Here is a 72,089-nt window from a genome sequence, read left to right as displayed (position 1 = left end):
AGGTCCTTGACTGCCGCAACCTCATCAACGGGTTCTGCGTTGGCGATGAAAGGAACATTCAAAGTCCACTATCGGCCAAAGAGCGATTGACCGTCCAAACTTCTGCCCCAACTTGAACATTAACTATATCATCGACATCCCAAAGATCGGCTGGCGGGATAAGGTCTGTCATCATAATACTGCAGTCTTCCATAGCCGGAGAAGGAACTATAGGACGTGGCGATCCTTCGTCAACAATGTAGAAAGTGGGGTCACGCTCGACATTAGATATCGAACTGATGAGCCTGTTGAGGGTAGAAGGGCGAAAACATTCCTCCAAGACCCGAGGTTCTTCTTGAACGAAATCATCCTCCACAAAGTGAGTCATGTAATCTGGTAAAGTATAGCCTTGAAGAGGATTAGTGTCGAAATCCAACGAAAACTGCCAGGCGGGTTCGGGATCCCAATAGTATTCCTCTTCGGGAAGCATAGGTTCAGGTTGTTGGAACAACATGTACAAGGAAATACCACCCAAAGGATCGAGCATCGCCTGGTCTTGTCCGAATTGCCATTCCTCGTCCCAATCCTGGTCATGCTGTGGGAGCGGGAGATACTCGGGGTGTAACGGGAAACCTTCTAGCTCGAGCTGGTTCCATTCTTGGATTATAGGAGCAGCGTAATCATCACCGTCGGCTATGGACCAACCCACGGCCTGCATGCTGATCTCAGACTCTCGCTCAAAGTATGACGGTAGTGCAGCCCTGAACTGGCTTTCAAAATCCCGAGAAGAACTAGGATCCCTTATGACCGGGATAGGATCACGATGAGTCGAGGTGGGGCCAAGTCGTACAGGCTGAATGGGGTCATCATGGAGATCACCCATGATTTTGTTGAAGAGATCGAAGCCAGACTGGAGAAGTTGAAGGCTTGGATTAGAACGAGAAGGTTCTCCAATGTACATGAGTTCTGCTTCTGACTCCAAAGGCATGGGTACAACCGGTTTGGGCTGGTTCACTGGGATTATATGGTCAGTGGGGTTGAATATGGTGGAGCAAGGGTCGATTTGAGTGGAGCTGGAGGATATATGGTTGATATGTGGAGCAGCATTGTGCTTTGGCATGGAGTTAGAGAGGATGTTTGGTTTTTGAGATGGTGGAGGTGGAGCCTGAAGGGTCCTTTCATCTATAAGATCCTGAATCGCATGACGGAGACGGAAGCAGGAATCTGTAAGATGACCAGCCCTTTGGTCATAGGCGCAGTAGAGATTGGCTTTGAAACTGGGTGAAGGATTTTTGGGTAGAGGAGTTGGATCAAGGGGTTTCAAATGTCCTGACTTGATTAACTTCTCCATAACGGAGGACAAAGGAGCCTCAAATGCGGAGAAACTGTAGGGTTGGTTACGAGGACGGTTGTTCTGTGGAGTCTGCACTTGATTGACATCGGCAATGTGATTAGCAGTGTTGGATGAGGCGTTAGTGCCACTGGTTGTTGCGTTGGAGAAAGTCCCACCCCCGAATAGTGCATTGGTGTTGCCAGAGTATGCCCGAGATTTTGATTTCGGAGGGTTAGAAGATTCTCCTTTTGATAGGATGCCACTTTGTAGCACATCCTCGATGGCCAGGCCGGAGTCGAAGAAAGTTTCAAAGTTCGCCGATGCTTGAACAAGAACCAAATGCTTAGCATAATCTGGCTGAAAATTGCGGGAAATGATGCGGAGTTGATCCCTCTCACTCGGACGATCGGTCATTAGGGCAGCCTTAGCCCTCCACTTCTTGACAAAGTCAGCGAAGGACTCCTTGGCTTCCATCTTGGTAAATTCAAGCTCCTGGGTCATTACCTTCAGCAAGGAATTATAACTGTACTGCGAAATAAACGCAGCAGGAATATCCCCCTAAGTCCTCCTCTTGGCAAAGTCGAGTGACAAGAACCAATGAAAAGCTGGGCCGGAGAGAGTCTGAGGGAACAACTGTGACATGGCTTCGGACTCGACTGACAAGAGCTTCATAGCAGCATGATTACTATATAGATGAGTCTTAGGGTCACCGCTGCCATCGAACTTGGCTAGATCTGGCATTTTGAACTTGTCGGGAAGCTTGGCATTGGGATTCAAATAGAGACGGTCCAGATCAATTTCCCCGGCACTGATCCTTTCAGATTTTAGAAACAGATTCCTCCAGCTTGGTGATTTTGGCCATAAGAGCAGCCAAATCAGGATTTTGAGTAGGCCTAACAACGGCAGGGTCAAGGTTTGCAGCTATTGGATGAGCTTCTCTCGAATTGGGTTGAACTATGAGCCGCCCAGCATGATTCGGGTCTTCAACAAAGACAGGTTCTGCATGAACATCCTCATCGACCTCGCCTCCCATTTCTGCTACTGGTGGAAGACGAGTGTTGAAGAGGTCATTTAAACGGGTAACATTGGCATCAATCTGAGCAACCCTTTGTTGCATGGTGGCGATGCTATTCTGAAGGCTTGTGAACATTGCTTCCACAGTGAGCGGTTGAGATTGATCTGCCATGACCGGTGTTTCAGAGGAACTTGATGAAGATGAAGATGAAGGGGTTGGCGATGTCGGGGATTTAACTTCCTGGAGAACCGAAGACGAACTTGACTGAAGAGTAGCCAACAGAGAACGTGGAGAGTCTTCCGTTGTGACTGACTGGGATTGCAACCTTACTAGCCTTTGAACCGGATTCTAATGCAGACGTTCCCAAGTGGGTTTGCCTTTCTGCTTCGATACTCTCCGTGGTGGTTCAATGATTCAAAACTTTGCTTGCAGTAAAGTAAGAAAAGGCTTAATCGGGGTCCTGCAATAACTTTAATCTAAATAAAAGACTAAAGCAAAAGTGCAATCACCGTCGTCAGTGTCACCCTAGACTCTAGATCTAAAAGAGAAGTATATCTCAAAAATGTTTGGACACTGCCAGAATCCTCGGAAATCTTTTCGAGAGTGCACCCTTTGAGTGGATTGATAAGACTAAGGGATGTCAAAGTAGCCTGAGCTTTTGACTATTCCGTTCTCAAGATTTCAACTTTGAACTTGGAACAAGTTGGTGTAGATGGCGTGATACTTTACCCTGGGTGGCGTAGGTGGCACAGCACCATAGCCTAAACGGTGTACGTGTTTCGCATGATAACCAAAGTGGTGTAAGCATCACGGCATTCTCTCCGTTTGTTCCTTATTTACTGTTTGAAACTTCGATTGGCCATTAGACAAAGGTTTAGAAAGGTTTGATATCCCAAAGCCTCGTTAATCCAAGGATTTTGAAAATTGATAACATGCACCATCGAGATGCATGACTCTTCATCGGGTCCGAAGCAGTGCCCCTAACATTTCAAGTCAGACCCGAAGACTTGAGAACCTAGAGGCCGCCTTAAACATGCTCCTACGCAAGCAGTATGTATGTACAGTGCATGCGATAGGGAAAGAAGTAACATGAAGACAGTATATGGAGGTTAGATGCAAGTAAATCTTACCCTGTGGGTTCCTGTCCTAGTTTGAAGAGTGCTAGTGCTTTGTATATGCAAAGGCTGGTTTTGGCTTGTAACAGGTTCCTCGAACTAAAGCCAAGATATACCTCCCGCTGCCCGCATAACCGCAGAGCAATAGTCGAACGGTAGAATGACTCATCGTCGGAGATTGTTGGTCATTCGGGGTCCCCGGGCTCCGGCAAACCGTGCTGGATTGCCAAAACGATCCAACGAGGTTTATCCCACATCGATGCAAGTGAAGAACACTAAAAATTGATTTAGGAAAAGAAGAATTACAATATCGCAAAATGCTCATTCAAATTTGGCTCACTTTATTTAGTCCATTTTAAAAGGAAAATACACAAATGATCAATCGGAAATGTCCCAGATTGGATTTGCTGGACACGAGGTCCTATTAAATCACCATTCTGACCTTCGGTAGCGCGAAGCTCACCATTTTAACAGACTTTTAAGGGATTGTTTATAAGTGTATTTAAACTTTTAAGCATGGATTAATATTGGTTCGATCCCCAGCAGAGTCGCCACTGTGGGCAGCATGCCCTTTGGAAAATTCCAAATTTCCAAACGCGTGAGGGCCCGGAATCGAGGGAGCGCTTAGCTGGACGACGAGTGCTCGCAAAATACAGAGTCGCCACTCGGGTTTTGAAGGTCCGATACCCAAGGAACCTTATTTCGAAGCACCTGCCGTGCTATTTTTGATTTGAAAAAGTTAAGGAACCAGTTCGTCATAACCATATCTGGGTTCGGGAGCCAGGATACGAAAGGGGAAGGGTTTTAAGGCACCCCTCTCGCCCAATCCGGAGATCGGTCTCTACTTAAGCATTTTGTGAAAAAAGTTTGCGATTCTTTTTTTATTAATCAATTTTTAGCTAATTAGGGCGGGGAACAATTAATAAGGGATTAAAAACCGTAACACCTTGCAACATGTGATCAGAGATAATATGAATGGATGGCATGCTTGAAAGATAAACGAGATAAAACCCAACACTGTTACCGGGCATCAAAACAGTGTGTTGATATGAACGGGGCACAGGCAGCAGCCAACTTGCATGCATGGCTCTGCCAGCATGCAAGTTAACAATCGCGCGACCAACTCATACCATCGCGCGATGGTTATATCCCTCCAACAGGTTAAATTTTATCTCCTTCTGGGCTCTGAAAGGACCAGTGCACACCCAGGATTCAAACCAAGCAGTTTATATATACTGAAAGGAAATAATTATTACAAACGGAATGGATAGAAAATAAATACAAACCCCTAAACAGTGGAGGCATTAAAACAATGGTCATGGACCAAGCTGCCCATGCAAGGGCAACTACTGGAAACAGACGGACCATCGCGCGATGGAGTCACTTCATTGCGCGAGTGTCATGACTGGACTTCCAGGAATTGCTTTGCATGCCTGGACTCTGAGACATGTTCAAGAGCAACCCATGGGCATTCCAAAGTAACTAACTAAACAAATTAAGCTAAGCCATGGATTTTTAACATGCAAAACAGTGGAGTTAATTCTAATCATGCTCCAACATAACTTCTTATGCTATAACAAAACAAAAAGGAACCAAAACCCTATCCCCGTGAGGACTGTCGCGTGACAGCTAGAAGCGTCATGCGATTGAGTGAGTCCATCGCGTGCAAGAGGATTGGTGTATGATTCTTGTAACTCTGCTGACTTTAGAGCCAGAACTAGTATTGATTACCAGCCTTGGCTCTGCCAGCCCCCCTCAGGGATCAAAACAGCAAACAGTAAAGGAGTTATACCTTTGCTTGAGTGTTACGGAAATGGATTGAACTAGGTGGTGTGGCTTGGAAGGTGAGTGTAGGGAAGTGACTTTAGTAATGAAGTATGAGGAGTGTTTGAAAATGGTGTTGTCTTTCTTTCTTTGATTTTTTTTTTGTAACCCTTTGCAAGATGATCAATGGGGGGTATTTATAGGACAAGAGAAGGTGTGAGGTGGGTGAAGGACTTGGCCTAGTGACCAGCCAACAAGGCTGGCCAGCCCTTCTTGGTGGAGGAAGTGGCCAACAAGGTGAGGGGAGTGGTTATGAGGGTGGTGCAACCCATGCACCTGCAAACGCTGTTCAGTCGACAAAAACGGGGTTCCCAGGTCAGTAGCCCCCTGATCATCACAAAATCTAGCTGGAAAAAGGTGAAAACGACAGGAGTTGACCATCGCGTGAGGGACTGGGTTCATCGCGCGATGGTTTTACCCACCCACGTGATGGTCAACAGTCAAGCTTTGACTTTGACCAACACCTGGCAAGTGAGGAGTCGCGCGATGGTCAATCCCCGTGGTCAGGGCTTTGACTTAGGGTTTTAGGGTTCAAGATGGATTTTGCTTACTCCAAGCTCAAGCCATTCCACTCTCAATACTATTTTTGATCTGATTCATCATCGGGGAAACAAGAAACCGAAAAAGAAAGTAAATCAATTGGGAAACCAGATTGGGGTGTCTACAGGAACTATGCAAAGAAGTATTGGGAAACCTTCAACGAGATTGAAGGTTGCAGCGAGGAGTACGCAATAGCCACGTTCAAGACATGTTTACCTGTTCGAGGGGAGCTGCGTAAGTCCCTGAACATGAGTCCAGTGCAAACGTTGGCAAAGTTAATGGAGCGGATAGAGCAGCACGCCAGAAACGAGGATGACATACTTTGGGAGGATGGTAAGGTGACAGCCGAGCAGGTGAAGGGGCCTGTGAAGAAAGCAGACAAGCCAGAGCCCAAAATCTACTGAGAGAGGAAAGACTATGGGCAGGCAAAGAGAGAGCCAAACAAGGATAAACAAGCTCCGGACCCCAAGTCTTTCTTTTAAATAAACACAGTTTGGAAAGAACCCATCTATAGGATTCTTTATCGAATAAAGAATCAGCCTTACTTCAAGTGGCCTCCAAGTCTAGGTGGAAATAAAAATGCAAAACGTGCTACGAATCAACACTGCAGCTATCATAAGGACTGGGGCCACATGACTGAAGACTGTGAGATGTATAAAGAAGCATCTTGATGATTTGGTCTCTCGTGGCTACCTCAAGGAATTTATCCAGGAGGACCCAAAAGATAAAGGGAATGCCTTGGATATGGATTACGAACAGGATCCTAAGGGGATAATCTATATGATACATGGATTAGCCACGCCTTATATGAGAAATGAGGTTAGGTTTCTTCAGAGGCAAATCAAACACGACCAGCATGTTATGCGGTTAGGAAAGAAAAGAGGACGAGAAGACGACAAATGCAACGAGGGCATAGTTTTTACAAATGAGGACTTGGAAGAAGTCCAAGTGCCCCACAATGATGCTTTGGTCATAACTCTACGGATTAAGGAATATGACATTGAGAGAATCCTGGTAGATTCAGGGAGTTGCACAGAGGTGATGTATTATGATGCATTCAAGAAGTTGGGTCTGGCCCAGGAAGATTTGGAGCAATCCACAACACCATTGGTCGGGTTTGGTGCAAGTGTTGTCTGGCCCCTGGGGAAAATAACGTTGCCTGTCCGGGCTGGGTCAGTGGTATTGAGAACAGACTTTCTGGTGGTAGATGTTCCTTCTTCCTATAACGCGATTATGGGACGAACCTGGTTGCACAAGATGAGAGCCGCCTCTTCTACTTATCACCAGATGGTAAAGTTTCCAGGGTCTAACGGGGTTGAGAAAATTAAAGGCAATCAGAAGATAGCACAACAGTGCTTGGTTTCCACCATCAAACGAGCTCCAAAAGCTCATGATGTCCATACGGTAGAAGTGCCAGATCAGCCGACCATCGAGGATGTCGAAAGAAATCCAATAGAGAAAGTAGTAGAAGGCCTAAAGAAAATACAGATCAATGAGACTGATCCCTGGAGAGACGTTAACAGCAGAGGAAGAGGCGGAGATGGTAAGTTTTTTGAGGGAACATGTTGATGTGTTCGCATGGGTACCAGAAGAGATGCCCGGAGTAGATGTGAATATAATCTGCCACCACTTGAATGTTGATCCACAACACAAGCCAGTCATTCAAAAGAAAAGAAGGGCAGCTGTGCAGGATGTTGATGCGGTAATTGAGGAGGTAGATCGTTTGTTGGAAGCCAAAGCAATAAGGGACGTTTACTATCCAGAGTGGCTATCCAATACTGTGGTTGTGAAGAAGAAGAATGGAAAATGGCGTGTTTGTGTGGACTTCACAGATTTAAATAAAGCATGCCCAAAAGACAGCTTCCCTCTTCCAAGGATAGACCAGTTGGTTGATGCAACTGCTGGATACAAACGGATGAGTTTTCTCGATGCATATCGAGGATATCATCAAATTGCTATGTTTGGGCCTGATCAAGAAAAGACTTCTTTTATTACACCACGAGGGTTGTACTATTATAATGTCATGCCCTTTGGATTGAGGAATGCAGGGGCAACATATCAAAAATTGGCAACCATCATGATCAGAAAACTGCTCGGCAAAACTATGGAGGTTTACATAGACGACCTGGTGGTAAAAAGTAAAACTAGACAGGGCCATATAGCAGATTTGAAAGAGGCTTTTGAGATCCCGAGGAAGTACAAACTAAAGCTCAACGCCTCGAAGTGTGCGTTTGGAGTCGGTTCTGGGAAGTTCCTAGGCCACTTGGTGACCATAAGAGGGATCAAAGCTAACCCTGATCAAATAATAGCTTTAAAAAGGCTACAAAGTCCCAAAACCACAAAGGAAGTCCAGAGATTGGCTGGAATGGCTGCAGCACTCAACAGATTTATCAGTAGATCGAGTGATAAATGCAAACCCTATTTTCAGTTGTTGAAAAAGAGGGAAGGATTTGAATAGGGAGCAGAGTGCGAGTAAGCCTTCCAGGACCTGAAGAAATATTTGGCCGTGGCCCCACTTTTGTCAACTCCACTGCCTGGTGAGTCTTTAATTATGTATTTGGCTATTTCGGAACGTGCTGTAAGTGCAGTCCTGTTAAGGGATATGGGATCCGAGCAAATCCCTGTCTATTATATGAGCAAAATATTACTAGATGCAGAAACGAGATATCTGCCACTCGAGAAATTAGTTTTGGCTTTAAGAACAGCAACTAGAAAATTGCCACATTATTTCCAGAGCCATAGAGTTGTGGTGTATACTGAGTTTCCATTAAAGTCACTACTACAAAAAGTAGACTTCTCTGGAAGAATCTTAACTTGGTCCGTCGAGTTAAGCCAATATGATATTGATTATCAGCCATGCACGGCAATCAAAGGCCAAGTTTTGGCTGATTTTGTGGCTGAATTCTCGCCTACAGTAGCACCTTTGCCTCCTACGAAAAAGGAGCAGGTAACTGGGCCACCAGCAAAAAAGAACTAGGCTTCTGCCAAACAGGATCCCTTAGAATGGAAGCTATTTGTTGACGGTTCAGCATGTAACACTGGATCAGGATTCGGGGTTATGCTTTTTCCTCCTGAAGGAGCAATGTTGGAACTATCTGTTCGGCTAGGATTTAGTGCATCAAACAACGTGGCAGAATACAAGGCACTTTTAGCTGGCTTGAGAAGTGCCAAAACCCTGAAGGTCAGACGAATAAGAGTTTATTATGACTCACAACTTGTAGTAAATCAGTTGTCCGGAGAGTATGAAGCCCAGAATGAGAAGATGGTGGCATATGCAGAGGTAGCCAAGGATCTGTTGGACACTTTCAAGAAGGTGTATATTAAGCAAATAGGTTCCGTACAGAATTCCCATGCAGATTCCCTCGCTTGGTTGGCTGCAGCTGTGCCAACAGAATTCAAGAAGAGGGTGGCAGTGGATTATTTTGCTGAGCCTAGCATTGGAAGAAGCATAGAGATGATCTTGAACATGAACCAAGGTCCGAGTTGGATGGATCCAATTATAGAGTTCTTACGAGATGAGATACTCCCTACTGATAAAAAGGAGGCTCATAAGATTAAAGTAAAATCTGCACAGTTTTGGCTATCACCTGAAGGAAAACTATACAGAAAGTCCTTCATTGGACCCCACCTGCTTTGTGCGCACCCCGAGATGGTGCAAAAGTTTCTCCACGAGATTCATGAGGGAACATGTGGAAGCCATGCTGGGGGCAGATCTATTGCCCATCGAGCAATCACCCAAGGTTATTGGTGGCCACATATGCAAGAAGATGCTAAGATTTATGTGAAAATCTGTGAGAAATGTTAGAAGTTCTCAGATTCGGACACCAGCAGAAGATTTGGTGCCATTAACGAGTCCTTGGCCGTTTGCCCAATGGGGCATGGACATCGTGGGTCCACTCCATAAAGCAACAGGAAATAGAAAATTTTTGTTTGTAGCAACAGATTATTTCACCAAATGGATTGAAGCAGAACCTTTGGCTAAGATCACTGAACCTATGATAGAAAGGTTTGTGTGGAAAAGCATCATTACTCGGTTTGGGGTCCCTTATTCATTGATTACGGATAATGGGTCCCAATTTCAGAAAAAATTCAAAGCATTCTGTGCCCAGTATGGAATAAGGAACTACTACTCAACCCCAGCCTACCCTCAGAGTAACGGGCAGGCAGAAGCTTCCAACAAAACCATTGTTGATGGGATCAAGAAGAGGTTGGATAAAGCAAAGGGAAAGTGGCCTGATGAGTTACCACTGGTGTTATGGGCATATCGTACAACTCCTAGGAGGTCTACAGGAGAGACCCCCTATTCGTTAGCATATGGAACAGAGGCTGTTATTCCATTAGATGTTGGTTTGCCAACCAACAGGACCATTTTGGTTGAAAGTGGAGGCAATGACAGAGCCCCGGAGATCGTAGCCTCGTATCAGGAGCAGCTGATGAAAAGCTACAACAAAAATGTCCATCCACGCGAGTTTGGTGTTGGAGACCTTGTTCTTCGTAAGGTGCTCGGCAACACCAAGGTGGCCAACGAGGGCAAGTTGGGGGCCAATTGGGAAGGCCCATATCGGGTTACTGAAATCATGGGCATAGGGGCTTACAGATTGGCAGACCTGGACGGGAACCACGTGCCAAGGCCTTAGAATGTCCATAATTTGAGGAAGTTCTTTGTTTAAAAAGACTTCAGTCTATTTTTTTAGGATGCACATTGAGATCATGTGGGAATTACGAATATAATTTCCTTGTTTTTATTATCTTTTAGTTGCAAGAGGTACGAGTAACGCCTCCTTGAGTCTCAAGATTATGAATAAAATCACTTTTTTTTGCACTATGACAAGCTTATGGAGTTATGAAAGTTTACTTGTTTAAATACGAAGCTAGAAAGCTATACACTGACCTTCCTGGCTACGTATTAGGGAGCAGAGAGGTACTAGGTATAGTTCGAATTATGAGTAAATTCAAGAAAGTACGAACATACTTGATTATTTACCTAAGTACGAGAAACTTAGAGAAGAAAAGCATGAAATAGTACGAATAAACTTTTTTGCATATGAATACATGCAACACTCCCTGAATACGAAAACATTTCAAGACCAAGTATGAGTAACTTGGGTAAACAAGCATGTTAGTTAAAGTACGAGAAACTTAATATGTCCAAGCAAAAAGGGATAAATCCAAGTATGTGATACTTGGAGAGCATATGAGAAAATGCAATTTATTTAAGTATGTGAAACCAAGAAACATCCAAAGTACGAATAAACTTGGGTGGCAGAAAATGACTGCTTGAAATATTTTTTCATAAGTACAAGTGTGCTTAATAGGTGTTTCTTCAAGTACGTGACACTTGGGCAAAGTATGAGACACTTACACATGAGTATGAAATAAATATACTTGGTCATAATCTGAGTATGATTATTTGAAGTTTTCCTCCCTAAAGTATGATTATGTGTGTAGCACAAGTAAGAAACACTTGAGTCAAAAATACGTTTAAACCATGAGATACTTATTTCCAAAAACACGTGCAAAGTATGAGTAGCCGAGCAAAATGTATCATTACGCCACAAGGGGCCAAATACCTGTATTATCAAAAGTATTAAATGTACCAGTGCCTCGCAGGGCTGATGCTTACGGTCACGCAGGACCAGTCAACTTCTCCAAAGATATATACTCACCAATCAGTCCAGGTTTTGGACCTCTGGAGGGGTTTCAACTGGAACCTCTGTACCGGTCTCAGTAACAGCACCACTTCCAGCTGCATTTTCCTCCAGGTTAATGGGTTCATTGGTTGAAACTCGCACAGGTGATTGCACAGAGTGGGTGTCAGTTGGCGTATCCTCTTCAACATCAGCAAAGTCATCAATCTGTTGTTCCACGTCATCCTCATGATGCCCCATAGAATCTTGAGTACTTCGGAGATGGCTGCTCGGAAGATCATTGTTCACCTAAAGGGGTGAGTCCTCTGGAACACCAACCTTTGTTAAGCATGCTTCCCAGCAGGCGACCCAAATCTGGTCTTGAATGGCCAGCATTTGCTCAACGTAGCTAGCAGTCGTAGCATCAAAAACCCTTCTGATATCCATCATCGTAGGCCACCTTTTTGGTGCTATCAATTTTGGCCAATGCTTGATTGAGACTCTCCTCAGCAGTCACAAGCTTCACTTTAGTTTCATCTGCCTCCATTTTTGCTTTATCTCTCTCTCTCTCCAATCTTGTAACTGTTTGAAGCAGCCTTATGTTATCCCTTAAAAGCCTGTTGCGCTCTGGCTCGATCTCTTGGAGTCTTTGGCCCAAAGCGACCATCTTTTGGATAAACTGGGGAGATCCAAAAAAGACAAGAAGTATTAATACAATAACTATTGAGACTCGACTAAAGTTATCAAAATACTTTACCTTTATACCACTGACGAGACCAGTGGAAACAAGCCGATCAGGTGGAGAGTCAGACTCCTTCTACATGTCCATCGGGAGCAGCAGCCCTTGAGCAAGTGCAAGCATCATCTCAGATAAACTGGCGCTTTCCCCAATATGAACTGGATGATCCCCCCCGATGAGCAGAGGGGCCCATGTTTGGGGAAGTACTTGAATGAAGGGTGATTGAGGCTGATGGGTGTCTGTGTTAGCTTGTGCGGCGGAGGTAGTCAGGTTATCGGTTCCAAGGGCGCCTATCTCGGTGGGCATCTCCAGCCTCGAACATGGTATCAGACTCACGAGGAGATGTGGTGGATCGATTAGAACCTCTTCTGCTACGACGAGCTGCTGGAGGGGCGTGCCCAGTGGAGACCCCACGGCCGGAGCCACGCCCCTGTGCAGACACTGTAAGGAGGGCACTAAGATTCACGGGTTGACGAGTCATTGTACCTGAGATTGGAAGAGATGGAGAATAGCCAGAGGAAGATGATTGGTTGGTATCACGACTGGGAACTGGCTATTCGGGCTGTCGTTGAGGAGCAGCTTGTCTTTGAGAAGTTCTTCGGAGCCTCAAGCGAGGTAATGGAATGCCTTCTGAAATAGGAACCTCACCCGGCTGCTCGGCAATTGTCACTCCAGCACTAGATCTTAAATTCCTCGGCTGGGGAGCGGTCAATGTCAAGGCAGCACTAGTGCTAGGGTTGGCAAGCCTCCTGTCAATGACACCTCTATAAGCGGGATCGTATCCCAGTAGTACGTCCGCGTTACGACCCCGACCAACTGTTAGGGTACCAGGCTCACCAGTGTATTTCAGAACCCTGTTGATCTCTGTTGTTCGGACGCAGCTTGGATCTCATCTAGGGCGCCTGTTGGCATTATCCACTGCAAGACGAGGCACAAAAATATTGGATGGAGTAAAGTACAAGAGAAGTAATAAAAGGAAATTATGAATAAGGCAAAGCAAATTAGGAGCATACGTGGGTAGCCCCAAACATGGGGGCAATGGAGGCCCACCACTTGGCCATCTTCCCCATTAGCTCGAAAGCTCCGGTAACGTAGAGGAAATCAATCTCGTGGTCATGAGCAGAGTCCGGCAGGTTTAGCACGAGGCGCTTTTCTGCCCTCCTAACTTTGAAGTAGTATGTGTTGTATTCAGGATTCAACACAATACTATACCACCATTGATATCCCAAATACCTAGTTGGGTCCCTAAAATCCTATTTAAAGCCACAACCCCCATTATCAGCCTAAAGACATTGGTCGAAACTTGCATGGGAGTAAGACGATACCAATTCAGAATCTGGCAGAATAATGGGTGTAGGGGGAAACGAACTCCACCCTCAACGATAGCTACGATTGGGATACACATCCTATCCCAAGTACCAGCATCCCTATCTGCTCCCAATGGGGCAAATTCGAGTCATACATTATTAGGAATGTTATACTCTGTCCTAAATGCCGCCATGGCAGCAGGGGTTTCACAGAGTTTCCTAAATTTAACAGGTTTTCGGATCATGTGCATCCGCCATGAATATACTCAAAGGAAAAGTAAAAACAGGAAATGGACGCGATTGAAACCCTAGAAGTAACCCAAAATCTGAGAATGAGATCTCAGATAGAAACTGATGGGACAAGAGAGAAATCTTAGTGGGTAACCCAAGTAGAAGAAATAGAGATCTTATGAGTTTAATGAAAAGGGTCCCTGTAACACGAGCGAGTTGCAGGCGGTGGCTATGGCGGTAGAAATGGAGTTTTCGCCTGACTTTTGAAGAGAACAAGACGAGGCTCAAAGTTTTGGATGAAAAAACCAAAAAAATCCCTCTTTGGGATTTAAGTGAAAGAGACGGAGACGAAACGTCTCGTCTCACACCGTTACTTAAAAAGTAACGGGAGAGTGGGATTGAACTGACGACATATTAACGTCGTTTAGACAAAGCGTCAGTTCACATTAAATGTAAAGCGTACGAGATGCGCCACGTGGAGTCATAGCCTCGAGATGGTATAATGACAAAAGCGCCAAAGCCGTCAATGGATATAAAGTACCATGTTAACATAGGACGCAAGGAGCTCGGCTCCAGGATGATTTCTAGCTTTACCCATTGCCCCCGAACAGTGGCAACAAGCAAAGCTGGGGAGCAATTGTAGGGAGGTATTTGCAAACATATAAAGTAATAACCAAGCACGTGATACGAGGGATCATGGGTTAAACACGATAAAATAAACCACCATGAGCGGTGATCGGCGATATGGACGAATGGCATGAGAAGTCATTGGTGTAAACTGACTGTTCGGCAGATAGAGACATACCGTTACATTGGTCCAAATAGTTAAACAAGGACCAAGTTACATGTGAAGTAGCTGGTCCAGGCAGTCTATTCGGCTACGAGATAGCCAAACAAGGAAAGAGCTCCAATCAAGAGTAGGAGCAGAGGGAGTACTCTGGAAGATTCCAGAGTAGTCATGTCCCGTAAGGGATGAGATCCCGAGAATATAGGATCTGGGAAAGATACCCAATGAGAATGGGATGTTCGGCCAGTAATGGAAAAGAATCCTAAAAGGGCTCTTTTATAATAAACTGATAAGGGAACGAGAGTCCAAGATGTCCTGGGTTTCCTATACGAGATAGGAATTCTAGGGCAACAGGGATGCTTGGACAGCAAGCATACGCAAATCTATAAATACGAGGTAAACCTAGAGGTAAAAGGTACGCAATACGTTGCACTCATATTATTTTCATACAGATAATTAGGGTTTTTCTGCTAGTACGTGATACTAACTTAGGCATCAGAGGGCCTTTGCCACGAGCGGCAAAGGTGCGCTCATCCCTTGTCTGTTTTGCAGATTAAGGCTTCCGACGACGAATTAGGGTTCAGACGAGGAGGCACGAATAGCCGTAGCATATTGGTGTTGTTCTGAGCACCAATTGTTTCATCCCCCTACATGGCCGAACACGTGAAACGGGATATCACGGGATAAATACAATAAAATGAAACCACCACGAGCGGTGATCGGCGATATAGACCAATGACATGAGAAGTCATTGGTCCAAGCTATCTATTCGACAAATAGAGACATATAATTATATTGGTCCAAATAGACAATAGAGGACCAGTTACATGTGACGTAACTGGTCCAAGTAGTCTATTCGGCTATGAGAGAGCCGGACAGGAGAAGAGCTCCAGTCAAGAGCTGGAGTAAAGGGAATATTCTAGAGTTATGATATCCCCTAAGGGATGAAACCCCGAGAATTTAGGGTCTGGGAAAGATACCCAACGGGAGTGGGATGTTCGGCCAGTCGTGGAAAAGAGTCCTAAAAGGACTAAGGTAATGAACAGATAAGGGAACGAGAATCCAAGATGTCGTGGGTTTCCTATACGAGATAGGAATCCTAGGGTAATAAGGATGCTTAGGCAGCAAGCATTCTTGAATCTATAAATATGAGGTAAACCTAGAGGTAAAAGGTACGCAATACATTGCATTCATACGATACTTCCTATTGATATTTAGGGTTTCCTGCTAAGTACGTGATACTAACTAAGGCATCGGAGGGCCTTTGCCATGAGAGGCAAAGGTGCACTCACCCACTGTCTGTTTTGCAGATTAGGTGTCCGAAGAGAAGCTGGGCTTTCGGTCAAGGAGCACGTGAAGCTGTTATACCAAAGTATAGCTATTTACACAAGGCAGTTTTTGTCCACCTACATTATTTATACTTCCTTGCACGGGTTTTTAGAAGAATTAAAAATTATATGTATAATATGTTTTTGTCTTACTTTTATATTAGACATATTGTTCAGCGTCTTGTGGTTCATTCTTTTGAAAAAAAAATCTGTCGACGTACGAGTATCATATCATAGCCACACCTCGTACCTATGTCCATACTTTTTAGGGTAGAATTAGTTTAGGTGAGCTACAGCTCCTCACGTAGCGAATGGCATATTGTTTTGAAATCACATGTACTATTGCAGTTTTCATGGATATGCCACCTTTCCCCATTTGTGTGGGATCTTGAGATCTTGATAAGATCAAAGGCCAAAACAAAATGGTTTCTCAAAATTCCGCAAATGGTGGATCTCATTGGATCACTCATAGAGCAAATGCTAAGAAAAAGCTTCGGTCCAATCAGATTGAGATAGTTCTAGGCTATTAAAAAATAAGGAATCATTTAGACGAAATATGTTTTTGGGGATCTTGATTTGACCGGCCGATTTTCCTATGATGTGTATGCAATTTTCGGAGGGTGATTTGTGTCTTGGTAGAATTCTGGGATCACTTTCTTGCGTTTGTTGGTTAGAGTTTTTCCCCGTGGATTATTGAGATTGTACAAATGTTTCTTTTGTTATCTAGGAGTACAGGGTGCTGCCAATGAATTACAAAGCTTATGGTGTCTTGCCTGTTGGTGTCGAAGAGAATTTCCAATCAATCATCGGTTATTGGCGCGGTGTTTTCAAGTGTATTCCCTATTTACCGTTTGACCAGTGTTTGAAGACAAGATGGTTGGGCTCGAAAGAGATGCCTCAGGAACTTGGAACAAGTTGGGATACAAATTGGTTATCAACGTCAGTATTTTGGCAAATTGATTTTGTTTTGGAGGTGTATTCTTCCGATCGTGACTTTTGTATTTAGAGGCTAGATATGAAGATCTTAATCTTTCTATTTGATTAAATTGATTGGAACCTACCACTCTTTGGATTAAGGCTGTAAGCTTAGTCATGTTTTAGGAATTTGCCGTCTCTGGGAGAATTTCACGCTTGGACTCTACTCATTCATTATTGCTGGGATGTGGAGAAGTTGTTTGCGGTGCTTGTGGAGAAGGCATAAATAGGAAGATGAGGAAATAACAAGAAGTTCTTTCTTGTTTGATGAAGCTGGTGCAACTATAGTTGAAAAACATGATCTTGATTCATCTCCATTTGCCACCGTGGCATGCAATATTTGCATGGAGGATGTACCTGGTACTGCAGTGACAAAAATGGAGTGTGGCCACAACTTTTGCAACTATTAGCTTGGTTCTTTTGTCTATTGGCTTGCTAGCTTTATTACCTTATAGTAGTTATCTAAGGAAGTTTCCGAAACCATGGACTAGCCTATGGGCCACCTTAATGCACAGGCCCACAGAACTTGCAGATTTTAGATGACGCTTAGGATCCAGTTTTTGTATTTATGCTCCTGCTACTGTTCTACCTATTTGATACTTTGGAATTACCTTCCTCGGGAGTTTTAACTTTTTGTTGGGAAGTGTATTTACTACTAGGTTGTTTAGAAATATAACTTCTTGGGGAAAAATCATTCTAAAACATATAATTCATATTGGTGTTTATGTTTTATCTTTCATATATTTGGGTTCTTGCTTTTAGGTTGGATGGAGCATTTTATTGTGAAGATAAATGAGGGTCAGAGTAAGCATATTAGGTGCATGGCTCACAAATTTAACACTATCAGTGATGAAGCTATTATCAGAAATCTTGTTAGGATGAGGCATCCTGATTGAGAGGGGAAATTTGATTGTTTTCTGCTTGAGTTGTATATCGAGGATAATAAAATGGTTATATGGTGCCCAAGTACTCCCCACTGTGAGAATGCAATTTGTGTTGAAGATGATGAATTTTGCGAGGTTGAATGTTCTTGTGGTTTACAATTCTGTTTCAGTTGCACACTCACCCTATTCGTGTTTGATGCGGGAGCTGTGGACCAAGAAGTGTCGTGATGAATCTGAGACAGTTAATTGGATTACTGTACATACAAAACCTTGTCCAAAGTGTCACAAACACAGTGGAAAAGGACAGTAGCTGCAACCTGGTGAGCTGCATATGTCGGCAAGCATTATGGTGAGATTTCTTTCTGTTTGCATTAGTTTCATTTTAGGGGTTGGTGCTATTTTTGTGTATCACCTGCATCAGAATCCTGTGGTGTTCATAATTGGCTTCCTGATAGTTTATAATGTGAAATAAAAGAGCAGCTTTGTTTAGACCTCACCATTGTTATATAAATCATATTTCTTTTATAGAGATCCTTGAACTAGGTTTCTTCTAGTGTTTCTTCTTGTGTTTGATGCAACATTATTTCTTTTTGAAGGAAAAAATCTGGAATTCTTTTGTTCGTGGCCATATGAAGAAAGCTTGTGATATTTTGTTCTTTGGTGCGGGCGAGAATGTTCTATTCATCATCTGACTTGTTCAAAGGATGCTTGCAAACATGTTCATACTTCGTGTCTGAAGACGAGGGACCTGTTCTTGCAAGACATGGCTCAAAGACTTGGTTTCTACCTTTGATGATGAAGTTGGTTGTGACAGAGATTTGTTCTTTAATTTTGGGTTTTCGGAGATTGGTTTTGTTTTAATTAGTTGTGTATCTTTCTCTATAACAAGTCTTATATTAGGAAGATAGAAGTCAACACCTTAATCTTTGCTTTTGATTAAGGTGATAGGAATCGAGAGTTCTTTGGGTTAAGCTTCCGAGCTGAGTTTTGCCCTACAACATAGCTTTCTTATACCATTAATAAATTTCTAATGAACACGTAGGAAAAACTCAAAGTCGACACATTATAATGAGCACGCGATTCGTGCAACGCACGAATGGTGACACTAGTGGAGCAATAAGAAACTCTAGTACTCTCTACCAAAACGTGATACACCAATATAAAGGAAGAAAACCTCCTATAATGAATTCGGGAATTGAATTGCATGTAACTCTCACAATGAATTTGAGAATTCAAATCTGCCATTAACCTCATAATGGGGAGGAGTAAACAAGGTTGTAACTCCTGGTCCTTAGCACATGTCCAGATTCGTTGAACCAAATAAAGGTCTATCGGTTGCCTCGAGAGGCCCTCCGGATGCCTCGATTTTATCCATCCGATTTTCCTGGAAAATTTCCAACATTCCCCGCCCCTTACAGATCAGGATTTAGAGATTTTTTCGGGGATTAGGGTGGGTATGGAGAATTTTTTTGAAAAAATTCGGGAATTGGGTAGGATAAGTCTGTCCCCGCTTCAATCTGCTCCGCTCCACCCCGAATCCTCATTATATATTTTTGAATTTTTTCAATTTTTTTCACCTCCTGGACTCCACCCATTTCCTTAGTCAAATTATATAATTCACATTGATTTACAGTAAACAACTTGTGTAGGAAAAGTCAGCACAATATTTTTTTTTCCTTTTCTAGCTTTTCTTCTAAATTTGTGTTCCCTTTTTTTATTCCTGATGAGAAGCGCAGTAGTAAACAACTTGTGTGGGAAAAATTAACACAATAGTAAGCGCAATAGTGGTGCAGAGAGAACACAATCTGCTATATAGATTTATATGTATCTATCGTGTGTGATTTTCGTTTTGTTTATGGATCTGGAGATTTGGGTGTTTTGATTTTAGTTCAAAGTTTATTTAATCTGATGTTAGTTCGATTCGCAGACAGTTTTTTTTTTTTTTTTTGATCTGCATTCGCAGACAGTTTGGACAGCTAATCTTTTTGACTCAGATTCACACACTCTCTCTCTTTGTCACCGAAAAAAATTCAAGAGATCATTGAAATTTGTTTTTTTTTTTTTCTTTTCAAATTCAGATATCCAAATCTCTTATCGGACCTTCGTTCCCCATTTGGGGCGGGGATGGAGGACCCAAAAAAATATCCGTCAGGGATCGGGGCAGATTTTGGGGATGGGTGGAGGGTTAAGAATTCGGATTCGAATATGGCGATATCAGTGTCCGATCTACCCTGTTGCCATCTATCTCTCTCTCTCTCTCTCTCTCTCTCTCACCTTTTTATTTTAAAGCTTGAAATCTTATAATGTTTATAATTTTTTCTGTACATATCTATTTTTTACAAAATTCATATATTTGAAATCTCATCATAGAGATTTAGCTATTTTTTACAAAATTCATATATTTGAAATCTCATCATAGAGATTTAGCTAATGAGACCAGTATTAGATATAAAATTATGAAAAGAAAATTTTTTATTTTTCAATGTTCGTATTATTTTTTTTCTAAATTTACAATTAATAGTCTAAATTCACAATTAAAAGTGTTTGTCGTGCCCTTGATTTTAAATATAATTAATTATAACATTTCATAAATAAAATATCATCTTTTTTCATACATACACATCCATAAATGACTTGCCAATGTCATTCCATAAACCATCATACCCTTCAAAACATAAGTCCAAGAGTTTACAACCCAATATTCATGAGTAGCAATATAGAGGAGAAAATGAGTGTTTATCATTACAATCATTCCGAGTCAAAAGATGTGTGAATAAAGTTGCAATTTCATCTCCAAAACAGGGCTAAAACAAGATGATAAGGTAAGTCCTCGATGCTAGGCTTTCAAAATTTATCCACTAACGAACCCCAAGCACTCCATGCTATGTACCTTGATTTGTACCTAAAAAAGGAAGGATTGAGCATACACTTGCTTAGTAGAAAAATCTCTACTAATTTTACACGCATGTGAGACGATAGGTATAAGGAAGAAGGAAATGCAAGCATTTTAGAGCGATATAAGGTACCATTGAATCATATGTATTCAAGTTTCCATTTCAGCACCAATATATCATGTGTGACTTCTATTCCAGGAATTTGGAACCCCGTATGTCTCCTGTTTTAGTGACACACCCGAAAGGTCGACGTAGTAATCGCCCTTTACATAGTTAGGTTATCCTATTTTTTTTCTTGGGAAGGGCGGGGGGGGGGGGGGGGTTGTAAATATAGATAGTTAGGTTATCCACCTTTCAATTTCAAACAATAATCATCTATTATGCCTTACGAATTCTCATATCATCCGTATCATATCATAAAAACTCAACTTTTCATATCACCATGCATTCAATATGTGTCTAAGAGTTCAATCAAAATATACCGAAGTCCGAGTCTCATTCAATATGAATCTTAGGAAAATGGATGTCCAAAGGATCATTGGGATATGTATCTCAATGTTGTGAGGTGGTTTGGAGGTGTTGAGAATGAGTTAGAAGTGATTGGGGTTGAAACAATGGTAGTAGGAACATAGAAGAAATTTTCCAGGTGGTACTAGTACCTAGCAAAATATAGGTACTAATACCCAACGAACATAACCAAAATTTTTGTGCCAATACCGGTACCACCTAAAACATAGGTACCGGTACTAGTTAGGTTTTTCATAATCTGAATTCAAGTTTTGACATAGTTCAACCAACCATGAAAGCAACGATCAAGCACAAGTTTTAGGTGCCATGCCAAATCAACTCAAAGACACACACACATCCTTACCTCAAGGGTTTTTGAGCAAAACCCTAAGATCCGAACAAACCCTAAACTTCCAAACGTGATTTTGGAGAAACCCACCAAGAAAGTCCTTTAATCTTAGCCATGCGATCCAAGAGCCTAGAAGATGGTGAGATATGCGTGAGTTTTCAAGGATTTTAGGTGGTGGAGCACGATCCAAGTGTGGGGAAGTGAGAGACCGAGCGAGAGACAAGAGGGAGAAGAAGAAAAATGGGAAAGTGAGATTTCTTCCTCTGATTTTTGGTTTATACAGTCCCAATTACACCACAAGCCCCTCAAATACTTGAACACTTCACCAATTTTCACAACTATCATGCTAGTACTACACAGTGACCCAACACAATATCCATATTTAAATGACTCAAGGACATATCGAACATTAAAATTAAAAAAATTAATTATGGATTTATACAGTATTCATTTAATAATTAACAACATTAGAATTACCAATTAATAGTCTAAACGCACAATCAACAATGTTTATTTAAATATAAGCTGTATTGAAATTAATAATTAATAGTGTTAATATTAATAATTAACAGTGATAAAATGAACAATTAACAATTTAAATTCATACTCCCTTCGTCCCAATTTAGTTGCCCCTCGTTCTATTCTAACCGGCTAAAAAATTAGCTATATCTTTGAATCCGTAATGAATTTCATATCGAATATGGATCTTGTTTGATAAATCTCTATAATACAATGTTTTTGAAATCACATAAAATATTATAAATTACAATATATAAGCAATTAAAAAATGACACGAACTTCCAAAAAGGACTATTAAATTGGGATGGAGGGAGTAATTAATAGTTTTATTTAACAATTATCAGTGTTAAAATTAACAATTAACAGTCTAAATTTACAATTCATAATGATCATTTAATAATTAACAATGCTAAAATTAACAATTAATAGTATTTATTTAAAAATTAACAATGTTAAAATAACAAAAAAATAGTGCCGACACTCAAAATAAAAAATTCTATAGGTAATTTTATATAAAATATTGGTCTTGTTTGATAGATCTTGTTGAGCATATTTTAAAATTTTAAATTTTATGAAAAATGAATATGTACGAGAAAAAAGTTATAAACATTATGAAATTTTAACTAAAAGAGGGGGGGGGGGGGGAGAGAGGGAGAGAGAGGGAGAGAGAGAGAGAGAGAGAGAGAGAGAGAGAGAGGGAGAGAGAGAGAGAGATGTTGTTGAGAGGGAAAGCTGTTGTCGTGTAGCCAAAAAAGGACCAACCAAACATGAATTAATTGTTTGCACATTCATAAAGAGAGGCGTGTAATAGGGTTTTCCCCGAGCAAAGGAAATTAAGCCCAAGCACATGCGTTACATGTAGCACCACGAAAAGGGTGCACCGCGAAGGATAAAAGCCATGTACGAAGTACGTGGCAGGTCGGAGGCATCATTGGAAACACATAAAGCAGAGATATATGGTAGCACAATAGCACCATTAAAGTGTGCCAAGCAAGGTAATTGATTGGTGATAGTGCAAAACAGTGCTCGACCCGATTGCCAAGCATAGGGTACAACCACGTGGGCGGTGACCAGATGTAAGCCGACCAACAGGATAGGGCGGTTGAGTTATTTTGAAATTGTAGGGAGGTATTCCCGAACAAGCTCAAATAGAGCCCGAACAAGTGGTACGTGGGGCCACGGAATAAATAAGATAAAATAAACCGTCGTGGAAGGCGGTGATCAGCGATATGGACCAGTGACATGTGAAGTCATTGGTCCATGCCAGTCTACTTGGTAGATAAGGACAAAAGACATGAGAAGTCGTTGGTCCAAGTAATTGATAGGGACTAGTAACATGTGAAGTCATTGGTCCAGGTGGATTGTTCGGAAATGAGGTGGCCGAACAGGAAAAGAACTCTTGAGAAAGCAGTCTCAAGTGCTAAAGTGGAAGGAATACTCTAGAAGGTTCCAGAACAATGGTATCCCATAAGGAATGAGATCCCGAGAATGTAGGATCTAGGAAAGATACCCAACGGGAATGGGATGTTCGGCCTGCTATGGAAAAGAGTCTTAAATGGACTAAAGTAATGAATTGATAAGGGAACGAGAATCCAAAATGTCCTGGTTTCCTATACGAGATAGGAAACCTAGGGCAACAGAGATGCTTGGGCAGCAAGCAAACGTGTGCCTATATAAACAAGGTTAACCTAGAGGTAAAAGGTACGCAATACAGTGCATTCATACTTTCCTACTGATAATTAGGGTTTCCATCAAGTACGAGATACTAACTTAGGCATCGGAGGGCCTTTGCCACAAGAGGCAAAAGTGCGCTCTGTCTGTTTTGAAAATTAGGGTTCCGACGAGAAATCAGGGTTCCGGGCAGGAGGCCCAAGTTATCTGCTACCTTACTCTTGCAACTACAAGCACCATCAGATTTTTCCCACCTACAATTGGCATCATCTGTGGGAAACGAAAGAGTTCTCTTTGAAAAACGACCATGGTGGGAGAAGATCCAAAGACACCGCTCGATCCAAAGAACCTACTAGGTGTGGGATGAGATAAATCTGCACCAGGTGCTCCGAGAAAGCCCGAAGGCGGACATGGGAAGAAGGTGACAAGCAAAGGCAATCCTTTGACCATCCTGGATGGCTCCAAGAATAGGGAGGGCGGGACGGCCACAGAGCCCACATGGAGGAGTAAATCCCACCGTGATGGGGAGTCAAATGCACACTCAAAAAGTGTGCATAGCAGTGAAGATGTCCTCGATAAAAAGAGGCAGAAAATCGAAGAGCTTGCTCATTTGATAAAGAAACGAGAGCATGAGATCCGAGAGTTAGAACAGATTTAAGAGCACCTTGAGGACTCTGGACTTTCACGAAGAAATTCCAGAGGAGATAGGCGGGCCATGGTGGAGTACAAGAAGGCTACTTCATGAAGGAGGAGGAGCAGGAGCGGGAGCCCTACTCCAGGGCGAAAGAAAGCCTCTCCACGAAAATGGAGGAGCAGAAGTCAAAGCCGAACACCAGAGCGCTGAAGGGCTTTTTCAAGAAAAAGAAGGAGCAGAAGCCGAAGTCCGACCCCGAGGGGGAAGGGACCAGGAAACACCATAGGGACAGGTATGAGAGACCTGATTTCGATTGGGAAAAGAGTGGTCCCAGCAAAATGAAGGGACGTGAGGACGGAACCATGACTGCACGAGAAGCAGCATGAAAAGCCCTCAGCAATATATCAGCGTCCCTCTTTACAAGAAAATTGCAGGAGGCAAGGTTGCCGAGCAGGGTGAAGCACGACACATTCGTCCTTTACGAGACAAATACGAACCTCGTGGCTCACGTACAACACTATCAGCAAGTAATGTTCATGCACGATGGAGACGATGCCATTATGTGCAAGATGTTCCCATCTAGTCTCGGGAAGGTGGCATTGTCCTAGTTCCATAAGCTTGCTTTGCACTCCATACGAGGATGGAGGCAGTTGGCCGAGGAATTCACTGCTCAGTTTTTGACAAGCAGAAGAGCACCCAAAACCTTTGAGAGCCTCTCCGCTATAAAACAAGGAGAGAATGAGCCAATCAGGGACTACGCAAAGAAGTACTGGGAAACTTTCAACGAAATTGAAAGTTGTAGCGAGGAGTATGCAATAGCCACGTTTAAGACAAGACTGCCTGTTCGAGGGGAACTGCGCCGATCATTAAACATGAGTCTAGTTGGTACGCTGGTAAAATTAATGGAGTGAATTGAGCAACATGCAAAAAATGAGGATGACATACTCCGGGAGGATGGCAAGATAGTTGCCGAGCAGGCCAAGGGGCTTGCAAAGAAAGAAGACAAACCAGAACCCAAGACTTACAGGGAAAGGAAGGATTATGGGCAGGCAATGAAAGAGACATACAAGGAGAGGCCAGCTCCGGACCCTAAGTCTTTTTTTTCAGTAACCACGGTATGGAAAGAATCAATTTACAGGATTCTTTATCGAATAAAGAATCGCCCCTATTTCAAGTGACCCCCGAGATTGGAAGGAGATAAAGATGCAAAGCGAGCTACGAGTCAACATTGCAGTTTTCACAAGGATTGGGGTCACATGATTGAGGATTGTGAGATGTTCAAAAAGAACCTCGATGATCTGGTGGCATAGGGATACCTTAAGTAGTTTATCAAAAAGAGACCCAAAGAGAATGAGAGAGAAATGATTTGGATTACGAGTAAAATCCAAGGGGCGTAATCCATATGATACATAGATTGGCCACACATGCAATTGGGAAAGAAAAGAAGACGTGAAGGCAAAGTGTACGACGAGGGCATAATCTTCACAAATGAGGACATGTGAGGAGTCCAGGTGCCACATAATCTTCATGAATGAGGACATGTGAGGAGTCCAGGTGCCACATAGTGACGCCTTGGTCATAACCCTGTGAATTGGGGAATATGACATTGAAAGGATTCTGGTGGATTTAGGAAGTTGCACAGAAGTGCTATATTATGATGCATTTAAAAAGTTGGGACTAAATCAGGCAGATTTGGTACAATCGATAACTCCTCTGGTTGGATTCGGTACAGGAATAGTTTGGCCATTGGACAAAGTAACGTTGCCTGTTCGGGTAGGAACAGTAGTGCTACAAACCGACTTCCTAGTAATAGATGTACCGTCTTCTTATAACACGATTATAGGGAGGATGTGGTTGCACAAGATGAGGGCGGTTTCCTCCACCTACCACCAGATGGTAAAATTTCCTGGGTCTAATGGAGTTGAGAAGATTAGGGGCAACCAGAAAGTTGCACAACAGTATTTGATTTCTATAATCAAAAAAGCACCAAAGGCTAAATTGGTCCAAGCTATGGAGATCCCGGATCAGCCGACGATCGAGGATGTTAGAGGGAGCCCCGTCGAGAAAGTAGTCGAAGGTTTGAAGAAGATACAGATCAATGAAACTGATCCAGAAAGGTATTTCCTGATTGGGGAAAACCTGAGCAAAAAAGAAGAAGAGGAATTGGTAGGGTTTCTAAAGGAGCATATTGACATGTTTGCTTGGGTCCCCGAGGAGATGCCCAGGGTGGATGCAAACGTGATTTGTCACCACTTGAATGTGGATCCACAACACAAACCTGTGATGTAGAAAAAGAGAAGGTCAGCCGTACAACATGTGGATGTTGTTATTGAGGAGGTTAATCGCTTGCTAGAAGCCAAGGCCATACAAGAGGTTTACTACCCAGAGTGGTTGTCTAACACTGTGGTGCTAAAAAAGAAGAATGGAAAGTGGCGTGTCTGTGTAGACTTCATTGATTTAAACAAGGCATGTCCAAAAGATAGTTTCCCTCTCCCAAGGATAGATAAATTGGTCGATGCAACTGCTAGGTATGGAAAAATGAGTTTCCTCGATGCACATCGAGGGTATCATCAAATTGACATGTTTGGGCTCGATCAAGAGAAGACTTCTTTCATTACACCGAGAGGGTTGTATTGCTACAACGTTATGCCCTTCGGACTGAGGAATGCCGGAGCAACTTATCAGAGGTTGGCAACGATTATGCTCAAGAAGTTGCTTGGTAAAACTATGGAGGTGTACATAGATGATATGGTGGTCAAAAGCAAAGAAAAGCGGGACCATATAGCTGATCAAAAGGATGGTTTCGAGATTCTGAGGAAGTATAAACTAAAACTCATCGCCTCGAAGTGTGCGTTTAGGGTTAGTTCGGGTAAATTCTTGGGCCACCTTGTGACCATAAGGGGGATAGAGGCCAATCCTGATCAGATAACAGCTTTGCAGAGGCTGCAAAGCCCCAAGACCACGAAGGAGGTCCAAAGATTAACTAGAATGATCGCAACCCTCAATTGATTTATCAGCCGGTCAAGTGACAAGTGTAGACCTTTCTTTCAGTTACTAAAAAAGAGGGAAGGATACGAATGGAGAGCAGAATGCGAACAAGCATTCCAAGACCTGAAGAAGTACTTGGCAATAGCCCCACTCTTGTCCACTCCTGATCCGAGTGAGTCTTTGATTTTGTATTTAGCAGTTTCTGAGCATGCCGTAAGTGTGGTATTATTGAGCAAATCCCCGTATATTATGTGAGTAAGACATTGCTAGATGTAGAAACGAGATATTTACCTTTAGAGAAATTGGTCCTAGCACTAAGGACAGCGGCAAGAAAGTTGCCTCATTATTTCTAGAGCCATAAAATTGTGGTTTACACTGAGTTTCCACTGAAGTCATTGCTACGAAAGGCAGATTTCTCGGGACGTATTTTGACTTGGTCGGTTGAGCTTAGTCAGTACGATATTGACTACCAACCGCAGATCACAATTAAAGGACAAGTATTGGTAGACTTTGTGGTAGAATTTTCACCTTTGGTGGCTCCCCAGTGTCCTACGAGAAAGGAGCAGGCATCTGGGTCACCGGCCAAGAAGGGCGAGGCACTAGCTGAGCAAGATCCCCTGGAGTGGAAATTGTTCGTTGACGGGTCAGCTTGTAACACTGGTTTCAGGATTGGAGTTGTCTCTTTCCTTCTGAGGGAGTAATGTTGGAGCTATCTGTTCAGCTTGGTTATAGTGCATCAAACAATGTGGCAGAGTACGAGGCAATCTTAGCAGGTTTGAGGAGTGCAAAGACCCTAAAGGTTAAAAGGATAAGGGTGTACTGTGATTCACAGCTAGTGGTGAACCAGTTATCCGGGGAATATGAGGCCCGAAATGAAAAGATGGCAGCTTACGTGGAGGCAGCCAAGGATTTACTTAATACCTTTGAGAAAGTGTATCTAGAGCAGATAAGCTCAAGTTAGAATGCCCATGCAGACTCATTAGCTTGGTTGGCCGCAGTTGTGCCAACCGAGTTTAAGAGAAAAGTGGCAGTAGATTATCTTGCTGAGCCTAGTATTGGAAGAAGTGTGGAATTGGTCTTGGACGTGAACCAAGCACCAAGTTGGATGGATCCAATTGCGGAGTTCTTACGAGATGGGACACTTCCCACTAACAAAAAGGAGGCTCATATGATAAAAACGAAGTCTGCACGGTTTTGGCTGTCCCCTGAAAGAAAGCTGTATAGAAAGTCCTTCATAGGACCATACTTACTTTGTGTGCATCCTGAGATGGTGCAGAAGTTTCTCCATGAGATTCATGAGGGAACATGTGGGAGCCATGCTATGGGCAGGTCCATTGCCCACTGAGCAATCACCCAAGGTTATTAGTGGCCGCACATGCAAGAGGATGCAAAGGTTTATGTGAAATCTGTGAGAAGTGTCAGAAATTCTCACCAGTGATCCAAACACTAGACGAAGATCTGTTGCCACTAACAAGCCCTTGGCCATTTAAACAATGGGGGATGGACATCGTGGGTCCACTCCACAAGGCAACTGGAAATCGAAAATTTCTGTTGGTAGCAACAGATTATTTCACGAAGTGGATTGAGGCAGAGCCGTTGGCCAAAATCACAGAGCCTATGAGAGAAAGGTTCGTCTGGAAGAGTATTATTACTCGGTTTGGGGTCCCTTATTCATTGATTACGAATAATGGGACACAATTCCAGAAGAAATTCAAAGCTTTCTGTTCCTAATACGAGATAAGGAACTACTACTCCACTCCAGCTTACCCTCAGAGTAATAGGTAGGCAGAGGCATCCAACAAGACCATACTTGATGGGATCAAGGAAAAGTTGGATAAAGCAAAGGAGAAGTGGCCCGACGAGTTACCACTGGTCCTATGGGTGCACCGAACAACGCCTAAGAGGTCTACAGGAGAGACCCTTTATTCGTTGGCATATGGGACATAGGCTGTTATACCACTGGAGGTTGGTTTGCTGATGAACATGACCGCTTTGGTTGAAAGTGGAGGCAATGATAAAGCCCTGAAAATCGAGTTAGATCTTGCCGAGGAACGGAGAGAGAGGGCTCTGGTGCATTTGGCCTCTTATCAGGAGCAGCTAATGAAGAGCTACAACAAGCATGTTCAACCACGAGAATTTGGTATTGGAGACCTTGTGCTATGAAAGGTGCTCGGCAATACCAAGGTGGTGAATGAGGGCAAGTTAGGGGTCAATTGGGAAGGCCCATATCGAGTGACTGAAATTGTGGGCATAGGGGCTTATCGATTGGCAGACCTGGACGGGAACCTGGTGCCAAGGCCCTAGAATGTCCACATTGAGGAAGTTTTTTGTTTAAAAGGCTTCGGATTAATTTTCATTTTGTTTTAGGATGCATAACGTGATTATGTGGGGGTTATGAATAAAATTCCCTTATTTTTTTTTATTTGATAGTTACAAAGGGTATGTGTAACGCCCCTTTGAGTTTCAAGTTATAAATAAAATTATGTTTTTAGAGAACATTTTGTTTTTGTAAATTTTTGTTCTACTTTTTGGTGTGACTGTTGGAATACGAAGTTAGACACATATACTTTTTATTCTCCCTTCGTATTGGGGAGCATAGAAAGGGCACAAATGCCCTAGCGCGTTATGAATAAACTTAGATTTATCCGACAACGAAAAACCTTGGGTTGCATATGCGCATGCAAAACTACGATTGGCTTAGTACGAATACACTTAGGAAATTTGACCAAGTATGAAAAAACTTGAGGTGCATACATGAACATGCAAAGTTAGCCAAGTACAAAAAAACTTTGGGGTGTGTACGAATACATGCAAACCTTCCCTAAGTATGAAAACATCTGGGATGCATACGTGAACATGCAAAGTTAGCCAAGTACGAAAACACCTAGGATGCATACATGAACATGCAAAGTTAGCCAAGTATGAAAGCACTTGGGCTAAATGTGTTCTAAGTATGAAACACTTAGAAGAATACATGAACATACAATGACTGCCTAAATATGAAATAATTTAGGCATCAAAGTTATTACCAAAAGGTAGCTCAAAACCAGGTATTCCCTAAGTACGAAACACTTAGATGCAAGTATGATAAATACTTAGGCATATGTTTTAAATACGACAACCTAGAACTAGGCATGAGATGTTGGAGCAATACAAGGTGCTTGGAATAAATTAACAAACAATGCACACGAAAGCCAAAAGCCACAAAGGGGCCACCATTAAATGCCACGAAGGGCCAAAACTAGGCCGATGAACGGCCACATGTTTAAAGAGTGTTGTGCCAATAAGGCCCAAATACATGTGTTATGAAATTTGAGGAAATGTACCAATGCCTCGCAAGGCAAAATCTACGGCCACATAGGGCCTGCAAACTATTTAAGGAAAGGAAATTGTTTTAAGAAAATTAAACCATACTTACTCATCAACGGTCTGGTCCTGAACAGGGGGAGGAATAACTTGAGCAGTTGTGCCCTCCACAACGATGCTCTCATCATTTGGACCACCACTGGCTTCCATCTGGCCAGGGTTGGTCGTATCTCCATGTTGTTCGGCATCAGCACTATGCTGCTCGGAGGTATTGGTGTTCAACTCCTTATCAAGATTATCCTCCTCCTCCTCAGCAAATTCCTCGTTTGATGTAACAATGGTGCTTATAAGATCGTTCTCGGTCCAAAGAATGGACAACTCTGGAACCTCATCCTTCATTCAAGCAGCAGCCCAAATTTCATCTTGGATGGTTGGCATTTGGATCTTGTAGCTTTTAATGGCTATGTTATTCCCCTCATTGTAACCCTGCTGATACGTAGACTTGGCTTCATTCTTGCTTGACTCAAGCTCCGTGAGGGTTTGGTTAAGGCTATCCTTGGCACCATCCAACTTGCCCTTCAGCTCCTCCAACATGCCACGTCCCTGGTCTCTCTCTTTCAAGCTTGGCAATGGTGCGTAGCATCTTGGCATTCTCACTGGCAAGTTTGGCACGCTGAGCCTCCACTTGGCCGAGTTTTTGAGCCATTGCCACCATTTTTTGTATCGACTGCCCAAGCAAACAGGTATTATTACAAGATATTGAATTCTAAGATAAGAACAGCAGAGTGAGGAGACAAACCTTAGCACTGTTCACCATGAAGGAGCTAAGCAGTTTGTCTGGGGAGCTCTCAACCCCCTTCTGCATATCCCCAGGAAGAAGAAAGGCTCGAGATAGGGCCAGAGCAGTATCGTCAAAGTTTGCACTGTCCAGCACACTAACTGGACGGTTTCCATGTGAGAGTCGAGAGCCCAAACAAGAATTGAAGCAGAGGATCTATGGGTGGTTAAATTCCCTTCGGATACAACAGCCCCTATTGAGGTAGAATCTAGGCATCGACACTTATCGCAATGACCCTCGGCAACCTCATCAAGAAAGAAGCCCGGGGGAGTGTCAGAATGAACATTGGCTCGACGACCACAACCCTGAGAATCCTCGTGTCCACGAACAGTGCAATGACCCCGGCCACGTCTGGGAAGGGTAAGAAGGCTACTGAGGCTGATCGGCTGGTTCATCTATTGAGGTGGAGGAGAAGGTGTGTAACCAGTGGAAGAGGAAATGGAAGCTTCCTCGGCAAGACGTATGGGTACGTCAGGTATCGGAGGAGTGGGAGAGCGACTGGTCCTTCCTCTAACAGGATTTGAGGAAGAGGTGGCAAGGAGCTCTGGGTTGTCAGCTGCTCGTGCGCGGCGGTCAATAAATCCCCCGTATGAAGCCCTGTAGCTAAGGAGCACTTATGCTGCTCTTGCTCGGCCTGCGAGATGAGTCCCCTGCCCATTGAAAGCCAATGCACGGTTGATATCCATTACATGAACCTGAGGGGTAATGATGTCGTGGCCTTGATTGACATTTGTGGCTGCAAAGAAGCATACAAACGACCAAATTAGAAAAGTATGAGAACAAACTAAAGAAAGGAACTAACGTGGATGCCCAAATCTGTGAGGGGCATGGAAACCTATCACTTGGCCATCCTCATCTCTGGGCTCGAAGTTCCCCTTCGTAGTCCCTTCCTTGCACCGTCCAGTCCTTCGTTCCTCATCCCTTTCTCAATCCGAGTCAGACCTCTCGTATCTATCCCGATGGTGTTTCCTTGACCTTCATTCTTCTGGAGTTAGGCTTCTATCTCTCCTCTTACGTGGAAGTCCCTTCTACGTTCCCCGGGAGTTCAATCCCTACTTCGGTACTCTCGTGTACTTCCTGATCTTTCCACGTAGGTCGCTTGCTTCTTTAACTCGCATATTTCTCGTTCATAATTTTTCATGTGCCTTGCGTACTCCTCCAATTTGCGTTCCTTCCTTTCAAGACAATCGTCACTGTCCCAAACGCTCACAGATTGTTTGTCAGATTTCTCGTTTCTCTCCTTGTGATGAGACAGAGATTTGTCCTTCTTCCCTCTGCTGCCATCTGACTTCTGGCTGCCGTCTCCATCTTCGCGGGAACGACGCTCATGCGGAGGCTTGCTCAAATCTACCACATCTTTCTGTTTACCTTGCGGCGATTTCTTTAGCACATGCGATGCACTTTTGTCCCCGCCTCTGTCCAGATTCACTCGTGGAGTCTTAGGGTCCACCTTTGCCATGGTTTAATCTCAAAGAATTGATTCATTTCCCACAAACGATGCCAATCAGGGACGGATCCAAGAATATAGTATAGTGGAGACACCTGTTAATCATAATAGAGAAAGTTCATTTTTTTTTAGTACAATAAGATCGTACACAATTAACGCATACATTACTAACTACAAAAGTTTATAACACATACTTTTAAGTTAAACTAGGTAAAAATTAGGACAAAATTTCAGAAAAAAATTTAAAGTATGTTTCAAATGAACATTGCCAAGTTTTAGAATGATTGAACTAGTTTTGTTAATGACTTTATTTTGAAATGTTTATCTCAAACGGTTTAAAATAAAGAGAATCAAGAAAGAATAGCTCCAAATAGACAAACAGCTTGTAAAACAAGTATAAATGTATCATATGATGAAATTTAGACATAAAATTATTTTTATATGTGTATTTTTGAAATATATGCAAATGTGTATGTTTATATGTTAGCACACTTTTATAATTATTCTAATTTATACAAAAATATAAAAAAATAATAATTTTGAGTGGGGGCACATGCCCCCGCGTGACCCCCTTTGGGTCTGTCCTTGGCGCCAATTGTAAGGGAAAATCCTCTTAAAGTGAAACAACACCTTTCCAGATCAAACTGCACGTGATAGCCTCGTCGGAACCCTAAGACCTGCAAAAACAAACACAATGAGCACACCTTTGCCTCTCGTCAGCAAAGGCCCTCCAATGCCTAAGTTAATATCACATATGCTCAAAAAACCCTAACTCTCGTAACTAATATAATTGCTAAATCATTGTGTACTTTTCTCATTAGTGTTACCTCATATTTCTAGATTTCGTGCAACTTGTTCTCCAAGTATCCTTGTTGCCCTAGGTTTCCTATACGGGATAGAAAACCTAGCTTTTATGGGATTCTCTCCCTTAGCTGGCTGATGTCCTATTCTCGTTAGGAAATACAATCAAACGATGAATCCTTCTCATTATGGATTCCTACCTACATTGAGTCTGTTCCATATGAGGACTAATACTGTGCCCATTATGGCAATAACACATCATTTACTTTTTCGCGAGAATCGCTCCTATCGTTTAAGGAATCCATTCCAGAATATTTATATAGGTGGGAAAAATCTGATGGTGCTTGTAGCTACAAGAGTAACGCAATAGATACCTTTGGCCTTCTGCCCAGAACCTTGATTTCTCGTTGGAACTCTAATTTGCAAAATAGACAAAGGGTGAGCGCATCTTTGCCTCTTGTGGCAAAGGCCCTCCGATGCCTAAGTTAGTATCTCGTACTTGATGGAAACCCTAATTATCCGTAGGAAAGTATGAATGCAGTGTATTGCATACCTTTTACCTCTAGGTTAACCTTGTTTATATAGGCATATGTTTGCTTGTTGCCCAAGCATCTCTGTTGCCCTAGGTTTCCTATCTCGTATAGGAAACCAAGACATTTTGGATTCTTGTTCCCTTATCAATTCATTACTTTAGTCCTTTTCGGACTCTTTTCCATAGCAGGCTGAACATCCCATTCCCGTTGGGTATCTTTCTTAGATCCTACATTCTCGGGACCTCATTCCTTACGGGATACCACTGTTCTGGAACCTTTTAGAGTATTCTTTCCACTTTAGCACTTGAGGCTACTTTCTCAAGAGTTCTGTAGACACCTCCCAAGTGGGGCATCGCCATACAGATTGATCATTGTTTGTTTGTTTGGTTGTTTGCTTCATAAACCAAGATCGTGGATATTCCCATGGCTAGGAACATCGCCACATGATAGCGGTTATCATCAAAATAAAGTCGCCACCCAGTTTATAAAAAAAATAGGAAAAAAAAGTAGAGATTCTGGGTATGGGAACCAAAAGTACAATAAGGGGAAGGTGTTAGGCACCCCTCTTTGCCTAGTCGTGAGACTGGCCCATAATTATTTGACATAAGATTAATACATGCTCTATGTAATTCTAACACAAACTGATTAATTAGGCTTTAAATAGTTAATGGTGAGCCAAGACTGTAATTGAAACATGCATCAGAATAAGCAGAATAAAACAAGATGTCCCAGGGAGATGGATCTCGTGGCCGGTGAATGGATGTCACGGCCGAGAAATCCTCCTGGTTCAATGTACCAGCAGATGGATCAAAGATCCAGCCGATGTTCTTCCTCGCACCAGACTAAATAATTAACAGAATCAAATTTCTACGATTAGCATGCATAAATTGAAAAATAAAACAAACCAAAGGCCCCTGGGCCTCACCACCTTGATCCCTCAGTGACTTGATTGCTTCGGATTGAAGGAGATTGACTGATTTGCTTCTTGTAAACCCTAGGGTTAGGGTTTAAACTTCGGGATTTGGATCATTGGATCGCGGCTGCCTCCAGGAGGTTAAGGCTTTTGTAGAGGGGACATGAGAGAGTATATTTGCAGGGTTTCGTGGCTAGAGAAAGTGTATGAACCTTATCAATTTCGAAACCCTAGGGACTCTTTATATAGGCAATTGGTGACTCACTCCGGCCAATCAAATGGTGTAAATCAAAAAGGAATTTTAAGGTAAAAAGATCTCTAGACGCGATCTGCTGCGTAGCCCGAACGCATCGGAGAAAGGCTGCTAGGGTTTTGAGGATCGGATCAAACGTATGATAGAACATTCCAGAATCTGGAAAATAGACGATCTGGCGGCCAAAGAAATGATTAAGCGGCCGAAGGATAGACCTGGCGGCTGAAGGTTCAATCTCTCAGGGAGATTTTCAAGCAACAAGTTTCACGGGTGAAAGAATGAAGTTGAGGCCGTGAGATCGATGTTACAGCCAAAAGATAGATTTCCTAGAATGCTATATTTCTATCTGAAAGGCTATATGGCTCTGGATTGGGTCCTCTAAGTGGCTAAAAGTACACACCATAAGTCCATGGGTTCACGAGAAGTCAATCAGCAATCACTGTATCCAGTCATCATCGGGATGGTCCTTAAGGTGGGACTTGAAATAATCGTTAGGCCTAATTGGGGTGTCTACAGATGCCCCTCTTTGACTGAACTTAGACGGATCGCAAGACATGTTTAAGTAAGAGTCAAAGCTATAAAAGCAACTCAATTTGGTCAAACCACTATTCCAAAGGGTTTTTTGAAAAAGGTTTTTGTTATGGTCGGGCCGGGAGGCTGCTTACATATTTCACACTGGAAATTCAGACCTACCCTAGTTCAGAGGCAATAAAGAAAAATAAAAAGTTTGGAGGGTTAGAAACAGAAGATGTAACTTTGGGCTTAGAAAGCCGTAATGTGATGTACCTGGGCAATGCCAAGATTTTGGCGGGGAGTAATTGAAGGAGCGCAGGGCTACCGGGGAATTTTTTGCAGAGAGCATCCTTAGTATTTTGGGGTAGATCAATACATAGCATGTGAGTCGTTTGCTTTTCTTGATCATCCTTACTTTGACAGGGAGCTCAATAGAGTAGCCTATCCTTGTGAATGAGCTTGATGGAATAAATGTAATTAGGATGTAATCTTAACCATCTTCTGGAGACAATCGGACGCCAATTTTTGTGATATGGCGAGCACAAGGCCAATAACTGGAGCGTGGAGCTTTAAGATGAGGGAACCAAGGCGCTGAGCTGGTTGCAGTCATAAGGCGAGAGCCTGAGAAGTCGAAGCACGGAGCTTGAAGTGATAGAACCGAGGTGTGAAACCGGTTCCAGTCATGAGGTAAAAGCCTGAGGAGTTGAAGCTTGAAGCTAGAGGTGATAGAATTGAGGCGTAGATTTTAGCGTAGAGCCAGAGGATCGAGGCATTGGACTGATCAATATAACTAAGGCGTAGAGCTGGTTGATTGCATGATTGACCTGTTTCATGAGTGAAAAAGAGATGCAAAAGATAGTATATGTATGACGATTGTAGGGATGTATTCCCGAACAGATAAAGGAATAACCAAGCACGTGATACGAGGGATCATGGGTTAGAACACGATTAAAACCACCATGAGCGATGGTCGACAATATGGACTAATGGCATGAGAAGTCATTGGTCTATATTGACTGTTCGGCAGATAGAGACATACCGTTACATTGGTCCAAATAGTTAAACAAGGACCAAGTTACATGTGAAGTAGCCGGCCCAGGCAGCCTGTTCGGCTACGAGAGAGCCGAACAATGAAAGAGCTCCAATCAAAGAGTAGGAGCAGAGGAGTACTTTGGAAGATTCCAGAGTAGTCATTCCCCGTAAAAGATGAGATCCCGAGAATATAAGATCTAGATAATATACCCAACGAGAGTGGGATGTTCGGCTGGATATGGAAAAGAGTCCTAAATAAACTAAGGTAATGAACTGATAAGGGAACGAGAATCCAAGATATTTTGGTTTCCCATACGAGGTAGGAAACCTAGGGCAACACGGATACTTGGGCAACAAGTATCCAAGAATCTATAAATATGAGGTAAACCTAGAGGTAAAAGGTACGCAATACGTTATATTCATACGTATTACCTGCTGATAATTAGGGTTCATCGGCTAGTACGTGATACTAACTTAGGCATCGGAGGGCCTTTGCCACGAGAGGCAAAGGTGCGCTCACCCCTTGTCTGTTTTGCAGATTAGGGTTCAGGCATCAAACTAGGGTTCCGGTGAAGAGGCACGAGTAGCCGTTTGCAATCAAAGTGCTATTCTAAACGACAGTTCAAGGTGCCAATTGTTTTCATCCCCCTACAACAATGATGGTATGTTAGATGTGATAATGGTAATGATGATGTAACTAATGCAAACTCGATGTGAATAATCCAATAAGCATAGAGCTTCTTTCAAGTTCTGGACTTGAGCATTCAGAGCATAGAGCTCGAGCATTCGGAGGATAGAATCTGAGCATTCAAAGTACAGGCTTTGAGCTCCAGTACGTAGTGGTTGGGCATTCAAGCGTAGACCTTGAGCATTCAAGTGTAGAACTTGAGCATCCAGTACACAATGGTTGGGTATTCAAAGAGCTTCGAGCGTTCAAAATGTTGGATTTTGAGCATTCAAGTGTAGAGCTTGAGAACAGATAATATCTTGTTGATTGGTATGGCATAGGGCTTGTTGAAATAGTGGGCGTAGAGCCGTTGAGTCAAGGGGCTTGGAGCCGTTGAGATAGTGGGCATAGAGCTGTTGAGATGGTGGGCTTGGAGGCCCTGAGTTTGCTTGATGGGGTGGTTATAGGCGTAGAGCTGCTGAGTGACTTGTAGTATGAGATAGCGAGCTCTATGGTTAGCTTGGAGCTGCTGAATGAGTTTAGAGCTGCTTGAGTGAGCTTAGAGCTGCTGAGGTGGAGTTATTGAGATGGCAAGCATAGAGCTACTTAGTGATAGAGAGCACGGGCGTAAAGCCGCTAAATTGCCTGATAAGTACTGCTGGACTGCTAGGTGGCTAGGGATTTGTGAAGACGGAGTAGCTTTGATGATGGTGAGTAAGTACGAGGCTGCTTGGGCACCAGGCTGCTAGGATAGCGAGATAGTGAGCACGAAGTCATGAAGCATGCTGTGTTACAAAGCATGGGATTGCTATTTGGGATGGTGGAGTCTATTTGAGTAGCTTTGATAGCGGTAGGCATGAGATGGTAATAGGCGTAGAGCCGCCAAAATAATGAGTAGGGGCGTAGAGCCACTGGATGTAATGGGTATGAGTGTGAAGCTACTGAGCATAGAGCTGTAGGGCTGCTACAGGGTGAACAAAGCTGTTGAGATGGTGAGCTCAGGGCTGTTGAGTGATGGTGAGTTTGGAGCTGCTGCTGAAGGAGTGAATACGGGGCCGTTGAGCATCAAACAAAGCTGTTGATTGATTCGAGCATGAGTTGTTGGGAGTATAGAGTTGTTGGAGTTGCTGGGTGATATTGATCATGGGCGTAGACCCACTGAGATGATGAAGCTGTGGACATGGAGCTGCCGATAGAGTGGTTGAAGTGGAACAACTTGAAGTAGTGAGTTTATGGGTGTAGAGCCGCTGAGATGGTAAGCACAAGCGTAGAGTCATCGGATAGCTTGGTGTAAGGGTATGAATGTGGAGCTGCTAATAGCGAGCATAGAGCTGCAGTAGTGATCATGGAGTGGGTGCAGAACTGCTGAGGCACTTACGAGTACAGAGCCACTGGGTGAAATAGTGAGCGTGAGGCTGCTGAACGATTATGGGCGTAGAGCCGCTGAGTGACTTGGAGTTGCGGAGCTTGAGTTTGCTACGTTAGGGATCCTTGGATCTCAGTGATTGACATTTTTCATGCTCGGGCATGCCCCCAGGGCTAGTTTTGACTACACTGTATTTGCTCGGGAATGCCCCCAAGACTGATTCAACCAATGTTCATTATTGGTTTTGTCGGTCATGGACCCAAAACTTCATATTGGCTAGAATTAGTGCACTAGACAAGATCTGACGTGCCTGTAGAAAATGGATTGGAGGGCTAGGAGATTAATCTCTCGGCCGAATAATTGATGTCTCAACCGAAGGATCAAAATCTCGACCGCATAATTGCTTGATTTCCACAGCTCTATAAAAGCTGAGACTTCGGCGTTTTTATTCACTTCTCTCCTTCTCTCTTCGTTCCGTTCTACCGAAGGCCTCCACCAAGGACCTCTTCACTTCTTCTCTCCCTCATTCCCGTCGGGTCTGGGCCATGAGTGACGTGTGGTTAGCGATCGCGGAGGGAGTCCGCGATGTTCTCGATCTTGTCTTAATGTTTAATTAGGGACCCTCGCATGGCGGGCTTGCTTCCGTGACGCGAAACTCCTAGGGTGGCGCTTGTACGCGGTATGGTGATTTTTCTGGGCCGTGTGGTGATTCTTTTGAGCCATATGGTGTCTCTTCTGCACCGTAGTACTTCTCTGGCATACATCACCCTGGGGGTGTCCTCTTCTTTTTTGCAGCTGGTCTCCGGTGTTCGGACCACCAAAGGATTCGGCATCCTCTTCTCCTTCTTGTTTTCTTTTCTATTTTTCTTCCTGCATAGGTTAGTCTGACAGGAAACCGATGTATAATTCTTTTAGGAAATGTGGGATGGTTCACCTTGTGATGTAAAAAGCTTTTGTTATATGAAACAAAATCTTTTGCTCTGATATGTGATTGTGTATGCTACATTTGTGCCGTTTTGCTTAATATGAAAATTGTATCTCGACAAATTGAGCAGGACCGTGGAACTTCTTTGTAAAAAAATCATTCTAGCGGCCGAGAGATTGATCGAGTGGCAGAGGGATCAATTCATCTTCCTGGTGTTGACTTTGAGTCAGCCTTGATTTTCATGAGCCGAGGAATCGATCCTATGGCCGTTATATCGAAGCGCCGGCTGAGAGACTGACTTGGTTAACATGGATTTTAGAATCTGATTCTAATTCGGATTGGGATTTGACCTAGCCTATAAGTACGCATTCTACGAACTTTGATTGTTTGTTAGTAGCAGTCCTTAACACATGGCAGAACTAGTTCTTGATCAGTGGTTGGATTCCTTCAATGGCCTCAACCGTTTACTTTTTAAGTCCTTGGGCATGGATTTCCTCTTCTCCCTTTGCCATATTCCGGTGAATTTTGCTTTTCTTCGTGCAGCCACTAGCTTGTGGGATCCTGTTCTTCACGTTTTTTGATTTAAAAGAGAAGAATTGTGTCCTACCTTCGAGGAGATTGCAGCCATTATGGGTCATTCGGATAGAAAAGGTCTCATTATCCTTAACCCTATGTTTAATCGTGGCGACCTTTTGAAGGCTCTGTTCTAAGTTCAGAAACACGAAGTTAGGCTCTTCGTGGTGAATGGAAGGTTGGAAACCCTATAGCTTATTCAACGTTTTGGTACATCGCCAAGTTCCTCAACAGAAAGAGTGCTTTCATGCTCTGTGCATCTGTCTTCTCCACTATTACTTGCTCGGCCCCTCCTCTGGCCGTTCTGATTCTATGCTGCTTGACTTCGCCCAACAGATTGGAAACCGTGTAGGTTTTGCTGGTTTAGTGTTGGCAGAGACCTTGATAGGTCTTGCTGCAGTGAAGGGTAATCCAACAGCCCAGTTCTCAGGCAGTCCTTTGCAACTACAGGTTTGCTCTTTACTTGTTTATTGTCAAATTATCTTTCTGCTCATCACTCCTGTAGGCAGCGTGCCCTTCCAAAAGGATTCCGTTCCTTTCAAAATGCCGGTTCGAGGGAGCGCTTAGCTGGACGACAAGCGCTCGCAAAATATAGAGTCGCCACTTGGGTTTTGAAGGTCCGACACCCAAGGAACCGTATTTCGAAGCACCAGCCGCGCTATTTGATTTGAAAAAGTTAAGGAACCAGTCCGTCATAACCATATCTGGGTCCGGAGATCGGTCTCTACTTAAGCATTTTGTGAAAAAGTTTGCGATTCTTCTTTTATTAACCAATTTTTAGCCAATTAGGGCAGGGAAACAGTTAATCGGGGATTCTAAACTGTAACACCTTGCAACATGTGATCAAAGATAATATGGATGGATGGCATGCTTGAAAAATAAACGAGATAAAACCCAACACTATTACCGGGCATCAAAACAGTGCGTTGATATGAATGTGGCACAGGCAGCAGCCAACTTGCATGCATGGCTCTGCCAGCATGCAAGTTAATTGTCATGCGACCAACTCATACCATCGCGCGATGGTTATATCCCTCCAACAGGTTCAATTTTATCTCCTTCTGGGCTCTGGAAGGACCAGTGCACACCCAGGATTCAAACCAAGCAGTTTATATGTACTGAAAGTAAATAATTATTACAAACGGGGATAACAGGAATAAAATACAACCACAAAACAATGGGGGTACCAAAACAGAGGCCTTTAGACCTAGTTGCCCATGCAAGGGCAATTGCTGGCAACAGACTGACCATTGCGCGATGGAGTCAGATCGTCGCGCGAGGGCCATGACTGGACTTCCAGGAATTTTGCTTTGCATGCCTGGGCTCTGAGACATGTTCAGAAGCAACCCAGGGGCATTCCCAAGCTAAATGACTAAGAGTTCTAAGTTAAACTACAAATTTTAGCGTGCAAGATAGTGGGTCTGGTTTTAAACATGCTTCACAGTGATTTAAAATACTATAAAATAGAAAATAACCAGCATCCCATCCCCACAAGGACCGTCACGTGCTGACTGAAACAGTCGTGCGATATAGTAAGTCCGTCGTGCGTGTGGGTTTGCTTGTTACACGGCTCTTGTAGCCCTGCTGACTTTAGAACCAGGACTGATATTGATTATCAACCTTGGCTCTGCCAGCCCCCCTCAGGGATCAAAACAGTAAACAACAGGAATTATACCTTTGCTTGAGTGTCTCGAAAATGGATTGAACAAGGTGGTGTAGCTTGGAAAATGAATGTATAGATGTGATTAGAATGTGGAGATATCAAGTGTGTTTGGGGTTTGTATGCCTTCTATTTGCTTGATTTTTTTTGTAACCCTTTGCAAGATGATCAATGGGGGGTATTTATAGGACAAGAGAAGGTGTGAGGTGGGTGAAGGGCTTGGCCTAGTGACCAGCCAACAAGGCTGGCCAGCCCTCCTTGGTGGAGAAAGTGGCCAACAAGGTGAGGGGAGTGGTTGTGAGGGTGGTGCAACCCATGCACCTGCAAACGCTGTTCAGTCGACGAAAATGGGGTTCCCAGGTCAGTAGCCCCCTGATCATCACAAAATCCAGCTGGAAAAAGGTGAAAACAACAGGTGTTGACCATCGTGCGAGGGACTGGGTCCATCGCGTGAGGGTTTTACCAACCCCGCGATGGTCAATAGTCAAGGCTTTGACTTTGACTAACACCTGGCAGATAAAGCATCGCGCGAGAGATCCAATAGATTGCGCGATGGTCAAACTTGAGGTCAGGGTTTTTATTTAGGGTTTTTGGATTTAGGATGGGCTCCACTCACTCCAAGCTCAAACCATTTTACTCTCAAGACTGTTTTTGATCTGATTCATCATCGGGTAAACAAGAAATCGAAAAACAAAGTAAAACAATTGAGAAACCAGATTGGGGTGTCTACAGTAGTCCCTCTTTGACGGCACGCGGAGCACCATTGACTAGTACGGGTAACGTCAAAGATTTCTAGACACCCATCCAATTTACCCTAAAGTCGATAAAATGGAAAATGCGAACAAGTATATAAAAATACCGTGCCCCGATGGATCAGAGAGCTGACCAACCGTTTGAATAAACTCTCCTGGGGAGTAAATAAGATGGATGGATAGATCGTCGTTGATTTTGAAAATGGACGGATGGATCGTCGTTGATTGATAATCGAACGGATGGATCATCGCTGATTTTAAAAATGGATGGATAGATCGTCGTTGATTGATAATCGGACGGATGGATCGTCGTTGGTTGATAATCAGACGGATGGATCGTCACTGATTGATAATCGGACGAATGGATCGTCGTCGATTGATAATCGGACGGATGGATCGTCGCTGATTTTGAAAATGGACGGATGGATCGTCGTTGATTGATAATCGGACGGATGGATCGTCGCTAATTGATAATCGGACGGATGGATCATCGTTGATTTATAATCGGACGGATGGATCGTCGCTGATTTTGAAAATGGACGGATAGATCGTCGTTGATTTTGAAAATGGACGGATGGATCGTCGTTGATTGATAATCGGACTGAGCGCGGGCGGACCACTGCTGGGGATTCAAAAAGTGCTCAATTTGAAAGTCATTTAATTCATGACGACCATCAAAATTACTGCGGTGCCATACCCAAAAATGAGGGGCATTTGTAAGAGAGATAAACATGATCGGGCCGGTCCAGAAGCTACATTGGGCCCGAAGGCCCACTTGGACCATCGCGCGACAGAGCCATTCCGTCGCGCGAGGGTTTCCTGTTAGGGCTTGGGTCTGGAAAGAGCCCAGACCCGGCCCACACCTGTTTTCTTCCATAAAATCGATGGGGACATTTTGAAACCGCTCACAACAGTTTCAAACTCTCTTCTCCCTCAAACCCCCAACTCAAACCCTAAGTTCTCCTTCCAAACCCTTGATTTCTTAACGAAAATCGATAAACCTACGCCCAAACATACACCCATGGTGGATCACGGCAATGGTGGCAGTGGAGGAGAGGTTGTTGATCGTCCGGAAGATGAGGGAGGGCCAATGGAGGTCGACACAAGAGACCAACAGCCGGCACAGTCCGCCGAGGGTACTAGTGCAATCGTGACAGGCAGCGGTGATGGAGATCAAGGCTGCGAGCAAAAGGTTGGTGGTGATGATGAGTGTCGCGCGACGGAGCCAGATCATTGCGCGACGGAGGAGGCTGGGACCACGGGGTCTGTCGTTTGGCCATTGGACCCGAGCATGGCAGTGGAAAGCTCGGTGGTGACTGGTAGTGATTCAGGAGGTACTGGCGGCAGTAGTGCTGGAGGTGATGGTGTTGGGCCAAGAGAGTCTCCACCGAGAGATCCGGCGAGAGGCAGGGTGTGGCAACCGAAGAGGTAGAAACCACGGGGGTTCCGTTTGTATACAGAGAGGAGGATGTACTCTTCCGGCCGGCGGCTACATCATCGGGCCATAGGCCGATCATGAAACAGGATGTCGCTGAGCTCCTGAGTGACGAGCAACTTGCCCAACTTTTGGAGGATAACCCCGCAATAGGGGCTGCTGTTTTGGAGGCCCGGGAGGAGCGTGAGAGAGTGATAGCAGCTTCGGAGGCCGCGGCGAGGGCCGAGAGAGAGAGAGCCGAGGAAGAGGAGGTCCTGAGAGGTATGGAGGCCGAGGAGAGGACCAGAGCTAGGGTTTAGGGGCCCAGAGTGATGGTAGTGACAGAGGCAGAGGGACTGACACATGTCCCGTTCACAGCAGATGGGTATGAGCCACCCACACCACACTTGTTTGTACCATCGGGCTTTGCAGCGTATAGGCCAGGGCAGACAGAGTACGACTCCAAGCTCGTCTTGAGAGACCCCGAGACCCACATTTCAAGCAACTGGACAGAGGTAACTTTCCAAAATCCCCTTTTGTAGTTTCAAATTTGAATTCGCCTATTTGTGCTTGAATGTTAAACGTATATGGTAATTCTTGAAAGAAAGGACTAAATTGCAATAACATGACCTTGCCATCGAATGCCATGCATGCAATATAATAATTTGAACCAACCATCCGTTGCCAAGCTACATTGATTACCTAGAACTTGAGAATGAAAATCTTGCATACTGACATATCCTCTTGCTGCGTGTTTTTGTTTGGTGTCTGCCATAGGAGAGTGCAAGGCAGAGGGACATCCGTGGCTTTGGAAGTGCGTGTAGCTCTTTGGTATTATACCAGGGTTTGCCTGCCAGGGTGAGGCAGTTAGTGGATGAGGCAGGCTTCGACGAGTTCATTCAGACGCTTACTTCAGCCAGAAATGACCATGCCATTTTAGTGGTACTTGCAGAGAGGTGGAGGGACACTACCAACACCTTTCACTTACCGATAGGGGAGATGATAGTGACACCGGCTAACTTTGCAGCGATCACCGGCCTGAGAGTCGAGGGCGAGCCTATCCCATTTGATTTGGGCATTCAAGAAGATCCGGTGGCTCTAGAGTGGTTCTTAGGAGAGGCGCCCAAGATTGAGGAAGGAATGGCATGGTACAGGCAGTTCAACAAGTACCTCAAGAAAAAGGTGACAACTGAGCAGGAAGCGGAACAGATGGCTCGGGAGTACCTGTTGTACCTTTTTGGCGCAACCCTATACCCAAACAGGCGCAATAAGGTCCACCTGTCATACTTGCCCGTGCTGAGGGATTTGAGGACAGCCTCACACTTCGACTGGGGTGGAGCAGCATGGGCGCGGCCTATGGCTTTTTGGGGGATTCGTCGAGGACGAAAATGAGCACAGCTGGGTATTGGAGAGTCTGGGAGGTATGATTTCAATAGGGCATAATCTCAAATTACTCTTATGTTCATTTAACTGCGTAACCTGCTCAATAGTATTCTTGCATGTACTAACAATTTCATCTATTGATAACTATGCAGCTCTGGGCTTACGAGGTTTTGAACATGTGTCGTCCAGCGACGAAGAGCCTTGACTTGGGGATCCTCCAGCGTGCTCATATCTGGAGTAAGAAGAACATGGGAGAGAAGAAAAAGAGAGGCGATCTGAATGGCTTTAGGATATACTTAAACGAGCTCCGACCCTCACAGGTATAATCACGAAACTTTATCAAACAGAAATACACACCCCTTTCTATTGCTTTAATGTTGTCGCTGACCGATACTTGCATTGTCTGCCTGTCTTGTGTGTAGATCGAGTGGGATCCTTGGAGGGTGGCAGGGCTTGAGCCCGAGTACTTGGCTAGGAGCAGGGTTGTGACGGCGAGCAGAGTGTTGTTGGAGTCTGCCTTTGGTTGGCAGTGGTACTTGGGAGATCGGGTGACACGTCAGTCGCTTGGCCTTGCTGAGTTCCAGGTACCTAGGCCACTTCCACCAGGAGCCTCATACACAGGAGAGTACACATTGGCCGAGCTGGAGACGTTCACACAGCTTGACACCGACCTGACATGCCACTTGCTTCCTGACATGGACTACGCGACATACCAGAGGGAGCGTTTGGCAGGGCCACTAAGAGTCCGGGAGTTCAGAGAGGTCCGGAGTCAAGCCCATGGAGCTGCTAAGGACAGAAGAGCTGCAGGAGAAAGACAGAGCGGTGGCAAAGGCCGTGTGAGACGAGGCCTGAGTGGACCATTGAGAGGTGGGCCACCAAAATTGCTGTGGAAGATAGCAGTGGTAGACTCTCAGGGCAATCCAACTGAGCTACACCTAGCACCTACCAGAGTTGAGCCTACGCCAATCACTGTTCCAGTAAGACATCATTGTTTCCTTTCATTGCATGTCACTAGAATAGAATCATTGCTGAAATGTCTGACAACTCCTCATTCACTATTGCAGGTACCAACCGAATGGGCGAACGAAGCTGTTCGTCGCATGCTTGCATTGGAGAACGTAGCGAGAAGAGCGGCAAGCGGTTTGCCATTGGACCTGCGCTATCCAGTGCCAACTCCATCATCGGCGGCTCAGAGATCTCAGGTATACCCTTCAGAAAACGATACATTCCTGCTTTCGATACTTGATATATGCTTCCTTGTTTAACAGATATTATGCTTTGATAGCCATTGATTTGGAATTGATCATACCTGCTTTCAAACATACAATATGCACAATGTATACTAATGCATGAATAATTACAATGCAGGCACAAAGACAGGCGGCTCCTAGGAGGAAGAGCGCTAGAGACCCTCCACAGAAGAAATTGGCAGAAAGGGCTCTAACTCCTCCGGTCGCTACTAGACGACAGGCAAGAGGCCCACAGCTGACCGCTACAAGTGAGGAGGCAACCCGAGAGGCTGTGGCACGCGCTGAGGAGCGATATCAAATCAAAATGCACCAGAGGCCCTCGCAAGATGAGCCGGCCCGTAAGAAGCGGCTAATCCTGCTTGAGGCCTATGAGGAGGAGGACGAAGAAGGAGAGCAGGAATAAGAAGGAGGGGAAGAAGAAGAGGGAGAAGAGGGGTCGTCCGACGACAGTGGTTCTAACGACACCGCGAACGATCCCGGATACAAGCAAGATCCCAGGGAAATGGCTGACGACGACGGCGGTGGTGATTGGCTAGGAGAGGATTGAGGGCTATTGCGAAGCCTCATTTACTTCCTCCACTTTTGATTTTTGATTTCGGGCCTGCGTGCCCAAGTAGATAGATAGATGATGGGCGAATAGGCCCCAGCCGACATGCAATAGCTATTTTCAGGCCTGCGTGCCTTTTTGATTTGTGGGCGGATGTGCCCGAGCAGACATGATGATTCTGATTGGCCGAAGTGCCAAACCTTCAGTAGTTTTCTTCGTTTTGACATGGATAGAGCATAGTTTAGCTATAAAATTTGCATTTTCCCGGTTTATTACTCTCGCAGTGGATTAAAGCAAATAAAACTCACCACTAATACCAAACTTGCATTGATGACATGCTGAGACTGCTTACAGACACACATATATGCATAAACGTGACCAACTCAGAAGAGAAATCAAAGGATACAACCTAAGACACGACCAAGATACGAGGATACAGGAAATATAATGAAATTTTGGGTAACAACGATCCAAAACTCCAAATACTTCAATTCTGATGAAGCCGACGCTCCTGTGAGGTCAAACACGCATCACACGACCCGTACGAATCAACGGATCTGAAAAATACATTCCGGAGCAAAGTTTAGACCAAAAAGTGCTAAAAAGACACAAAAACGGACACGAAATGTAAAACATGACTTGATTATGTCTCGGACTGAAACTGACACCTCCGTACAGTCACATTAGGTTCATATGACCTGTACAGCATGAGAGAATGGGGTGAAAACCTCTAAAACACATTTTGACCACCCGAAATCCTAATTTGTACTTGAAATGGGCCACTGAGGGTCCAAAATCTCCATTAAACGCGATATTCCGAATCCAACACTTGGGCACAGTCACATATAATGATAGTGACTTACCGGAACCATCAAAACTGCAAAACAACCCCTGGAATGAAAAATGACCAAAGTTGGTTAGTAGTTGCTGTAAACTGTCAAATTGCAAACTTAACCATCGCGCGATGGACTGGTAAGATCGCGCGATGGAGTGAGACAATTGCGCGATGGAAAGTCCCTACTAAGCCACCTTTGTTTGACCAATCTTGAATCTGAGACGTTGGATGCCTTGTCACTGTCCTTGGCTGTCCAGAACACACCTGGGGCAGTTCACAGGTGTGCCCTTGCATTGAAAGGGGCAATGCCACCTTGCTTGGATATTTGCCTTGATAAAAGGAGATATTTCATCATGCCTTGGCTATAAAAGGATATGTCCCTGGAAATGTGAGGCACAACCCCCCCCCCCCAGAACAAGCACTTCCAACTCCCCTATAATGGCAAATAACCTTTCAGTCTTGATCAGCCCGCGGCTAACGGCTTTCGTAGCTGGAGATTGGCTATCCTTTCGCTTTCACGGGTTGGCCGCTTTTCGTCTTCTTCGCAACGTGAGGGTCCGGCCCGAAATTCTGATGGCAGCGCTACAGTTCTAGGACCCAGAGGTTCATGTTTTCAGATTCAGGGACAACGAGCTGTGCCCAACCGTAGAAGAATTCCAAGCATATCTCCAGGGGTTTGGTTCGAGCGTGATTGTCGTACCACCTTATAGGAAGAGCATGCCAAAGCTTTTGCAATCATGTCTCGACATTTTGAGAGGAGCAGCCGAAAGTCTGTTAACTGAGGGGCAAATCAACATCATGCGTCTGATGGAGTGGTACGGACCTGAAGGAAACATAGAAGACACCGCCTTGCAAGCCCGACGTCGATTTGCCCTGACGATCAGCGTATTGGCCGCTTACTTGCTAGTATCTCCGAATGGGCGAGTCAACCCTTCGCTGGTGAGCGTTGCCGCTCAAATGGGTACTCGAAGGAATGTGGTGCCATTGGTTTTAGTAGAGACACTCATGGGTTTGGATTTGGTTTCTACTGGCCAAACAAACATATTCAGCGGTAGTCCACTCCTACTGCAGGTAAATTCTCACTCAGCTCACCTTTTTCGAGTTTTCGCACACTTACCTTTTACCTCATCTCTCGGTTTAGGCCATGTCGGGGCTCCTCACTTGTTTTCTCACTCAAGTCTTATATAGCTCCTTACTTGTCTTTTACCCTCACCTACAGCTATGGCTATCTGACAAATTGGGATTGCTCATGGCACCGGAGGCAAACTGGCCTCACCTGCCCGGTCAGATGCATCAGCGCGGGATGATCTATCCGGAGATGTCCGTGAACTAGTGGTACACATTCATGAATGAAATGCACCCGCATGAGATTATCTGGAGGCATGAGGCCTTGGACATCCCAAACATGGCCCTTAATTATGCAGGTTTCGAGAGGATGGTGATAGCCGGGCTGACCGCTTTCACATTCTACATTCCTGGTCGCATTCTCCGTTAGCTAGGAATAAGTCAAGGATTGCACCGAGCCGGAATTGAAACTTTCAATATCCCTGCATTCACTGCACAGAACTTGGCTAGACACGAGCGCAATTGGGGCCTACGGCAACTTGGCGGAGCAAAACCAGACTTCAGCACAGAGCTCATGCATCGATACAAAGCGTGGCTAAGAAGGGAAATTGCAAGAAGACAAAGTGACAACTGACTCCTGACAGACTCTAATGATCTAGAATAAACTGTGAGCCTGTTAAGGCCTTTAGCATTTTATTCTATTTTTATGGTTAACTATTTTAAAGGCTTTGCTCAGCTGTGTAATAGAAGTAGTAGTTTGAATAAAGTCGAAAGATTCAAAACTTTCTCCTCCTGTCCTAAGTGTTGAACACCACGCCGCTTTGAATGTTGAAGAGAAATCCCAAAATGGCAGACCATGGATCAAATTGATGGAATGTGACCGAATCTCACAAAGAGACTGCCTATGTATCCTCTTTCAAGGAATCAGGTCAGAACGTAGTTCAGGCTAAGGTTCGCTCGAGTATTTTACCTCTCCTTTTACGCTCTAACTTTTGCCTAGAACCGCCCATTCGGGTTTTCGGCCAAGCGAGCTTTTGAGTATTGCCTATTTATGTTTGCCTGAATCGCCTTCACAGGTTTTCGATCCAGCAGGCTTGCTCTAATTTTTGCTTAGAACCGCCCACCCTTGTGGTTTTCGGCCCAACGAACTTCTCTCGGGGGTAGTAACGCTTGAGTTGATCTAGGTTCACCAAAGTGGAGAATTCGTTGCCATCGAGGTCTATAAGCTGAGCTGCTCCCCCAGAAAGGATGGTTTTGATTATGTAAGGCCCTGAACGCTTCGAACGGAACTTGCCATAGGGATCGAATACAGGTGCCCGAATCTCCTTTGTAACCATGGCTCCTTCAACCAAGTCCCTAGATTTCACCTTCTTGTTGAAAGCCCGTGCGATCCTTCGTTGATAACCCTGAACATGGTATAAGGCACGGAGTCTCCTTTCATCGAAAAGCATGAGTTCAACCATTCGGATTTCGTGAGCCCGCACTCTGCCATGATTCTCAATGACGGCACCTCAAGTTCGATAGGATGTTCGAATTGACGTCCGAAACCCCCATAGTGCTAGAGGTAGTTGCTCATGCCAGTCCCGGGCGGACTAAGCAGACTTTTTGATAATCATCTCAATATTCTTATTTGCCGCTTCAACAGCTCCATTCATTTGAGGGCGATAAACAGTTGAATGATGGACTTGGATTCCAAATTCTTCGAACAACTCCAAAACCCTGCCTTTGAAATGAGTCCCATTATCTGACACGAACGCTTGAGGTACACCGTATCGATAGATGATGTTCTTTCTAATAAAATGGTGTGGACTACCACAGCCCCGGGTGAGATCGGGGCGGCCCGAAAAACACATACCGCTCCACCGAATCGATTTGAGAAATTTGAAGAGTTGCCACCTGGATTTATGGTTCGCCACCCGAGAAACCGTTTTTGATTTGAAAATTGATTGATTTGAATTGAAAACCAGAGATCATTCGAGGGTTCGGAAGCCATGTTACGAAGGGGGAAGGGTTTTACGGCACCCCCCTCGCCCGACGCGATGTCGGTCTCTACTAAACATTTGTGGGATTTTTCAAAGGGATTTTGTTTCATTAAGCATGTAGCAGGTATCCACAAGTATAGCAAATAGAAGGTGTATGCTGGTGCTTGTGTACAAGGAGTGATGAAATGATGATGGACACTTGCATGATGGCAAAGCTGTGTAAACTGCCACTGGATCAACTCTCGAGCGCTCGAGAGAGCTCTCGAGCGCTTGGGAGTGTTATTGACCAAATCCTGCAGAGTTTGTTAGTCACAAATAGGATGCCAAATAACAGTGTATGCTGGTGCACGTGTATAGGGGGTGATTATGTGATGAAAGACAGTAAGATAACAGGAAATGAAACACTGCTCACTGGCTTCACTCTCGAGCGCTCGAGAGCACTCTCGAGCGCTTGGGAGTATCTGAACTCCCACCTGCACTTTCTGTTAGTACTGACAAAACATAATATAAAGGATGCAAAATGAAATACTATTAAACTGACCACTGGCCCAGCAGAGGACTTGAAAGACTGAGATAGGACCTCAAGTTTTCAAGTCATGTATCCTTGCCATTACACGAACAGATTTATAATTTTAAAAGTGCGAATGTACGCATCTATGCATGCAGGAGCTCAGAAAACACAGAAAACTGGGAAAGTGAAATGCAATGACATGCATGCACTCCCGAGCGCTTGGGAATGGCTTCAAGCGCTTGGGAGTGAGCTTCATGCCAGTTTACTTTCAAACGGAAAAATGGCACTGCTTCACCATACAAACACTCTTATCTAAGTTTTTAACAAGAGAAGATCTTATTTTTAACTTAGGAAAACTTTGTTCTTACTTGAAATTCGTAAGAAACATTTCTGTTTTAGGAAAAATGATCTTCTGTGTCGGCATGCCAGAATAAAACAATTTTGTTTAAAAGTGCATCTCACTCCAGCCTACTGCTTACCAAAATGCCATGCATGGGACTGGAAACAGTCCCGAGCGCTCAGGAGCACTCTGGAGTGCTCTAGAGTGTTTCCAGTAGGGGTTTTGGGAAAACATTATTCATAGACTCTTTGCTCTTGCTTTTTCACTAAGGTCTCCCAACCATGCACCAGTATTAAGGACTGAGACAGGCTGAGAGACCCCCCCCCCCCCCCCCCACCCCCCCTTCCCCCTCAGAAGGGAGAACAACCTCTTGATTTGAACCAAGGATAGAAACGTTTCTACCTTTGCTTGACACTTTGCTCCTTTGATGGTTGTGAAAGGTGAATGTAGAGATCAGAAACTAAGGGTACTCTGGATTTCTTGCCCTTTTCCTTGATGATTTTCGAAAAGACCTTTGAAGTTGGGAAAGAAGTTTTAGTTTTTTTTTTGAGACTTTTTCCTTTTGAACAAGAAAGAGAGAAGAGGAGGAATTTTTTGAGAGAGAGCAAAATCCCCATCTCTTTGCTGAAAGACTAGGTATATATAGAGGATATAACCCATGGTTTTTGAAAATCAAGTGATTTTGAAATAAATCCCTTTTTTAAAGAAAGAAATCTTCAGCTGATCTCTTCTTTGACTGAGGTTGAGTGTTGACTCATCTCAGCCGGTTCAAGGGGAATGCAATGATGGCTTGCATGGATAGTGAGAATCTTTTTCACCCATTGGGCACTGGGAGAGGTCTCGAGCGCTCGGGAGTTGTCGCGAGCGCTTGAGAGTGAGCCGGGCCAGTGGTTTTTGTAAAACAGTTTGGAGCGCTTGGGACTGCTTCAAAGCGCTTGGGAATGATTTGGGCCATTTCCTTTAAGGAGCAACGTCTCAATTGGTACATGGCTTGTTCTGATCCATATTCATCATCGGGGAGCCTCAGGGCCACAAATTAAGGAAATTTGACAAGTCCAAATTGGGGTGTCTACAGTTGCCCCTCTTTGGACGGAGCTCGGCGTCATGTTTGGACGCGAGTGTCGCCCAAAGATCGAGACAACCCAATTCGAGCCAAATCAAATCCTCAATTTACGAATCAAATGCAACTAAAAAGCCTATAAGCACTCAATGCATGAGGTCGTGTCTTTTCAGACTGCCTACGTACCCCGTCTGCAGGGATCAAACCAGCATAGTTCTTTGGGGCAAATGCAAACACGTGTGATGCATGCATTGTAAAGAGATCGACAAGTGCTTTGACAATGATAGAGACAAGAAATGGGGCCCATCCGTTACTCTGTTCGGTGGAGAAAATGATGAAAGAAGCATTACACGTTGGGTAAAACTTCTTGTGAATACATCGACGATTGTAGAATTTAGGAAACTTTTATCGATCTCTAAGCAGAATACTTTGGGGCAAACGAGGATGATCCAGAATAGATCACGAAACAAAATCCGCCATCGATTGCTTTGTCTCGACTCGGACTTAAATAGGACTGAGATTCATTTTGTAAAAATTCTTGAATGACAATGATCATTAATCAAGGTGAAATGCATGAGCTTACGAAAAGCAACGAAAAGAGTCAAACACTGGGGACCCACTCCCGAGCGCTTGGGAGTGGTGTCGAGCGCTCGGGACCATCGCTGGGGTCCACCGCCCCTTCATCTTCCTCTTTTGATTTGGGGGTTAAACCCTGGTTTTCGAGCACTCGAGAACCAGATCGATCGCTCTTACTCTCTCACGACTGCTCTTACTCTCTTGACTCTCTCAATCCTCTCTCTTTCTCTCACTCACGATCCTGTGACCCTCTCTCTTTCTCTCACTCACGATCTTCTCTCTCTTTCGATCTTGGCATGGCGAGAGGGGATGAATACGGGGTGGTCGGCGGCGGCGATGGGGCGGAGCCCAACGGTCGGGGGGTCACGGTTGGTGCCACGGTGGTGGCAGCCGGGGGGAATGGTGGTGGCTCAGGGGCGGAGCCCAGCGGCAGGGATGCCACGGCCGGTGCCACGGTGGTGGCGGCTGCTGGTGACCCGGGCGTCGTCGGAGGGAGTTCAGTGGCGGTCGCTGCCGGTGAGGATGCCGAGGTGGCGGCAGTAGGGGGCTCGGGCAGCGGGGACGGAGGTTCGGGCAGCGGAGGCGGGGGCGGGGGCTCGGGTAGGCCTCTCACCCCTACCGTGGAGGAGTTGTTTGCGGCTGCCGAGCGGGCGAGCGACGGGGGGATAGCCGACCATGGTGGTGAGGAGGTAGTTGTTGGACAGTTCAGCGAGACGTCGGTGCTAAGGACGGCGACGGTGTTGGAGCCGAGCAGTGGGGATAGTGGGATCGGGTCCTCACGCCCTGTTCCCTTCGCGGACGGGGACTTCCTGGAGGACTCGGAGCCTCGGGATGTCTTGGACGCGTTTGGTGTCGATTTTGGGGTTGCGGCGGTGCTGAGGGATACTAGTATGCCTGAGGACCGGGCTTCGGCGTTGCTTTCAGGGGCTTTGCTGAGCGGAGCAGGCTCGGGCACTCCGGAGGTGGTTGTACCGGAGGCGGAGGAGTTGGGAGGGGACAGGGTGGATGCTGAGGCGGTGGTTGAGGTACGGGTTACTGAGGTAGACGAGGCGAAAGCCTACTTGGAGGAGCGGCAAGCCTATCTGGCGAGGGAGCGGCCCGAGTTCACTCCGGTTACGTATGCTCCTCGACTACACTTCTTTGAGCCTGTGGGGATGACGGCTTACGTTCCCGGCTACACCGACTACCCCGAGGAGATGCTTCTCCGGGACCGAGCTTCACACGTCTCCTCTGGGTGGACTACGGTGAGTTTTCGATCACTATCTTTTCTTGAATTGCGATTTACTTCAAATTTTATTTCCTGCTTGAGATCTAATGCTATTTCTTGCTTTGTTGAAACAGCGCACGACAATCGTGTACGGCCACGGGGGCTCAGCCAGCTCACTAGCGCACTTCAGGGCCTTGCCTGAGAGGGTGCGAGCACTGGTGGAGGCAGCAGGGTTCGGACCCTTCGTACAACTGCTGACAGTGGTGAGGGTAGACCGGGCTGTGCTTACAGCACTGGCGGAGAGGTGGTGGGACACCACCAATACCTTCCACTTCCGGTTCGGGAAGATGACGGTGACGCCACTCGACTTCGCGGCAATCACAGGGCTTAGGGTTGGAGGAGACCCGATCCCTTACGACTCGAGTCTGATGCTGGACGACGCGGCTCTGAGGTGGTTCTTTGGGCGAGTGCCACGCCACAGCGGGGGGATGGCAGCTTACGGGCAGTTCGTGGAGTACTGGGACCACGAGCCTGCGACCGACGAGGAGGCCACCCAGATGGCCCGGGCATACCTGCTATACTTGTTCGGGGCTTCTCTATTCCCGAACAGGTGTAGCCAGGTGCACCTGCGCTATCTAGCGGGCTTGGTTGACTTGGGACAGGCGGGACGCTTCGACTGGGGAGGTGCTGCTCTGTGCACGCTCTACTGTCTTCTTGGACCTGCTTCTCGCGGGGTCGGAGACACAGTTGGAGGGTACTGGCGGGTGTTTGAGGTATAACCTTGAATTATTGCTTTTGAATTGCTTTCGACTGCTTTTCGACTTGAATTATGCATTTGAGATTGATTCGTCTTGAATTACGAAACTTGCAGCTTTGGGCTTACGAGGTTCTCGGGATGTTCCCACCCGAGAATACTTGTACGGACCCGAACTTACTTCCACGCGGCTTAGCCTGGGGTAAGGCATACCGGAGAGCGAAGGAGCGACGAGGGGAAGAGATGACTTTCCGGCGCTGGCTGGATAACCTGACAGGGGTTGTGGTACAATCGACATCTCTTGCTATCTTTTATCAAATTTTTCGGCGAGTAGACTTATGACCGAATCCAAAATTTGAATTGCAGGTTCGCTGGGACAGGTGGGCGGGGATGGAGGCTGACTTCCTTCCGAGGAGTCGGGAGCTGACACGGAGCAGGGTCCTACTGGAATGCCCTCTGGGCTGGCAGTGGTACCTGGGGGATCGAGTGAGTCGATAGTCACTTGGTCTTCCAGCGTTCGTGGTTCCTGGGCTGCTTCCCCCACGCATGCAGAGGACTGAGTCTTACACTCGCGCTGAGCTTGAGCTGTTCACCATGCCGGACACGGATCTGGAGAGGCACCTTCGACGCTCTTTGGACTACGTAGCTTATGCAGATCGGTACTTGGCGAGGAGCCTGGGGGTGGAGGAGGAGTTCGAGAGACGGGTAGCTAGAATGAGAGTTTGGAGGGACGAGAGCGGAGCGTAGAGCCGCGGTGGTCGCTCTGCACGGGGTCGGGGACGAGGTGCTAGAGCCCCTGCTGGTGGGCGAGGTGCAGGTACTGGAGGTAGGGGAGAGGGGAGCATGAGGGTCCCAGAGACTACGGAAACTTCAGCATCACCAGCGTTGCCAACGCTGAAGTGGACTATAGGCGTGACGAGTTCGTCGGGCGCGCGGGAGGTGATCGACGTGCCACGTCTCCCATAGCCGCCAATGCGGTTTCCTGCTCAGGTATAAACAATATTTCCGTTTGCTTTGTATATTGACCACTCCCTGTTTGCATATTTTGAATCTTGGATCATTCTGTAGGTGCCGCGAGAGTGGGCTGAGCAGGCCGTGATGCTGATGGTGGGGATGCGCCACCTCTTGAAGGACTGCGTTAAGGGGAGAGTCCTTCAGACGAGACCTACCCCTGTGACTGCTTCTCCTGCTGCCACTCAGGTATGACATGCACACATATTCTATATTTCGATTTGAGCAAAGTTACGTTCGAATATGCAAAAAATGAGAAAATGTTTGTGATATGCAAGTGCAGCCACGACGTTCAGCTAGGACTTGTCCGCGGGGTACCACGAGCCCTCCCGTTCCCGCCAGTACGCGAAGTCGGGGTGCAGGACGTGCGCCACGGCCTGCTGTGGACGCGGGACGGTTCGAGGTTTTGCCTCGGGAGGCGTCTCAGCGGAGACCAGCTCGCGTGGAGCCAGAGGAGGGGACAGAGGAGTCCTCCGAGTCACATGTCCTGGGGACGTCGGACTCGAGTACTGCTTCTGGTTCTCCTGACGACGACGGTGATGACGAGCCCGAGAGTTCTGAGTCCGCGGGACCACGGCAGAAGAGAATCCGACGGGTCTGAGCCTCGTGTTTTGCTTTGCTAGCTTTACTTTGTACATAGGCCTTCATGCCAGCGTGGTTGTAGATTTTGGGCCTGCGTGCCTCAGCTTTGTTCGGGCCTGCGTGCCCCGGTAGTTAGGATTTGGGCGCGTGTTTGCCCCAGTTTTTGTACTTCTTTCTCTGCTCATTGTAAATACCGTGTTCATTTATGAGAATTCGCACTTTATTCTTTTATTCGTTCGCACTGCTGTTACAGAATTGTATTTTATGAAATATGTTCGTCTAGCTTTGAAAAAACGTAAAGAGTACGCGAATTTCGACCGATACTCTCAAAGTGAGGAATAAAACTCGACATTGACACCAAACAACAAACTTTCGAGCGATCGACCATGAAATTTAGATTTAAGGGCTTTTGATCGTAACTGAGTGCGCTGCGCGGTTAACAATGAGTGCTGTGACTCGAGGGGACCGGGAGAATTACTAAAATGTTTTTGACAATCAACACTTGCATTTAAAATGATGATTTTGGTATGATTGAACGATGAAAGCTCGAATTAAGAGTGCTAACCCGTTTTTGGAGTGCGTCAAACAGTCACTGAGACCCATCGTGGCTCGAGCGTGTTGCCCGATTTGACCAAATGCCCTTGATACGGATTCCGACATGCTCAAGGAGTGAAAACTTTGGAAAACTTATGATTTTTCACGTAACACACTTGAATGCTCGACAAAACATATGGACAGAACTGCTGTACCCCTTAGACAACTGCTGGGAATTGTTAAACTTGATGAAACAGGGTTTTAATGTTGCATGGAAGCCAAAATGGGGAAACTAGAATCTGCTGCAAAACAGCAGTACTCTCGAGCGCTCGAGAGTGGTCTCGAGCGCTTGGGACTTCACTCCCGAGCGCTCGGGACTGCTGTCATGGACTGTCCCTCGCTGTTTTCCAATGCCACTTGTTGGCTGTCCTTTGTTGTTTTCTTATGCTCGCACATTTTCAATGTGCCTGAATGGCTTCGTATTAGCTACTTCCCCAGAACAGAATGGCTTCCCAAAGCTTGACTTGTGGTTTTTCCAATATTTTCCAAGTTTCCAAAGTTTGAATTTTGAAAGGGTTTTTGAAAATGATAATCTTGATGAGTTTCAAGGCTGGTGGGGAAGTGGTGTTGCCCACTTTAAGCTTCTATAAATACCAGGCTCTCCTTTGGTAAGCCATTCACACTTCATTTCATCATTTCCCTTCAAAAATCCATTCTTTCCATCACCATGCTAAACCAAGCCTTACTTCGCCCTTGGTTGGACAGTCTTGAAGGTATCGACTGGCTGAACTTCCGAGGGCATCGGCTTTACGCTCTAAGACATCTCCGAGAGGTTGCAATTCGTCCCGTCTTGCTGCATGCGGCGGTGCGCTTCTGGGATCCAGAGGTGCACGTCTTTCGCTTTGGTTCTCAAGAACTGTGCCCCACCGTCGAGGAATTTCATGCTTATCTCGGAAGCCATGACTCTGCTGAGCCGGTTGTTCCTATGATCAGGGAGAGCATGAAGAATATTCTGAAGGCAAAGCTGGGTGTTAGTGGTAACGTCGCTGAGTTTCTTACTCGGGGTAATGCCATTAACATCGTGCAGTTGTACGAGAGGTTCAGCCCACCTGGGGGCTTGACGGATTTCGAGCACCAAGGTCGTAGGATGATGGCTTGTTGCATTTGCCTCCTGGCGACCTTCTTGTTGGTTCCGTCCGTTGGTCAGCCCAATTCCTCACTGGTGGGGGTTGCTGCTCAGATTGAGGCTCGCAAGGATGTTGCGCCATTGGTTCTTGCTGAAACCTTGATGGGGTTAGATGCTGTTCATGCTGGTCGCACAAGGGTTTTTAGTGGTAGTCCACTGTTACTGCAGGTTAGGGACCTCACTCAGCTCTCCTTTTTCTATTTCTCTCATTCATTTTACCTCGACACTCGGTTCAGGCTTTATCTGGCTCCTTACTTGTTTTCTCTCTTTTTGACAGATGTGGCTTTGCGACAAATTAAGTCTGTTGACATCCCCAGCCAATGATTGGTGGTATCGTGCAAGTGGATGGAACCGTCCCTTTCAAGTGATGTATGGGAGTGAAGATGATTGGGCTGATTTCCTTGCTTCTGCGGAGGAAGATGACATTGCTTGGCGGTGCCATTGGTTGAGGTTTCCTGCTATGACCGTTGGCAACATGGGCTCGACACATGTGTTTGTGGCTGGCTTGACAGGCTTCTCCTTCTACTCACCCTTCCGTGTTCTCCGTCAGCTTGGACTTAGCCAGGAGGTGCCGCAGCAGGGTTCTGAAGTGCTTCGTCTCCCTCCCTTCAACATTCCGGGCCTTCGGAGTTACACTCGGTCATGGGGGACTCGTAGGACCGGGCCAAGTGACCCACTGTTTTCTATTGCTTCGACCGGAAGGTACCGCAAATGGCTAAAGAGAGATGTGAAAGCAAGGATGGGTTGACTACTTACTTTGCCAGACTTTGAAATAAAATGTGTGCTTTGATTTTGTGCTTTTTCATTTTCATGCTCAGTTTGTAATAAAGAAGTAATCTTAATAAAATCGACTGATTAAGGGTTTCCCCCTTTCGGTTCATTTGATCACATGCGGCTCTGAAAAGTGTTTTGGATTTGTCAATTTGGACTTGATTTGGGATCGGATTTTGATATTTAGGAATTAGGACCGAATCTCGGGATGAGATTGCTGATGTATCCCTCGTAAAAGAGAATCAGGCCCACACGTAGTTCAGGCTACGGGTTCACTCGAGTATTGACACTCTCCTTTTGCGCTCTAAATTTTGCCTAGTACCGCCCTTTCGGGTTTTCGGTCTAGCGAGCTTTTCGTTGATTATTTGCCTTAACTTTTGCCTAGGCCGCCCTCTCAGGTTTTCAACCTAGCAGGCTTGCTCTAACTTTTGCCTGGAACCGCCCGCCCTTGCGGTTTTCGGCCCAGCGAGCTCTCTTAGGGATAATAACGTTTGAGTTGATCCAAATTGACAAGATTCGCAAATTCGTTGCCATCGAGGTCGACGATTGAAGCTGCTCCTCCAGAGAGGATGGTCTTGATGATGTAGGGCCCTGCCCATTTAGGTCGGAACTTTCCTCGTAAGTCAAAAATTGGCGCACGGATTTCCTTGACTACCATGTCCCCTTCTTGTAGGTCCCTTGACTTCACCTTTTTGTTGAATGCCCGGGCGATTCTTCGCTGATAGCCCTGAATGTGGTATAGCGCGCGCAGCCTTCTTTCATCAAACAGCATGAGTTCCTCGAACCTTCCGCTGATCCATTCAGCTTCGTCCACTCCGCATTCCGCCATGACCCTCAAAGATGGCACTTCTAGCTCGATAGGGAGAACGGCTTCCATACCGTACACCAAAGAGTAGGGTGTTGCCCCTGTCGGTGTACGGATAGACGTCCGGTATCCCCACAAAGCTAGTGGTAGCTGTTCGTGCCAATTTCTTGCTGACTGAGTAGTCCTTTCCAGAATCGTCTTAATAGTCTTGTTTGCTACTTCGACTGCCCCGTTCGTTTGTGGCCGATAAGTGGTTGAATGATGTACTTGGATCTTGAATTCCTCAAAGAGTTCCAGAACTTTTCCCTTGAAATGAACACCGTTATCAAATACGAATGCTTGAGGGACCCCATATCAGTAAACGATGTTTTGCCTGATGAAGTGAGCCACTTGAACCGTAGTCAAAGTTTTGTACGAGGCTGCTTCGACCCATTTAGTGAAGTAATCGACTGCCACCAAGATGAACCTGTGACCATTAGAAGCTGCAGGCGTGATCTTTCCGATGACATCGATGCCCCAGGTGGAGAATGGCCATGGCGTTGCCATCGAGTGTAACTCCGAGGGCGGGACATGGATAAGGTTGGCATGAGTCTGGCACTTGTGGCACCGGCGTACGTACTCGATGCAATCTGTCTCCATGGTAGACCAATAGTAGCCTAGCCTTAACACCTTCTTAGCCAGCATCATCCCATTCATATGAGGTCCACAAACTCCTTCGTGAACTTCTTCCATTACTGCTTTCATGTCGTCACCGTGAACACACAACTTGTGAACTCCGCAAGGGGATCATCGGTACAATTGTCCTCCACAGATGATGTATTAAAATGCGAGTCGTTGCAATGCGATCCGATCTTTCCTAGTTGAATCCGCAGGGAACTCCCATTTTTCAACGAAATTCCGAATATCGTAGAACCAAGGGAGCCCATCGTCCGGTTCGTCGATGTTCATGACATAGTCTTACACATGTTTTCCCCTCTGCTCAATCAGGACAGGCCTCAGCTTCACCCCAATTGGAAGTTCCAGCATGGATGCCAAAGTGGCTAGGGCGTCTGCGAAGTGGTTCTTCATCCTCAGTACATGCGTGAAGGTTACCTTTTGAAAATTCGGGATAAGTTCATCGAGTTGCTGATGATACGGCTTCATTTTGTCGTCTCTGACCTTCCATTCTCCGTTTGCTTGCGATACAACCAGGTTGGAATCTCCGATGACTTCTAGCACCTTGACACCGATTTCCAATGCGGCTTCCAATCCTACAATACACGCTTCGTACTCAGCTTCGTTGTTCGTAACTTCGAAGTTCAACTTGAATGCGAGGGGAATATGCGACCCCTCAGGCAAGACCAGCAGTATGCCAATCCCGAATCCTTTCTGATTTGCGGCTCCATCGAAGTACAACATCCACGTTTCATTGACCGTCGACATCACATCTTCATCCGGAAATTGAAATTCTGTGTGCTCTGGCCCTTCGATCGGACAATCTGCCAAGAACTCTGCCACCGCTCTCCCTTTTACTGACTTGCGAGTGACGTACTTGATTTCGAATTCCGCCAACAAGAGCAACCAACGCGCTAGCTTACCGGTAAGTGCTGGCTTCTCGAATAGATACTTGAGAGGATCCATCCGAGAGATCAGCATCACCGAGTAGGCGAGCATGTAGTGTCTCAACTTCTTTGTGGCCCATACAAGTGCCCAACATGTCTTCTCCAGTGAAGTGTATCGCTCTTCACATCCTACCATCTTCTTCTCAAGTAGTAAATCGCCCTTTCAACCCCATCTTCTCCTTCTTGTGCCAGCATGCACCCCATTGATGAGGGCGTGACGGACAAGTATAGGATCAAAGGTTTTCCTGGTGTAGGCGGCATCAGGATCGGAGGGTTCTGGAGATAAGTTCGCACCGCTTCGAAAGCTTTCTGACACTTCTCGTTCCACTCGAATTTCACATCTTTCTTGAGTAGTCGAAATAATGGTTCACAAGTCAAGGTCAACTTGGCGATGAATCGACTGATGAATTGAATTTTTCCCAAGAAACACCGGACCTCCTTCTCTGATTGGGGTGGCTCCATCTCAAGAACGGCTTTGATTTTAGAAGGGTCTACCTCAATCCCTCGGGTTGTGATCATGAACCCGAGCATTTTCCCAGCAGTGACTCCGAACGTGCACTTCTGTGGATTAAGGCACATCTTGTATTTCTAAATTCTCTCAAGGAACTTTCTCAGCGCTGGGAGATGATCTTTCTGCTCCTTCCCCTTCACTATCATATCATCGACGTACACCTCAACTTCCTTATGGATCATGTCGTGCAGCAGTGTCGTAGCACCCCTCTGATACGTAGGATCGGCATTTTTCAACCCAAACGGCATAACCCAATAACAGTAGGTTCCCCACTCGGTGATGAACGTAGTCTTTTCCTTGTCTTTCGGAGCCAAGAGAATCTGATTGTATCCCGAGAAACCGTCCATGAAGGATAGTAAAGCATGCCCTGCAGTGTTATCAACGAGTATGTCTATATGCGGCAATGGAAAGTCATCTTTAAGGCTTGCTTTGTTCAGATCCCTAAAATCGACACACACTCTGATTCTTCCATCCTTTTTGGGGACAGGTACGATGTTTGCAACCCAAGTGGGGTATTCAGTTACGATTAGAAAACCAGCGTCGATTTGTTTCGTTAGTTCCTCTTTTATTTTTAACACCCAATCGGGCCGCATTCTTCTCAGCTTTTGTTTAACGGGTTTTGCATCGGGATAGAGAGGGGTTCTGTGCTCGACGATTTCTGGGTTGATTCCGGGCATGTCTGCATGGGACCAAGCAAAGACTTCTTTAAATTCTTATAGTAAATCGGTGAGCTCTTGAAACTCATCCGGAGACAGCCCGGAACCGACCTGAACCAATCAAGGGTTCTCCTCATCACCCAAGTTTATCGAGATTATTTCTTCTTTTAGAGGCTAAGCATGCCTTTCATTTTCACGCTCGATGAGGGAACGGATTTCCTTGGGGATATCCCCATCGAAATCCATTCCTTCATCGTCGGGATCCAAACAATTTATTTCAAAATCCGGCAAGTAAGCAAAGGCGTTGTTCATTTCATTGATAGGCTCCTCGGAGAGAGGGAATACAGCAATTGACTCAAACTCAAAGTAAAAGCTACGACGAGGAGGGCCGATAGGCACAAACTCTGACTCACTACTAGACGAAGGGTCAGTATCAGACTCAGACTCGGACTCGGTGCTAGTGTCGTGAGTGCGCGTTACAAATGGAACGAAAGTGCAGTTTTCATAAGCCCCCATGGCGTCCACAATGAGCTTAGAAGGGTCTTCCAATTCATCTTCTCCTCCCAGCATGAGCACAGCCGCGTCTTCTATCATACCCTCTGGTTCCTCACCTTCGAACAGAGATTGGAGACTACCCAAACCAAAGGCTTCAAGCCAATCTAGTGCTTCAGACAATTCTTCCATCTTAGTTACCTCTTCATCATCCTCCCAAGTGTCATTGGCGAAGATTTCAAACCCAGGGTATTTCACTTTTGTCTCGAGGTCAATGAAAGGCTCGGGCTCTCCTTGATACGGTGCTTCCTTTTCCTTCTGCTTCTTTCCGACCGCATGAGCTCGGGCGCGGTTCCGCCACCTTTTCTTTGGATCACTCTTCTTGAACTCGTAACCCAGGCCAAAGCGTTCATTGCTCCCGGGGAAATGAGGGAACTCGGAGACTCCTTGCTCATAGAGCCCCAAGCCCATGCCCGGCAGGTAATTCATTCGCTTCATAATTTCCAATACGGCGGAACTCACCAAGAAACCATCTTCAGCCCGAATGGTGCAAACCTTTGAGGTCATGACAGCAAACCGTCCCATGGCCACGTCTTCTTCTCCGTGCATGATTTCCAGCAGCGGGGAATTGTCTTCAGAGTGTGGACGAATACCGGAATCCCCGTGGATGATAAGAGTCCCAGAATCCAATCCTAGGATGAGTTTCTGATGTAGCGTAGAGGGTACCCCCATAACGTCAGAACGGTGCAGCCATGGCCTCCCCAGTAAGAGGTTGAACGAAGCAGGTATGTCTAGTACACAGAATTCCACGGTGGTCTTGAACTTCCCAGTTACCAGTTCCAGGTTGATTGTTCCCAGGACATCACACCGCGTGTTATCATAAGCACGGACACCCAGAGTCGATGGCGCAAAGTCCTTGCTTTTGAGGCCCAGGCAGTAAGCGGTGCGGAGAGGGCACACGTTGATGGCCGAACCATTGTCTATGAGTATTGCGGGGACCCACTTTCCCAGGCATTTCATGGTCACGTGGAGAGGCTTATTATGATTGGTTCCTTCAGGCGGGAGGTCTTTCTCGGTGAAGGACAAGGTGTGTTGGGCAAGGTTTGGGGTTATGAGGGCGATGAGGGCTTCTGGGGCTATGTCAGAAGGGACCTCAAGCTTGGAGAGAGAGTTGACAAGCCTTCGGCGATGCATGCGGGAAGCTGCCAACACTCCCCACATGGACATGCGAGCAGGGGTTTCATGAAGTTGCTGGATGATGGGGTCGGCGTTGGTATTTGGGTTTTGGTGGTGAGAGGCATTTGGGTTTGAGCTGACAAATGGATTAAGGTGGGTGGGCTGGTTAGGTTACTCTGTTGAGGGGGAGCTGCTCGGGACGAGCTTCCTTGCTGGAGGTTGGCAGGCTGGTATACCCTACCGCTTCTGGTAAGATTACTGACCACTTTGGGGACGGATTCCCACCGAAGATCCTCCCAGAAATCGGAGAGATCGGTATTGGCCTTGCGTTTTCCCTTGTCGAGCTTTGTCTTCTCCAGGGCATCATTCAAGAGTTCCATCTCCAGGGTATCCCATATGCTCTCTTCTTCCAAAGAGTTCCAGAAGTTGTCGTTGTTGCCGTTGTTGACTTGCAGAGAGCCTTCATCCAACATGGCCTTGTTGATGGTTAGCTCTTCGCCGTCGACCCATACGTTTACCATTTCAGCCTTACCCCAAAGGTCTTTAGGATCCAGCACACAGATATGGGGTTCGTCAGGGATCTCAACAACCGGTTGCGGAAAGAATTCATTAATAATGTACTCCTGCGGACAGAAGACATGGTCCAAGGTACGGGTGAGGGCGTCAGAATCCCTGGCGATATTGATTATGGCTGAAGTGGAGAGTCCGGAGAATAAGCGGGGGTTCATCAGATCAGGGCCCTGTCCCTCTTCCTGCTCCCAGAACAAGTACACCAAAGATGTTTCGTCAAGAGGGTCTGAATCGTCTATCCAGAGCCACCCACCGGGTTCCGGGTCCCATTCGTCAAATTCCTCGACTGGTTCAGGCTTCAAGAATAGAGCAAACAGGGAATATCCATCAAATGGGTCAGCCATCATCTCATCCCAGACTTGTCTCCACTCACCACGTTCCAATTCTTCGACTTGCTGAGCATTAACTGACACGGGCCACACTCCGCTGACAATGGCTCGTTGTTCCACTGCAAGGAAATCACTTGCCAGGTCCTCCCACCTTCTTTGAAAATCCCACTCCACCGTTTCAAGTGCACAGATAGCATCCTCGGCCGGAATCTCGACAATCGGCTTGGGTTCGGTGATAGGGATGATGTGAAGGATTAGGTTGAAGGGGTGGGTTAGGGAAATGTGGTCTGTGCGGGCATTTGAATGTTTTGGGAGTGGGTTGGAGATGGTATTGGGCTTTTGGTGAGGCATAGGAAGGGTCTTGTTGTCTATGAGGTCTTGAATGGCGTGGCGAAGGCGGAAGCAATTGTCGGTTAGGTGGCCAGGATTTTGGTGATAGGCGCAGAAGGCGTTGGGGTTGTGAGAGGCGGAGAGCTTTTGTGGTAGTGGGGTGGGAGCAAGCGGTTTGAGGAGATCACTTTCGACCAACTTTTCAAACACCGCAGAGAAGGTGCTGAAAATTGGGCGAACACACGGCGTTGGGACCGAGGTTGACTGGTTTGGGTTACAATCTGGTTGACGGGTTCGGCTTGGGCCGTGTTTGAGGAGGTGTTTGGGAGTTGCTTGTAATTGGAGTTTCCGAACAGCGTGCTGCTGCTACCGGAGTAGACCTTCTTGGCTTTGGGAAGAGGTTCAGGTTTGTCGAGGATTCCCAGTTGAACTGCTTCTTCGACGGCCAAGCCTGTGTCGAAGAATGTTTTAAAATCAGAGCAGGCCTGAGCCATCACCATATGCCTTGCAAGGTTGGGCTGAAGATTCCGGACAATCATCCGGATTTGATCTGTATCGGTCGGCCTATCCTTCATCTGTGCTGCCTTAGATCTCCACGTTTTCACAAAATCTGCGAAGGCTTCCTTGGCTTCCATCTTTGTGGATTCGAGTTCCCGAATGGTAATCTCCAGTTGGATATTGTAATCATATTGCGCCACGAAAGCCGCACATATGTCTTCCCATGAGCGTTTCTTTCTTTCATCCAACGAAGTGAACCAGTAAAGAGCATGTCCCACCAAGGTCTGGGAGAACATCTGGGCCATGGCGTCCCTTTCTACTCCCCACATAGACAGTGCTCCGATGTACCCAGTCAAATGCGCTTTCGGATCCCCAGTCCCGTCGAATTTAGCAAAGTCGATTGGTCTAAACTTCTCCGGAAGCTTCGCATTGGGAAAAAGGCAAAGCTTGTTGATGTCAAAACCTGTCAAGGCAATCTTCTCGTTTCTCGCAACAGACTGTTCTAATTGGGTGATCTTTGCCAAGACCGCTGCCATCTCGGCGTTCTGCGGGGCTTCCATTTCGAGGATTGGCCGCTCTGGGTTGGGATTCAGGTTTAGATTAGGGTTTGGGTTAGGAATTGGGATTAGGTTCGGATTTGGATTGGGGTTTGGATTTGGATTGGGGTTCGGATTAGGGTTTGGATTTGGGAGTCGTCGGGCAACCCCGGTTATCATCATCATGAGTTGGGCGATTTGGTTGTCGGTACGTTCGCTCAGACGCGGAATAGCTTGCGTGACTTGCTCCATTTCTCCATTTGGGATTTCCTGGTTCGGTTCCGGTTTGGATTAGGATTGGGATGCAAATTCGGATTTGGGTTTGGATCGCCTTCGTTAGGATTTGGATTGCCTCCGTTAAGGTTGAGGTTTGGGATTAGATTTGGGTTTGGATTGTCTCAGTTTGCGTTGAGGTTTCCAATTAGCAGGTCCATTTCCGCTCTTGAATCCGATGCACTGGCTGGGTCTGCCTGAAGTCGGAGCCGTTCCAATCTCTGCCCCAAGGGTCTGGTCCAGGAGGGCATGATATTCTTCTTCCTTGGCCCAATTGCTCAGAGCTGATAGCAAAGCAAAAACCGTGCTCAGATGTGGTCCCTGCTTACATTTTATGAATTTGTGCATAATTCTTTGGAAAACGTGTGCGTCACCATCACCGTCATCCACTCTGATTTTTGAAAAATGATTGAATATCTGTTATGAGAGGTTGCCTTGATCCTCGGATTTTTAGGGTGTATCCTCATTTAGGAAGCGTCATTCTCTAAAAGATGCTAAAATAAGTTAAGTATTCGGCTAGTATTTCATCAAGGAATTGACCATCGGTTTGGAATGACTTAGGGTGAACAACGTGATACGATAACCGAAGTGGCGTAAGGAGCACATTTGCTTTTAGCTTGGGCGGTGTCAGCATCATGATGTTCTGTTTCCGTGTCATTCCTCCCTTTGGTTAATTCTCCGACCGAACACTAGTCAAGGACTTAACAAATCCTAGTTTCCCTTAGGTTTTCGCTTGAGGATTCATACGGTTAACAACACGCACAAGGGTGCGTGACTCTTCATCGGGTCTTGGCAGCCTCCCAAAGACCGCGCGAGCAAGTCTCGAGAACCGTGGCTGACAGCATGATGACGTGAGATGAAATGCAGCACATAGACAGGATGTAGCACATAAACCTACCCTGCGGGCTCCTGTCCTAATTTGGAATGTTCTATGGCTTGCTAAACATGTACAAAGGCCGGTTTTGGCTTGAAATGGGTTCCCCGGACTAGAGTCAAAGTATACCTCCCACTATTGAGCGTACACCCAATAATGGTACAAACGGTAGAGGTGACTCATCACGGTCGAGGGTTGCTGAGCGTTCCGGGATTCCCCATCACCGGCAAGTCGGGCAGGATTGCCGAAACACAACAGCGGGGCTGTAGAAGATATATACACAAGAAACAGACGATGAAACAAAATCAATTTGAAAATCCCACAAACATTTTTCAAGCTTGGCTCACAAGTTTAATTAAACCACGTCCCCAGCAGAGTTGCCACTGTGGGCTACCACAGCCCCGGGTGAGATCGGAGCGGCCCGAAAAACACATACCGCTCCACCGAATCGATTTGAGAAATTTGAAGAGTCGCCACCCGGATTTATGATTCGCCACCCGAGAAACCGTTTTTGATTTGAAAATTGATTGATTTGAATTGAAAACTAGAGATCATTCGAGGGTTCGGAAGCCATGTTACGAAGGGGGAAGGGTTTTATGGCACCCCCCTCGCCCGACGCGATGTCGGTCTCTACTAAACATTTGTGGGATTTTTCAAAGGGATTTTGTTTCATTAAGCATGTAGCAGGTATCCACAAGTATAGCAAATAGAATGTGTATGTTGGTGCTTGTGTACAAGGAGTGATGAAATGATGATGGACACATGCATGATGGCAAAGCTGTGTAAACTGCCACTGGATCAACTCTCGAGCGCTCGAGAGAGCTCTCGAGCGCTTGGGAGTGTTACTGACCAAATCCTGCAGAGTTTGTTAGTCAGAAATAGGATGCCAAATAACAGTGTATGCTGGTGCACGTGTATAGGGGTGATTATGTGATGAAAGACAGCAAGATAACAGGAAATGAAACACTGCTCACTGGCTTCACTCTCGAGCGCTCAAGAGCACTCTCGAGTGCTTGGGAGTATCTGAACCCCCACCTGCACTTTCTGTTAGTACTGACAAAACATAATATAAAGGATGCAAAATGAAATACTATTAAACTGACCACTGGCCCAGCAGAGGACTTGAAAGACTGAGATAGGACCTCAAGTTTTCAAGTCATGTATCCTTGCCATTACACGAACAGATTTATAATTTTAAAAGTGCGAATGTACGCATCTATGCATGCAAGAGCTCAGAAAACACAGAAAACTGGGAAAGTGAAATGCAATGACATGCATGCACTCCCGAGCGCTTGGGAATGGCTTCAAGCGCTTGGGAGTGAGCTTCATGCCAGTTTACTTTCAAACGGAAAAATGGCACTGCTTCACCATACAAACACTCTTATCTAAGTTTTTAACAAGAGAAGATCTTATTTTTAACTTAGGAAAACTTTGTTCTTACTTGAAATTCGTAAGAAACATTTCTGTTTTAGGAAAAATGATCTTCTGTGTCGGCATGCCAGAATAAAACCATTTTGTTTAAAAGTGCATCTCACCCCAGCCTACTGCTTACCAAAATGCCATGCATGGGACTGAAAACAGTCCCGAGCGCTCAGGAGCACTTTGGAGCGCTCTAGAGTGTTTCCAGTAGGGGTTTTGGGAAAACATTATTCATAGACTCTTTGCTCTTGCTTGTTTACTAAGGTCTCCCAACCATGCACCGGTATTAAGGACTGAGACAGGCTGAGAGACCCCCCCCCCCCCCCCCCCTCCCCCTCAGAAGGGAGAACAGCCTCTTGATTTGAACCAAGGATAGAAACGTTTCCACCTTTGCTTGACACTTTGCTCCTTGGATGGTTGTGAAAGGTGAATGTAGAGATCAGAAACTAAGGGTACTCTGGATTTCTTGCCCTTTTCCTTGATGATTTTGGAAAAGACCTTTGAAGTTGGGAAAGAAGTTTTAGTTTTTTTTTTGAGACTTTTTCCTTTTGAACAAGAAAGAGAGAAGAGGAGGAATTTTTTGAGAGAGAGCAAAATCCCCCTCTCTTTGCTGAAAGACCAGGTATATATAGCGGATATAACCCATGGTTTTTGAAAATCAAGTGATTTTGAAATAAATCCCTTTTTTAAAGAAAGAAATCTTCAGCTGATCTCTTCTCTGACTGAGGTTGAGTGTTGACTCATCTCAGCCGGTTCAAGGGGAATGCAATGATGGCTTGCATGGATAGTGGGAATCTTCTTCACCTATTGGGCACTGGGAGAGGTCTCGAGCGCTCGGGAGTTGTCGCGAGCGCTTGGGACTTCACTCTCGAGCGCTTGAGAGTGAGCCAAGCCAGTGGTTTTTGGAAAACAGTTTGGAGCGCTTGGGACTGCTTCAAAGCGCTTGGGAATGATTTTGGCCATTTCCTTTAAGGAGCAACGTCTCAATTGGTACATGGCTTGTTCTGATCCATATTCATCATCGGTGAGCCTCAGAGCCACAAATTAAGGAAATTTGACAAGTCCAAATTGGGGTGTCTACAAATGGGCAACCTGAACTGCAGTTAGGGTTTTGTAAGATTCGGCTTCCACCCACTTGGTAAAGTAATCTATTGCCACCAAAATGAACCTATGACCGTTTGAAGCATACAGTCTGATCAAGCCAATGACAACGATGCCCCACACAAAGAAAAGCCGAAGAGAAGTCATGCCGAATAGGTTAGAAGGGGGAACATGCATTAAGTTGGCATGGATTTGGCACTTATGACAACGCCGTATGTAATCTACACACTGAGACTCCATCGTGGACCAGAAGTAACCCTGTCGTAGGATTTTCCTAGCAAGCATAACACCACTCATATGACGACCACAGACTCCCTCATGAATCTCCTCCATAATCCTTGCGGCCTCAAAGCCATTGACACAGAGCTTGTGCATCCCACAATGGGATCACTTGTATAACTTTCCTCCACAAAGGATATACTGGGCTATACTGGGCCGCTATCCTTCGTAATGCGAGTTGATCCTTCTTAGAAGCTTCAGCCGGATACTCCCCACTTTCAACAAAATTCCATATGTCATGATACCAGGGTAGGCCATCATCCACATCATCGATGGCGTTGACATACTGATAGGTAGGACAGTCCCGCTATTCGATCAGAATAGGGCAGAGTTTAACACCCAAAGGAAGTTTGACCATGGAAGCCAAGGTTGCCAAGGCATCTGCAAATTGATTCTTCAAGCGGGGAATATGAGTGAAAGTAACCTTATTGAAACGAGGTATGAGATCTTCCAAGTCCTGATGATACAGTTTCAACTTTTCTTCGCGAACTTTCCAATCCCCGTTGGCTTAAGATACGACAAGGTTATCACTAATGACCTCGAGTTTTTCCACACCAAGGATAAGAGCGGCCTCCATGCCAACAATACAGGCCTCATATTTAGCTTGGTTATTTGTGACGTCGAAGTTGAGCTTGAACGCAAGCGGAATGTGAGAACCATCAGGTGTAATCAACAGCACTCCTATCTCATATCCCTTCTGGTTGGCTGCTCCATCAAAGTAAAGTGTCCACACGTCTTCGACAACTGTTAGCACTTCCTCATCTGGGAACACGAAATCTGAGTCTTTCGGTCCATCAACAGGATGA

Source organism: Rhododendron vialii, chromosome 2a (assembly GCF_030253575.1).
Source record: "Rhododendron vialii isolate Sample 1 chromosome 2a, ASM3025357v1".
Taxonomy (NCBI): Eukaryota; Viridiplantae; Streptophyta; class Magnoliopsida; order Ericales; family Ericaceae; genus Rhododendron; species Rhododendron vialii.
The sequence above is the reverse complement of the archived record's forward strand: the minus strand, read 5'-3'. Positions refer to the sequence as shown.